We start from the raw sequence: 71,237 nt of genomic DNA, 5'->3' as shown, positions 1-71,237 counted from the left end.
TATTGAGGAGGAATTCTCTATACACAGTGAAAGAACACCCAACTTGTTGACTGTGAACAATAATAAGAAAAGTTGAAGTAACCCACATTCTGCAATTTCTCTCCTGGCACCATATACGATTTCATTCGAAGCACTCATTTTGATTTCACCAAATGTCAGTACAGGAATGAACCTGATGGCATTGAAACGTGTATATTCTCATATGTGAAACGAATCGCCAGTTCAGGGTCGATGCATGTAACAGGATGCTCGGGGCTGGTATGAGGGGATGACCTAGAGGGAGGATAAGGGGAGGAGGGAGGTGGGAGGGGGGTTCGGGAGGGGGAACTCATGTACACTCGGGGCGGATTCATGTCAATGTATGTCAAAACCAACCAATATAATATTGTAAAATAAAAAAAAAAAAAAAGGAATGAACCTGAGGCAGGCTTGAAGCCTGGGTCTGCTGAACGATGCTATCACCTAGGAAATGTCTTTCAACTCATCCAGTCCCACAAAGAACAGTCAGGAATGTGCTGGGGTTACCTGCTCCAATTATTTGCTCCCACTAAAAGCTGGCAAGCTGATCCAAAGGTCCTGGGTCAGAGACAGGAGGGTGTCATCAGCAGACAAGTCCTTGTAAGGATCTAAGAATCCTTACTTCTATTTGAAGGTGTGCTGTGTTGATTGCTGAACTTCCATACCCTTTGCTATTACAGAAACTTTACACTCTCAGACTGTCAGGAGACTCTGTCAGTGGCATCCCTGTCCTGATATGACAAGCAAGTCAACTATCCCCGACATCACTTCACATCACCAAAGCTTTCTCTTTCTCATCTAGGTGCTCTCCCTAGAATGAGTGGAATTCAAAAAGATGCGGTCTCACTGCCAACAAAATGTCTAGCCTATATGGGCATGTTTGAAGAGAGGTCAGAGATAGCTCACCACGCCACCATCAGGAAAGCCCCCGGAGCCCACAATGAGAGATGCAAACTCATGTGAAACAAACACATCGTCTTTCTCGGACTTTCGCTCTAGGGTCACTTACAAATGAAATTTAAATAGAAGTAACACTTGTGGATCATCTATTCGGCGTCATGCATTGTGCTAGCTACTTAAATCTCTCATTTAATCCTAACAGCCGTTCAAAGTATTTTTGTTATCAGTGCCTTTTCACAAATGATTTTCACAAAGATGTTGAAAGTCAAGTGACTCAGTCGTGTCCGACTTTTTGCGACCCCGTGGACTGTAGCCTACCAGGCTCCTCCGTCCATGGGATTTTCCAGGCAAGAGTACTGGAGTGGGTTGCCGTTTCCTTCTCCGGATCACAGAGATGTTAGGTGACTTAATTTCAAAGTCTGAAAGCTACTACGTGAAAGAGGCAAAAGTTAAACCCAAATCAGTCCATAAATCTTTATGACTTATTTCTTACAACCCTATCTGCTGTCCAAAGGAGTCATACTGACTTAAAATGATACCAGAAACAAAGATATTCCTCCTTCATTTTTTTGGTGAGAGAACTGGGTAGTTTTAATACCCAGCAGGGACTATCATGCCTGGAACCAAATTCCTATATGAAACCAATACCCATTTCCATACACCCAATCTCACAGTCTATACCAAATCTCTCCTTACCAGTTAGACTGTGTGTAGTCAGTGGAAGAGCAGAAATATTTTATTCAACCTCTACAATATTTTCAAGTATTTGGACTATACAAGTTGCCCTCTACATTTCAAAATCTGTGAATAATAATCTTTCCCAGATTTATGTTCGTTTACTTGGAAGTACTAAACCTTTGAATTTTACTATAAAATGAAGATTCCAAAACATGTTGTATTCAATTTGCTGAAAGCATTGTAAAAAGGATTAAAGACTAAAATTAAAAAAAAAACAACTTTAAATTCTATGTACTATGTAGCTACATTAATATTAGAATACGGGAAAATGGTAAAAGCTATCCCTTTCAGAGAACTTACTCCAAAAGTACTGTGCAAAATACTTTACAAACACTTCATTTTCTATCTTCCAAAGTGTTAACTCTAGTTTACAAGTAAAGTTACAATGGTAAGAAAACTCAAGTAACCTGCCAAAAGTAATACAGATAGAAAGTGCTAGCTGCTGCTGCAGTTTATACAACTCCAAGCTTTTTCCTCTTACTGTCACAGTTTGCTGCCCCCTAATTCCTATCTGGTCAACATATCTTTGTCCCCAATTCTAAAACCATTATTGAAACACATACGAAATTATTTAAACCTGTTATTAACTGTATCCATTGACTGGTCATAGCTTCTAAAGTAAAAGAATTAAAAAGTGCCTAAAGAATTACCATTAGAAGAATTCAAGTAAGGCAACAGATTTTCATGAAGTCCTGAGAGGTCAAGAACAGATAATTCACACAACAAAACCTTTATCACTGCTTGGGAGTTGCTGTTCGTAAATCGATGTGAAGACAGTAAGACCAGGATACCATCTTAAGTATTTAAGACAATGTAAATACTGTAAACCCACCAGCCTAAAGTCTGAGCCAAAGAACCCATTTTCAAAATCATGTTACCTTCAATATTTACTAAGTGAATTATGAGCATTATTATTATTATCGTCTGCTCTTTAAAGTCTTATTATTAAATAGCAAAAAAGATGTAACCATAACTTGGACAATTTAAACTTCTGAAAGGCTATTACTTCTCCAGTTCCAAATTTTCAAATTTCTTCATAAAAGAATAATATCTGAAAACTAAGATGAGTAACATTCCCCAAATCTGAAATCTTCGATCGATCAGAGTCTGAACCTAAATACATAACTTTTTAATGTACAAGATGCAGTTCAAAATAACATATTAGTTTTTCCTGTCGTTTATCAAACATTCAGTAGACTGATTAAAAGGGCAATACAAGAACAATTTTCTACGACATGCCAAATAATAGATGAAGTCTTACCTCCACTGCTAAAGCTGCCGTCTGTTGGTCATAATGATTCAGAAGACTGGGCATGAAGGTAGTGTTACAAGGCAAATCTTGGCACCTCCTCAAGGTAACAGGCTCAAAGAACACAAACTGTGCCCACCTATATGGCCCACAAACATAGTCAAGGGCACAGATAGAAGACGATCCAACTCAGAGCCATGCTTTCTCGATCGAATGAGATTCAGATGATCAGGCCCACTCAATATGTATTTTAGATCTTTGTACACCTGCAGGTCTCAGCTTGGAAGTACTTCTTCTATCTTGCTGTTAAGTTCTTCAAACTCTTTGCACCGTCAGAGGTTTGTTAGCTTGGTCTCATGAAAGGCATTTGTTTTTGTTTTCACAATATGGGAAAATGACATCATCTTGCCTCTTCTTTTCATTTTATTACATCGGGTACCATCTGGCCAACGTGTCAACTGGATCAACCACATTCCCAAACAACAGACTCCATCCTAGGAGAAGAGCTCTTTCTGCCTTTGGCTGAAATATCTGAAAAAATAATTGTTTTTTAAAAATGGGAGAAATTAGCAATTTCCTCTTGAAATATTACAGGCTTGATAGTAAAACTTTGATTAGCTCAGTAAAGTTGTAGGATACACAATCAGTATACAAAAATCAGTTGCGTTTCTACACACTAACAATCAGCTACTAGAAAAAGAAACTTTAAAATACTGCCTTTGGGACTTTCTGGTGGTCCAGTGATTAAAGCTGCACACATCCACGACTGGGGCACCGGTGCACTCCCTGGTGGAGAACTAAACTTCCAAATGCCGGGCGTGTGGCTAACAACAACAACAATCACAGACTTTGACGAGAGATACAACACTGCCTTACAGATAAAACACATGGGTATTTCATAAACAAATACGATAGTTTTTCTACCGTATCATTCTTGCTCTAGATATACCAGAGAATCCATAAATAGCATTTAAAGGCACTGTTTCCTCCCTCAGTTGTTTACATACCATACAGTTTAATTTCCCATCTATAATGGTAGTTTTTCATTTGTCACAAGACATAATTGATCCATTGGGAAAAACTTGCATGCTGCTGTCCTAAATTTTATTTAAATATCTGCCACACTTAATAACAAGCTATTTAAATTTTATTACAAATGTTTTAATCATCAAATGATTCAGCAGATGGTATCTCTGAAAGGTGTAAAATATAAAGAAAACAAAAGATATGGATTCAAGCCTCTTCCCAACTATGTGAATCTCTTAACTTCTCTGAGCTCAGAATTTTCCTTTCTAAAAATTGCGCCTCCCTATCAAAGATGGTACGTAAGTGAATTATAAAATAATGTACTCTATAAAAGGTAAAGCAACATCAAACTTTAGGTAGTTTTATTACTGATTTACGGCAGATACAAAGACTGACTTCTATCAACCAATACTGAACTGGCAAACAGGAGATTCTAAAAGTAGTATCAGGACGTTTTCCCAACAATGCTTCATCCTTTTAGATAGTACAAAAATTCAGTACATAGCTAGAGAAAACGTTTGACCAACAAACGCTTCATTACACACAGTCAGGCTGCAGAGAAGAATCAACCCTAGAAAGTTACAGCGTGGGCTATGAATGATTTCCAGTTAAGAGTTTCTACCAAGTTTCAGAGTCTGATTTGACACTGCCTTTGCTGGGGGCTTCCCTGGTGGCTCAGACGGTAAAGAATCCGCCTGTGATGCTGGAGACATGCGTTTGATCCCTGGGTTGGGAAGATTCCCTGGAGGAGGAAATGGCAACCCACACCAGTATTCTTGCCTGGAGAACTCCGTGGACAGAGAAGTCCAGCAGGCTACAGTCCATGGGGTCACAGAGAGTTGGATGCAGCTTTCACTTTTTTTCTAGGGACAAAAATATGCATCTCCTTGGGGGCTGGAAGGGTAGGTAGAGTGGAAGGCAAGATTGGTAGGAAAAAAGCTTATTCTAAAACTATCATACTTCCGTTTGGTTTTGTAATGATGTTAAGTCTGCTTTTACTTTATTCGCGCTTCACAGATGGCAAATATTTCTGTTTGAAGTACCCAACCTCGGTTGGGAAAACATGAGAAAGTCAGGTTCAGAAATTCTCAGAGACCCAGGTTAACAGGACAACTCAAATAGATATTAGGGCCCGTGACAGCTTAGACCTTGAAAACTTGACTGGCTTGGCTAAAGCAGGGAAAGAAACTGTCCTTTGTGCACTACCAATGACAGTGACCTCTGCATCCCAAGCTTTAATTACTGGGCAGAAAAAACTATTTGGAGAAAGTAAAGCCATGGCTGAATCTTCCCATTTTTCCCTCAAGCATATGGTCTTGAGTAGAAGAAGGGAAAAGGAAACTCTACAACCTTAGGAATTAGGAACACCAAAGTTACAAGCAACCTCTGCCCCAAATGTCTAATCTCTCTAATACTGAAATCTCTAAATCAGAAATATTTGTTAAAGCTTCTTGGCCTGCCATATTGTTTCCTCCTCCAAGTTGGGCCCAGAAATGTGATGTCTGGCTATGGAAAAGTGATGTCAAACACAGTCATCTATATTTAAGCTTACTTATCAGGCAGCACGGTAACAATTATGCCTGTCACTAATGTGTCAAATAAGCCCTGCAAGCTTTATTTGGCTACAGTATCAAAACATCCATCGAAGTTCCATGTTTGTAGTTTGCTGCTTATGCAGCCTGTTCCCGGAGAAGGCAATGGCAAGCCACTCCAGTACTATTGCCTAGAAAATCCCATGGATGGAGGAGCCTGGGAGGCTGCAGTCCGTGGGGTCGCTAAGGGTCGGACACGACTGAGCGACTTCACTTTCACTTTTCACTTTCCACTTTCACACATTGGAGAAGGAAATGGCAACCCACTCCAGTGTTCTTGCCTGGAGAATCCCAGGGACGGGGGAGCCTGGTGGGCCTCCGTCTGTGGGGTCACACAGAGTCGGACACGACTGAAGTGACTTAGCAGCAGCAGCAGCAGCAGCCTGTTCATCTGCTTGCAACTTAAAAAAATATTAAAGGGAACACTGCTCCCTAATGAATCTGTAGATAACAATGAGAATTTCAAAAATTTCATTTAGACTATTTTTCAAACAGTATGGGTTCCAAATTTACAGTTCAAAGAAGATTACCACACAAAACACGAGGAAGAAACAAAGTAATATTGAGTTTTTTAAACTAGATGAGAAACCCCCTATACTTCTGTCTACTCTATTTTACCTGTTTTTCTCTTAGTTATTCCTTTCGCCTCATTTACAAACAATGCTTCTCACAGACTTACAAAAGTGCTTTCCTTTAGGGACTTTAACATTCTAATTTCCATACATCAAAACATTTTTGTAAAATTATTGTTAGGCTGGGGTAGGATAAAACCTTAATACATTAAGACTGTAATTTATGATTATTAAGATAAATCAGAAAAAACAGCAGAATGCCATGAGACAAGAGGAAAAATAGGAACAGTAAAAATGTTAAGAAATTTATATTTCGTCCAAATCAGAGGTTCCCTAATTTTCATGTGCTGCAGATTCATAGAAACCCCATAGGTCTAAGAAATCCGAACCTCTGGTAAATGAAGGATATACATGCATTCTAACAATTATCTCGGTACTGTTACAAGTGATCTATAAGTCGTATTTTGAGAAATGCTATCCTAAAGTAGAATAATTTAACTCAGTACAGGATATTTGCACATAATTATGTGCTTAGCAAAAGTAATATATAAAATGAATTTTTTAAAAAGCAGATAAAGAACAATACTTGAATAGAAAAATGGAAAAAAGGACATACATTTACAAAAGAAATACAAATGGCTAACAAACATATGAAAAGATATTCAACTTTACTAATAAAAACATACAAACATGATATATAACATTTTTGCCAATCAGATGAACAAAGAAAGAATAACAGAACACAGTAAAGGAGAGGGTGCGGAAAAAAGAATATATTCAACATTTCAACACTGGGGAATACATTTTTTTTTTTTTTTTTTTGGCTGTCCCACACGGCTTGCAGAATCTTAGTTCCCCAAACAGGGGCTGAACCCGGGCCAAGGCAGTGAAGTGTCTAACCACTAGACTGCCAGGAAATTCTCCATTTTCAAATACTACTGGAGGAAAAGCAAACTAGTTGGTATTTCAAAAAAATAGCCAGGGACATCAAAAGCTCTTCAAACGTATATAATTTGATTCAGCAGACCTATTCTACAATTTATTCTAAGAAAGAAAACACAAGTACACATGATGTATAACTGAAATGTTAGTACAACACTGTTTACAAAATAAAAACCCAGACAAACTGAAAGTCTACCAACAAGGAATTGGTTAAATTACGGCACAATCAGCACATAACACACTCACTAAAACTGATGAGCAGGATCTGTATATGCGGATGTGAAAAGACAGTAACAATACAATAAGTGAAAACTAAAATTTTAAATGGTTTACAAAACAGAATATAGTCTCCCACTTTTGTCAGAAATATACATACGTGAAACAGAATAAAACTTACCTGAATTGTTTAAAGATATGATATTCTAGGGACTTCCCTGGCAATCCAGTGATTAGGACTCCACACTTCTCCTTCAGGGCGCTTGCGTTTGATCGCTGGTCAGAGAATTAAGGTCCCACAAACTGCACGGCGAGGTCAAAAAACAAAAACAAAACAAAAAAGGAGTAAAGTATTATAAATGCTGAAATGTTATTTTAAAATCTGTCCCACGTTATTTCTGTATGGGAAAATAAGTCTGCTAAATCTATAAATGTGTGCTGACAATACTACTACTTGAATCAATGTTTACTGACTGTTGATTAAGTAACAAGCCAAGACACAAAAATGCCCTACTACAGGCAGCAAGAAAAGCAAAAAAAAAAAAAAAACAAAACTGATGATGAACTTAGAAAGGGTCAAAAATTGATTCTGAATACTGAAAAAAAATCAGATCACACCTCAGCTGAACCAAATATTCAGTTCAGTTCAGTTCAGTCGTTCAGTCGTCTCCCACTCTTTGCGACCCCATGAATCACAGCACGCCAGGCCTCCCTGTCCATCACCAACTCCCGGAGTTCACTCAAACTCATGCCACATCAAACTCATGTCGGTGATGCCATCCAGCCATCTCATTCTCTTTCGTCCCCTTCTCTGCCCAGCCCAATCCCTCCCAGCATCAGAGTCTTTTGGAGTGAGTCAACTCTTCGCATGAGGTGGCCAAAGTGTTGGAGCTTCAGCTTTAGCATCAGTCCTTCCAATGAACACCCAGGATTGATCTCCTTTAGAATGGACTGGTTCAACCTCCTTGCAGTCCAAGGGACTCTCCAGAGTCTTCTCCAACACCACAGTTTGAAAGCATCAATATTGTGGCGATCAGCTTTCTTCACAGTCCAACTCTCACATCCATACATGACCACTGGAAAAACCATAGCCTTGACTAGACGGACCTTGGTTGGCAAAGTAATGTCTCTGCTTTTTAATATACTACCTAGGCTAGTCATAATTTTCCTTCCAAGGAGTAAGCGTCATTTAATTTCCTGGCTGCAATCAGCATCCGCAGTGATTGTGGAGCCACCTAAAATAAAGTCTGACACTGTTTCCACTGCTTCCCCATCTATTTCCCATGAAGTGATGGGACCGGATGCCATGATCTTCGTTTTCTGAATGTTGAGCTTCAAGCCAACTTTTTCACTCTCCTCTTTCACTTTCATCAAGAGGCTTTTGAGTTCCTCTTCACTTTCGGCCATAACTGTCCATAACCAAATATTATGCACAGTTAAAAAAAAAAGTTGATATATATTCTAAATTGTTTTTCAATAATGTAATGAAATAAATGCTTCTAAGCAGGATCACATGAGCATGGATAGCAACAATCCTTTTTCCTAAGAGAACCATCCTTGAAGAAGCTGTAAGTTTCAGACAGCAGGACACAGAAGATGGAGGAAACCAAGAAATACTGACAGAATACAGCAGCTGATTACATAAAGGTTAAATGATGTTGTGCGTTTTTGATATTATATCTTTGACTATAGAAATCTGCAGAATCTCAGCTGAAGAAAGGGAGTGGCTGGATTAACTGGAGGGAACAGTCTCAGGCGCCAAGGACCAGTAGAAAATGAAGGGTCTGGAAACAGTTTTCCATGCCCTAACCCTGAGAACGGAGAAGGCAATGGCAAGCCACTCCAGTATTCTTGCCTAGAAAATCCCATGGATGGAGGAGCCTGGTAGGCTGCAGTCCGTGGGGTCGCTAAGGGTCGGACACGACTGAGCGACTTCACTTTCAGTTTTCACTTTCACACATTGGAGAAGGAAATGGCAACTCACTCCAGTGTTCTTGCCTGGAGAATCCCAGGGACGGGGGAGCCTGGTGGGCTTCCGTCAATGGGGTCACACAGAGTCGGACACGACTGAAGTGACTTAGCAGCAGCAGCAGTAGCAGCAACCCTGAGAAAAGAGACATTCAGTTCTTTACAGAGCAATATAAGATATGTGGGAAAACTAACTTCAGATTAAATGACCTGATGATTATTTCATCAGAAAACAAAAAGGACTAGATACACTTAACCCTACACTTTAATTTTTATCAATGTGTAACATCAGCAATCTGACATTCCCCAATTTACCAGTTCTCTTGTGAAGATAAAAAGTAAAAGCCCCTAAAATAAGGTGAGTACTTGTCCTGAAGAACAGCAATAAAGGGGATGCAATCTTGGAAGACTGTCTTCAGAGGCTGGCTACAAAGCCAGACCCAAAGAACTCAGCTGGGAAAAGTAGGAGAGGGCAACTGTGAAGAGGAAAGAAAGCAGGCTGAATCCCAGAAGAGACCATGACAAAAGTGGGCCCTGGGGACTTGTCAGCGAGGCCCTGCAACCAAAGATGTTAGCAAGTCTATTCCAATCCACACTTCTGTACAGAAAGTGATTCCTTTCATCTTTCTCAGCTTAGATTTACTTATCTCGACACACTATAAACGTACCTAACATTTTGCCTTTCCAATTCAGAAATTAAAGGTTGCCTCAAACACACCGGCTACAATGGGAACAGGAGGATACTCTTTTGTCTTCTTTCAGACTTTTCCAAGACTACGTTATAAGGATTAGCAATCACTACCTCTGAAGCTTCTTCTCTCAAGGAAATCATCATCTTGTCAGACAGGAAAGTACACACGGAGAGCATATCGCTGCTCAAAGTGCTAGATTTCTTTTCCTAAAACTCATGTGGGTTTTGGCCTTTTGTTTTCCATATCTAATTTTTTTTTATATAAATTCATTCTCAGGATACTGCTTTCTGGTTGCTGAAGTTTATATAGCTCCATATTTAAATCTTAGGGCCTAGATTCTCAGTAATTTCAAGGTATCACTTTGCCACTTTATCTAATTTTTAAAGTCCGTCTAGTTGTCTACTGATTACAAAAGATAATCTAATTTCCAGTGTGCTGAGCAATGGGGCTTAAAGAAATACAGGAAAATCAAATACATTAAAGCTCAAAATTAAAATGAACAGTAGTCATCAAAAGCCAGTCCATCTTACAAATTATATAAGACTAGAGAAAGCAGAAAATCTTTTAAAACTAAAAGCAAAACTGGAAAGGTGAAAGATGGCCAGAATCTGGACTTTAAAAAAAAAAAAAACAACAGGTTGAAATTCCAGCCTGGTTTCCCTTTTTCATTAAAATGTGTTCAAAAAATGCTCTAATATCAAGCTCCTGATTGTTTTCCCCCCTTTAGCATGGTTGCATGTTTTGACTCTAAAATTAGTTTAATGAGATAAACTTTGGGGACCAAGATTTTTTTAGGCCTACTAGCCTAGTTGTTTTTTCTCAAACTTCATTCACAGTGCATGCCTTGGATCCACCAAAACAGTTGCTAGTTCTCAGCATAACTCAAAGACTGTAACTCAAAGACAGATTCATCATTTCTGATGCAACAGTCAGTTAAAACTGCTTTCTAGTCAAAGGGGAGTTGTTACTCTTCAAACATTCATTCCTAACCTTCTGGAAATGCCCCTATTAAAAACCTTCACTTCTTTCCTCAAGACGCTGTAACCCTTCTTCTCACAAATCTACACTAAACAATTCCTCTCATACATATTTCAAAGTCTTGCTTTTCATTCGACTACTGCACTTTTTGTGGCCATCTGCAGCTTTAAACGTCTCTAATTCTAGAGATTTTAGGGGTTAAAAAACACTCGAGGCCAACACTGCTCTTCCCTGTGAAAGAAGGGAAAGATACAGTTAAGAACTGCTTCCTATCACAAGTCTCCTGAAGAAAATAAAGTCAACAGCAGTCTAACATCAACAAACTAGCATGCTCAGAGTAAGTTTTCATTATGAAATCTCATCGTTTTACTAACACATTCTTTGCCTGGGAAGTGGGCAACAGAGGACTTACAGGGAATTTAAAAGCCCCTCTCTCTGCCCAATGATGACGCTCTCACAGCACTGTGCTACACAAAGAAAGAATGTGCTCTTTACTGTTTATCTTCCCCACAAGGCTCTCTACTTCAAATATCTCAATCATGGCTGGGGATGTCTCTACAGAAATCCACCTCAATGTTCAAAGCACAAAACAAAGCTCAGAGGAATACAGCACCTAAGATGAAAAAGGGATGAAAGAACCTACAGTCCTTTCTTCTTCTATTAATAGGGCACTGGTGGATTCGGGAGAGACGTAGAGGCAGGGAATATTAGTGGATGAGAAAAAAATAAATACCGGAGGAGGAGGAAAGAGAAGGTAGGCTGGTAGGCTTTACTATTACTTTACTTACTTACTTTACTTTACTTATTTATTACTTTACTTACTTTACTATTACCTTACTTTCCTGACAGTTTCAAAGCATTTGGGGGGAGGGGGGGAGAGGAAGAACCTGTTATTTCACTAAAGAAAAAGCAACACTGTAAGAAGAATTGCATCTCAATTATTTTTTATTTTCAGCTCTATCCCTGCAAGCCAGCCCACTTAAGCTTTTACATCACTTTCCTATCTTATTACCTCTATGTTGGGGTTTGGGACTTCAAACAAACACTTTTTTGTTCTTTTCCTTCTTCTTCTGGAGGGAAAAGATGGCACTGATTTGCTTAAAAGTACGGATGGGGAAAAAAAAAAAGTACGGATGGAAAGCATTATCTTGAGGAGTAAATGGGTCTTAAGAACAGAACTATGGATTTCTCTATCCCTTTGACTGTCAGCACACCACTAAAGGCTAAATGAAGGCTCAAGAGGGAGGTAACATCCCCCTTGTCAAGTCTCTGTTCCCTTGCTCCTGCGATATTGGCTTTGCCAAGTAACCCAAGTCCCGTAAATACACATTACAGGTCTCTCCAAACTACTTCTATAAAATAAGATCTTGTTTGACCAACCTTATAGAGCAATCATTTATTTCTACAGCTCCTGAGATGCTCTGCTGCTCTGTGTGCCTACATTCAGAAGGGAACTAAAATTCCAAATTTCATTTATTCTGGGCCAAAAACCAGACCTTTTGTCCTCCTTCCTAGACATGTTGCAACTTCAAGTTGACTCCTCTGCCTAAATTAGTGGCATATGCTTTTGCTCTTTTAAGAAAGAAAGAAAAAACACCCCTTTTTCCCTTATTGAGGAAGGCACCTAACTCTGATAAAGGCCTCTGCTGCTGCTGCTGCTATGTCGCTTCAGTCGTGTCCGACTCTGTGCGACCCCATAGACAGAAGCCCACCAGGCTCCCCCGTCCCTGGGATTCTCCAGGCAATAACACTGGAGTGGGCTGCCATTTCCTTCTCCAATGCATGAAAGTGAAAAGTGAAAATGAAGGCCCTCAGTTGTGTCTGACTCTTCGCGACCCCATGGACTGCAGCCTACCAGGCTCTTCCGTCCATGGGAATTTCCAGGCAAGAGTACTGGAGTGGGGTGCCATTGCCTTCTCCGACAAAGGCCTCTAGGAAGATGCTAAATTGCCTTGACATGTTTGCTGCTGCTGCTAAGTCATGTCAGTCGTGTCCGACTCTGTGTGACCCCAGAGACGGAAACCCACCAGGCTCCCCCGTCCCTGGGATTCTCCAGGCAAGAACACTGGAGTGGGGTGCCATTTCCTTCTCCAATGTGTGAAAGTGAAAAGTGAAAGTAAAGTCGCTCAGTCGTGTCTGACCCTTAGCGACCCCACGAACTGCAGCCTACCAGGCTCCTCCGTCCATGGGATTTTCTAGGCAAGAGAACTGGAGTGGCTTGCCATTGCCTTCTCCGCTTGACACGTTTAACAGCACCTTATTTCAGAGAACATGTTTGAACCTCCAGCCGTACCCCAAGGGCAAACACACGGAGCCCCCAAGGGGGCAGAGGCGGAAGCCTCCAGGAGGAATAGGCAGACTTTGCAAAACTGACGGGAGGGAGGAGAGGGGACAACTTTCAGGACTAGAAACAGGAGGCAGTCCAGATGCTGCGACGCCGCCCGGGCCCCGGGATGAACCGACGCCCCCGCGCCCCCGCGCCCAGCCCTCGGCCGCGTCCTCCCCCCACAGCCCCCAGCGGCCCGGGAGCGCCACACGGCCCCGCGGCGCCGGTCGAGCCCCAGGGCTGGCGGAGTGGGCGCGGCGCGGGGTGGGGGGGCGCGGGCGCGGAGACCCAGAGGGTCAATCCCGTCCGCGGGCATCGGCCCGCCGCGGCGCCCAGCCCCAAACTCGGGCGCCCCCGCGCCGCGCCGGCCCGCCGCCCGCCCCGAGAAAGCCCCGAGACACCCCTCCACAGCGCGCCGCCCAAGCCTTTGGTTTCGGCGGTGCCGAGAAGAACGCTCCCCGAGGAGGAGGGACCGCGGCTGCCGGTGCCTCCTCGGCACAGGGTCAGACCGAGGAGCGGGCAGCCGCGGGCGGCAACTCCTCAGTCCCCGCTCCCGACTCCTTTTCCCGCTGCGCCGAACGGGAAGGGGCCTCCACGACCCGGGACTCACCTCACACCTCGGGGCAGGGCTCCCGGGAGGCTGCGGCGCCGGCCGGGAGCGGCCGCGGGTCCCTCGGCTACACGGAGCCAGCGAGAGGCGCCGGCGAGCTTTCGCGAATGCCAGGGCGCGGGGGCGGGCGGGGGCGGGGCGCATGCGCGCGCACGTACGGCGCAGGCGCGCTGCGCCCGCTCGGCTGCGCGCTCGCGTTTTGTGCCCAGCTTCTGGGTAGCCGGAGAAGGCTATGGCAAGCCACTCCAGTACTCTTGCCTGGAGAATCCCATGGACGGAGGAGCCTGGTAGGCTGCGGTCCGTGGGGTCGCTAAAGGTCGGACACGACTGAGCGACTTCACTTTCCCTTTTCACTTTCATGGATTGGAGAAGGAAATGGCAACCCACTCCAGTATTCTTGCCTGGGGAATCCCAGGGACGGGGTGGGGCCTGGTGGGCTTCCGTCTCTGGGGTCACACAGATTCGGACACGAGTGAAGCAACTTAGCAGCAGCAGCAGCAGTTAGATTACCAGATACATCATATATATGAAATTGCTGCTGCTGCTGCTGCTAAGTCGCTTCAGTCGTGTCCGACTCTGTGTGACCCCATAGACAGAAGCCCACCAGGGTCCCCCATCCCTGGGATTCTCCAGGCAAGAGTACTGGAGTGGCTTGCCACTGCCTTCAATGATTTGAGTGCTACCGGGAAGCTGGACTGGAAGTCCCGGCCCGCCCCCGCCCGCCCCCGCGCCCTGGCAGTCGCGCAAACTCGCCGGCGCTCCTCGCTGGCTCCGTGTAGCCGAGGGACCCGCGGTGTGAGGTGAGTCCCGTTGGGAAGATCCCCTGGAGAAGGGGAAGGCTGCCCACTCCAGTATTCTGGCCTGGAGAATTCTATCGACGGTACAGTCCATAGGGTGGCAAAGAGTCAGACATGACTGAGCGACTTTCACTTTCACTTTCAAGTATATGCTTGACTCACTTTTCTAAGTATAAGATAACTTCATTTTATATTTAGACCAAGATTTGGCAACCATTTTTTGTTAAGGGCTAGATAGTAAGTATTTTCAGTTTTGCAGGCCATGTGATCTCTGTCTCAACTTAGCTGTAGGCAATACATTATATGTGGCTGTATTCCTATAAAATTTTATTTGCAAAAATAGATGGTAGGTTTTGGTCTGGGGGCCATAGTTTGATAAAACCCCCCTCTTAGATTTTTAATGATGGAAAGGGTCACAGTCATTCTTTTATAAATAAGAGAGTTGATGATTTTATCAGCATTATTCATCATAGATGATGTGCTTTTGATTTTACAAGTATTTAATTCTTCAAGTCATATAGTTTTAGGATTACTGACTCAGTTAAGAGGCTATTTAATGTCAAGAGAAGATATACCATTTTAGCAGTCGTTTACATAGAATATAATGGAAATGGTGCCTTTCTAGGATTGTGCAACATGGTAGTATTGTATCTTTTCTATAATCCCCTAAGAGAGCTACCAACAAGCTTGACTTAAAGTTATAGGTAATGCTCATAATGCGTTATAATCCTATATTTATAAACCATGATACATATCCTTTAATTTTTGCAACTGCACTGTAATATAAGTATTATGCTTATTTTATGAATGAGGATACAAAGTCTCATAGAGCATGAGCAATGTGCCCCAGGCCATGTGAATTAGGCAGAAACGTAAATGCCTCTCCTAGCTGCCACACTACTGTTCTTCCTAGGGCAGGACATTGTCTGACTTTAATTGTGAGTATGTGTATGACACAGACTATATAGGTACATAAAATAAATACCTGTAAGCTCAGGATTGGTGACTTTCTCCTGTGAAATGTTATCAGTTGCCTCCAAAGCTGAATGAAAGAGTTTAACTCATTTGCACATATCATAAGAAGACCAGGTAGAAAAAGTGACTCTCTGGAAGGTAAGGAGAAGCTTGCAGTTGATAGAAAGATGAAAGTTGTTTTGCAGCCCAAAGAGCAATATGGAAAAAGATATTGAGGCAGATGTGAGAAAAGCTGAAAGCAGTGCTAAGCGCCTCACCTTAGCAGAGCAGACAGATGATCACTGAAACAGCATCATCAGAGATTGCCCCTCTCTGCAGAAGCGTCCTCACGTTTGAGAGCAGTCTCCAATAAAAGACACACAGGTTGATTAAACCATACTAATTGCTACTACTTTTACAGTTAAAACCTGTAAGGTTATGACCACCTTGATCTGCCTAAAACTGAAGGTTCAGTATTACATCGAACCAAAGAATTAAGAGTTGAGTTCCCATACGGAGTTGTGCGTCTCTTGCTCTGTAGCTGCTGTATGGCTGTTCTTGGGCCCGTTAAACCACTGTAGACAGTTTGCAGGGGTGAGGTACTGTGGTGCTTCCACTGATGCTGGTCCATCATGGTTATAGTCGCTTCCTGCTGATCTTCCATTAAAATGCTCACGAAAAGCTCAGAGAGACAAAATAGTGTGTGTAGGTATGAAGAATAGGGAAGGGCTGTTACATTCAGAGGAAAAAAAATGTGATACCAAAGACTATGGACTTCAGAGTCAGAAGATCTGAATTCAGATGCATGCTCTCAGTTTTAACTTTGAATAAGACCCATTTATTCCTGGTCAAGCCTCGATTTCCTTATTTGTAAAATAGGAACAATAGCAAAATCTCCCCATGTTCCTCATAGCCTTATTGTGAGCCGCAGCTGATGAAAAGTTTGTGAAAGCCTTTATACAATGCATTATGCATTTTAAATTTAGTATGCAAATGTAGCATATTATAGCTTTAATTCTGCATTTTAGCTTTGCTGAAGAACATCATCTGCCTTTGGAATTTTAACCATTAAATCACTGAATTGAAAAGTTAATAAACTGTAGAATTTAGTAAATTTGAGCTCTACATGGAAGCAACTGAATTTAGTAATTTTATCTTATAATATTTATTTCAGTGTTTTGCATTTTGGTAAACATGTGAGAGCGTAGGAAGTCCTATTAGATAGCCAATCTCTGTCTCTAGAGGGCACCGAAGGACTCAAATGTTTACCTGAATCTTGCTCTGGGTATGTATCGATATTTTTATTTTACTTTATTTTTCAATCTTGAGAATTTCTTATAATCCTCTTTCTGCCAAAGAATACTAAATTATTATGAGAGGTTTGTGATAGAATCGATGTGAAATTCCCAAGCACCTAACGACTCAAACAGCCCTTTTTAAAATTGGTTATATGGCTACTTTTCTCTTGCCAGGAATCCTTGGTAGAGCTTAACTCTATCATTACCTCATCTTGTATATGGGAGGTACTTCTTTGAATACCTATACTTCAGAAGTATTTGGCTGTAAATAATTTGATGACAGAGAAAATCGGGTCAACAAATAAAATATCTTCTTAAAAGCCAAGTGATGTAAACAATCAATTTTGCTTCTATTTCAAGTTATAGAAGATAAAATAGAAAGTTTTAATGGCCAATTATAAGACAGATGAGAGCTGTGCATTTCTTAAATGGTACATGGCATAACCTGAGTCTGTTAGTCCAGTATGAGTTACAAGTTGCCGACATAACTTAAAACTAGTAGGTGTAGTCCCTGCGATTTAAGATGATATGTACATTTGTAGTGACACTAAATATTACTTATTGTGGGTAAGGGTGAAATTAACCCCCTGCATTATTAATCATGTCAGGATTTTGTTCTGTACTCTGACTTGTTGGCCTCCCAGTCCTATATTTCAGGGGAGAGGGCTGTTGCGGAGGTGACCAGGGGCTCCTTGGGCAGGCCCCTCTTTAGGGCTTGCAGCGTTTTGCTCAGGTGAACATGTTCCTGTCACACGCTAGATTCTTAGGTCTCAGACCTGGGTTTGAATCCTAGAACCACCACTTACTGGCTTGATATTATGTAGATTTTTCTTTTTTACTTTCCCTAAACCTCAGTTTCCTCAACTATACAATGGAAATTAATATTACCACCCACCTCAGAGAGTTGTTTTGAGGATTAAATGAGATGTTGCATATCAAGTTCAGTACTTGACACAGTGCATATAAGTCGTAATTTCCTTTATATTTCTCCTTCATGAGTATAAGTTGATGGCAGTTTTTTCCTCCACTCTTGCTTATTCTACTGGTAATCCTGTATAGGTTCATGAAGGGTTCCTGGAGAGTAAAGTTCAGTACCTGACACATACAAAGTACTCAGAAAATACTTTCTGTTATTACTATAAGTTTTGGTTCTTAATTTATATATTCAGAGACGTGATAATGTCATTATGTTCAAAGGAGGGTACAGTGTTTGGGGCAAATAGATTTTCACTGATATTTTTATTTTAGTACAATCTGCCTCTTCTGTGAGTTTTTAAGATTATTTTTAAAGTCCTCTATAATTTCATTTCTATTTTTGTAAGTTGGACTATTTGCTTAATTGAATCAGGGACAATTTTTAATATATGGAGACTATAAATTATGGAATCTCTTTTGGAAGCTAAATATTGGTTTATAGAAATAGCTGAATAAATTTTGAGGTAAAGTTGGTTTATCTTATAGAAGCTTTTTGCTCTGACAAAAATTTATTGTCTAGCATGCAGAAGATAACTGATTGTTAATAAATATTTATTGACAGTGATACTAATTCATCAACAGTTGCTTTATAGAATACCTTTAAAATTGGGCTCTGATTTCTGTACATTCTGGGCATCTTGATTACTGTACATTTCTAAAAGGCACTTGGAGATTGTTTTCTGCTTTGAAAAAACTGTGTTAATAGACCTCCCAATGGCCATTCTGGATAAGCATTCTTCTACTTTTGATCATCTCAGAAGCAGATTGAGCCTTTGCAGGCATCATGAGTGTCACAGTCACAGAGCTTCAAAGTGGTTTAGCAAGTCTGTCCTCACAAGTTTCTAGTGAACTTTGTTTTCACAGTATGATAAAGTTATTTTGCAAAGAAGACTATTCTATTTTAATTATCCCTAAATTATATATATATATATATATTTCTAGGTTGCTAGATTGTCTTGAAACTATGTATTTTATTTATGGCAAAGGAATTTATCATAGAGTGTATATAGATTATAGTTTTCTTTATATTTCTCCTTCGTGCTTATAAGTTAATGGAAGTTTTTGTTTTCCCTCTTCCTTATTCTCCTGGTAATCCTGTATAGGTTCACGAAGGGTTCCTGGAGAGTAAAGTGTTTGTTTTGAATAGTACCAATTCATCAAGTCCATGTGAGAGAAGAAGTATTGACCTAAGGATATATATGCTTTGCTTTCTTCCATTTTTAATTCTTTTGGTCTTCATTCATGAGCTCAAGAATCTGTTTGTGCTTTCATTCCTTGCCAACATATCCATGGCTGTCAGTCTTGTGATAATTTATCAGTATGTTGTAAGGGTAAGTATACCATGTTTTTAACTATGTCGTGTGTTTTTTAACAAGTAAACTTTTTTTTTTTTTTTACTTTAGAGGTAAAAGTGATGATGAGTAAAGACCCTACTTCATATGTGTCACCTAGGAGATAATCAGGTTTTCTTTTGGGGGATACTGCTTAGCTGAAGAAGTATATGGCATAGAGGATGAAAGCATAGGCTTTGTAGTCAGATCTGGTTTTGAATCTTGGTCAGTATGCTTCTGAGCTGTATGGTGTTGCCTCAGAACATAGTAATGCCTGCCCTAGAGTTGTGAGATTCAGGACCCTGCCCTAGTACACTGCCTAACAGGAAATAAAGAACTCATCAAAAAAAAAAAAAAAAAATCAAAAAAAAAAAAAAAAGAACTCATCAGTGTCTTGTTTATTCCTTTAAGACTTAAACCAATCACAGGAGATGGGAGTCTAGCTGTGATGTTATGATTTTCTTTCACGCCTGAAGCTTTATTTGCCACTGCAGCTTCAGCTCACTGCCACTACCCTGGGCTGTAATCTCTTTCTGCAGTGACCGCAACTGAGTTCATCATCAGTAGTCTGGAGATATTTAACTCAGTTTCCTTAAAATAATCTGTTGAGGGGATCCAGGGGATCTGCAAATCCCTTAAAATTATTGATAAGATTCAGTGTTTCTATATGTATGTGTGCATTTTCCACTGGGCAGCTGTATAGTTTTCATCTCTCACTGGGGCCAATGACTCAAAAAAGGTAGGGAATCCTTGTTTTGTTCTTTCCTGATGCAATTAGACTTTTTAGACATTGCTGCCAAAGTAGTTGTCCTAAACTCTCCTTTAGCACTCCGAGACGAGTTCTCTTATGCTGAGTCTCTGTTTTGCCCTGTCTGAATTCCAAAGCCCATGGACTCGTTGTTATAGCGCACGTGAGTGGAAGCAGGAAGACCTCTTAAGATTCTCTAGAGTTCCTGACCCCTTGGTTGGACATCGAGGAGTTAGTGGAGCAGAAACGCATGTTCCTTAGGTGGAGGGAAGCTTGTGAGCCTTGGAGGACAGTTTGGTATTACCCAGCAGCCCACACATTTTAATTTTCCATTTTGACCCTAACGTGTTTCTCGTCATGTGTCACCATCATGTCGCACGGTTCTACTTGTGCTTCAGGTTTTCTCAGTTCAGTTGCTCAGTCATGTCTGACTCTTTGCAACCCCATGGACTGCAGCACGCCAGGCCTCCCTGTCCATCACCACTTCCTGGAGCTTGCTCAAACTCATGTCCATCCAGTCAGTGATGCCATTCACCCATCTCATCCTCTGTCATCCCCTTCTCCTGCCTTCAATCTTTCCCTGCTTCAGAGTCTTTTCCAATGAGTCAGTTCTTCACATCAGGTGGCCAAAGTATTGGAGCTTCAGCTCCAACATCAGTCCTTCCAATGAATATTCAGGACTGATTTCCTTTAGGATTGATTGGTTGGCTCTCCTTGCAGTCCAAGGGACTCTCAAGAGTCTTCTCCAACACCACAGTTCAAAAGCGTCAATTCTGTGGCGCTCAGATTTGTTTATGGTTCAACTCTCACATCCGCACATGACTATTGGAAAAACCATAGCTTTGACCAGGTGGTGGACCTTTGTCGGCAAAGTGATGTCTCTGCTTTGTAATACACTGTCTAGGTTGGTCATAATGTTCCTTCCAAGGAGCAGGCGTCTTTTAATTTCATGGCTGCAGTCACCATCTTCAGTGATTTTGGAGCCCAAGAAAATAAAGGTTTTTCTAGACCCCTCTTCGGAGAAGGCAATGGCAAGCCACTCCAGTACTCTTGCCTGGAAAATCCCATGGATGGAGGAGCCTGGTAGGCTGCAGTCCGTGGGGTCGCTAAGGGTCGGACACGACTGAGCGACTTCACTTTCACTTTTCACTTTCACACATTGGAGGAGGAAATGGCACCCCACTGCAGTGTTCTTGCCTGGAGAATCCCAGAGTCGGACACGACTGAAGTGACTGAGCAGCAGCAGCAGACCCCTCTTATTTCCCCGGTTATCCCTGTGCTGCCACACTTCAGTGTCTTTGTTCATCCTTTTCACCGGCCTCGAGTTCCACTTCCCATCTGGTAAGGCAGAGAACACAGGCTGGTGAGGGGACTTGGGGTAGCTGGAAGAACTAGCCACTTTGGACCCAGACATCTTGAACAAGATGTGCAGACTGTAAGTCTCCAGATAGTGAGGGTTGGAACAAGGCTCTGTGAGTCAGACCAAGTCATCGAAGCCAGAGTCCAGGCTTGTGCACAAATAATGAGGGTGAAGGCAGTCGTCAGGTCAGAGAGTCAAACACCGAAACCAGGAGCTGGGGAGCCACGCAGGGCTATGAGGCGGAAAGCCACAGTTGGGCAGTCCTAGAAACCAAAAGAGCAGTGAAAGTGGAGTGGGATGAGTTTCACTGGACACTGCCAGCAGTGGTTGATAACTGATCGCATGGCTGTCAGCTCAGGTGTTGAATGTGCTTGCGTGTTTCCTGCTGTGGCAGGAGCCATGCCCGGTGAGAACAGCCTGGGCCTTAGAGGTGGAAGCAGTAATCAGGAGCGTTTAGCTCAGCTGGAACATATGGGCTCCGGGAGACAATTGCTTCTGGCAGTAGAATCCTGACAGCTTGGCTACATTTAACATAGGATGCTTAAACTTTTTATTGAAAGAATTATTCACATTTATAATCCACATTTGCTAGCGTGAGGCTCATAAGTATATGATTTCACTCTTCTGCTTTAAATTGTTTCAAACAAGTAAGTAACTTATCTTATTTTTTCTTTCTTCTCCAGAATATGCCAGATCCCCACAACCTTCCAATAGTGGCTGGTTGGAAAAAATACCCCCTGTTTTTTGGTACTGCTGTATTCGCTTTTGAAGGCATAGGAGTGGTAAGGATTTAGTCTTTATTATTATTTTTTAAAATCTTAAGTCAACACAGAGACTTACTTACATTTAAAAATACATGGTTTTCTTTCCTGTTTCTGGTTTTTTGTTGTTGTTGTTGTTGTTGTTTGTTTCTATTTTTGTATTCCTAGAAAATGATTTGCATTTTGGTATGATAATCTTGAATTACAGTTTAGTTCCTCTACTAACCAGGAGTTCATCCATGTTTTATCTTGGATAATTTTCTTAATAAGTAAAATGAGAGCATTAGAATAGATGATTTTTAATATTTTGTTGTGAAAATTTTCAAACCTATATAGTGTGATGAACTCCTCTGTAAGCATCACCCAGCTTCAAAAACCATTAACTCATGGTTAGTTTTGTCTGATCTGTATTCACTGTACTCTGTCAAGTCTGGGTTATATTTAGACAGAAACCAAATGTCATATCTTATAGACTAGATGATTAGAAATGAATTGAAATTGTTATAAAGTTTACTATTACATAAGAAGGGTCAAACATAAATTCTTTTTAGATTTATACATATCATTTGTTTTGTGAAATGATGTTATCATGAAGCTACCAAGAGATACAAACATTGTGAGGATTCTGAGATCCTAAATATTTCCATTCAAGATGCTTCCAGTTCAGGGACATCCTTGTGGCCTAGTGGTTAAGACGCCAAACTTCCAGTTCAGGGGGTGCGGATTCAGTCCCTGGTTGAGGAGATAAGATGCCAAATGCCATGTGGTGTGGCCAAAAAATTTTAAAAAGGTGCTTCCCACTCATTGAAAGCCTAGAATGTATAGATTTGGGCAAAATAGAATATTGCTGTTTGTGTGCTCAGTCAGTTGGTCATGTCCAACTCTTTGTGACCGCGTGGACTGTAAGCTGCCGGGCTCCTCTGTCCATGGAATTTTCTGGGCAAGAATACTGCTCTGGGTTGCCGTTTCCTCCTCCAGGCGATCTTCTCGGCTCAGAGAGCAAACCTGCGTCTCTTGTGTGTGCTGCGTTGGCAGGTGAATTCTTTGACACTGTGCCACCCGGGAAGCCCCCCTACTACATCTGATCTTGGTCAAAAGACCATGTCTTTTTGTCTTTTCATACTGTTCATGGGGTTCTCAGGGCAATACTGAAGTGGTTTGCCATCCTCTTCTTCCTGGTCCTTCTCCAGTGACCCAGACCCTAATACTGGGAAAGATTGAGGGCAGGAGGAGAAGGGGGCAACAGAGGACGAGATGGTTGGATGGCATCACTGACTCAATGGATGTGAGTTTGAGCAAACTCAGGGAGACAGTGAAGGACAGAGAAGCCCTGTGTACTACAGTCCATGGGGTCGCAGACACGACTTAGCAACTGAACAGTGAAAGGCCATAGCTTATATTTCATAGTCTGATGTTTGGTGTGGGAGCAGAACCACTGATAAACATCTGTTTGTATGAACCACAGACAAAATAGAACTGAGACGATTTTGTGCGATTTTAGTTGGGTTTCTGCTCTCTCTGAATTCTCCTTTACAGAATTCTTACTAATTCTTAGAAGCTCCATTTATCCCTGTTAGAGACATAATTGTAGATTTTCATTTCTGCTTTAACTAGTAAGCTATAGTAAAGCTATTGGACATTTCCAGTTACGTGTTGTTCCTCTGACATCTCAGATTCAACAACTCTGAAGTCTGACATACTTTTTCTTTTTTGTATAAAATCAGTTTCACTTTCTCATTTCTCTCTTTCTTTTAGTTTTACTTTTGGTTGCTCAAACTTGAAACACTGGAGTATTTCTTTTCAATGGGTCCCTGGTTTCCCCATTCCAGTCAGCAATTAAGACGTGTTGAGTCTTCTTTTTGTATTTCCCCAGATCAGCTCCATAAATGAGGTTATGTGTGAAACAGGTGACGCTGCTTCACGCAGATGGAGCCTCCGTAGTGTCCGTTTCCTTCCCTTCCTCCTTTCCTGGCTGCACTGGCACCATCCTGACTTTAGCTTCCCCTTTCAGTCTGGGTTTTCTCTGAGCATACGACTCGTGTACTCTTCGTTTTCTGTTACTCACTCACAGTTCTCACATGGACCTACCCAACTCACCTGAAAAGCGGAGATAATATTAGTTATTGTCTCATGAGGTTATTGTGAGGACTGTGTGAGATCCTATATGCTAAGCTTTTAGAAAAATACCTGGCACATTGTAAACACTCAGTAAATACTTATTATTACTTAGTGTCTTTTACTGTGTGGTCAAATTTGTATGCCCAAAACCTCCAGAGATTTGCTTACAAATTTAACTTTTAAATTGGCCCTTTTTTTAAAAAAAGTCCCCCCCCCCCAATAATGTAAATACTTATTCATCTCATTGGGGCTTCCCTGGTGGCTCAGACGGTAAGGAATCTGCCTGTAATCAGGAGACCTTGTTTCAATCCCTGGGTTGGGAAGATCCCCTGGAGAAGGGAAAGGCTACCCACTCCAGTATTCTGGCCTGGAGTATTCCATGGACAGAGGAGTCCATGGGGTTGCAAAGAGTCAGACACGACTGAGTGACTTTCACACTTCACACTTTCGTCTCATTAAACTGACAGACGACAGATGCACATGGATAGATAGAGAAGCAGTTGCAGACATGTGTGTACTTGGGTCAGTGCGTGTACGCGTGCCTACTAACTGTGTCTGCTGAGAGAGCTGAAAGCAGTGGCACCCAGGAGCACTGAGCCCACTTAGCACCCTGATCTTGAGTTCTAAATCTGATTCTCCAGCAAAGGAAACAAAGATTTTTGGAGAAATGGCTGATGACAGGACGGAAGCAAGTAAATTCAAGGTGTGTCTGGAGCATATTGTAGTGCCAGAGAGTATGTGTGTGTGTGTGTGTTGGTTGCACAGTTGTGTCTGACTCTGAAACCCCATGGACTGTAGCCTGCCAGGTTCCTGTCCCGTGTTTTCCAGGCAAGGATACTGGAGTGGGTTGCCATTCCCTTCTCCAGGGATCTTCCTGACCCAGGGGTTGACCCCGCTTCTTGCATCTCCCGCACTGGCAGGCAGGTTCTGTACCCATTAGTGCCCGCTGGGAAGCCCTGGCAGAAAGTAGGGAAGTGCTCAAAAAACGAAAGAATAGATGCACATCAAAAGGACAAAGGACCTCACCGGATAGAACTCATGAAGACCGAAGCTGGAATGGTAGTAGTAACAAAATAAGCAGTAGTAAACTATAAAACAAATATATATGAATCCCTATGAATACATATATGTGATTAAATAAATAAGCACACAGGGTAGATTTCCAAATAGCTTATGTAGATACTATCCTCGAGGACTTGTAGCTTAATCCCCCCAGTCCCTGGAGTGTGGGCTGCCTGTAGTGATTTACTTCCAATGAATAGAGTATAAGGAGGAAGGAAAGAACTTTATAAGCAGAACTTTACTGGTAAACACTGCCTTAACCAGGGGATCAAAATGAACTTCACCAGCGATGAATCATGTTGACAGCATGTGTTAGGAAGGGCATCGCACTTCCATGGTGTACTTTTCTGAAACCTATAATCCCAATCTGGCCATGAGAAAGACATCAGACAACTAATAGAGGGGCAGTGTGCCAAATACATAACCATGCTCCTCGAAACTGTCAAAGTAATCAACAGTAAGGAAGGACCAACAAACTGCCCCAGACCCGAGGAACTCAGGACACATGATGGCAAAATGCACGGTGCTGTCCTGGCCGGGACCCTGGAGCAGAAAAAGGACATTTGTGGGAAAACTGGTGAAATCCAAACAAAGTTTGGAGTTTAATTGTAATGTCCCAATACGGGTTCTTAGTTGTAACACATGTGCTTTGGTTGTGTGAAATGTTAAAAGGAGAAATTGGTCAGGAGTGTGTGGGAGTCTTCTGTTTATCTCTGCATCTTTTCTGTAAAATTATTCCGAAGTAGAAAGTTTATTTTTAAAAATACCTGACAGTTTTGCGAAGGGCTGATTTCAAATCTTTTTATTTTAGGAATTTAAAAAATCTGTAGTGTGGAAAAATATGTAATATTTAGAAAAATACATCAACGATTATGTGTTACATATACTATAGAAAGATTAATCTGGGCACCTATCAGGTGGGTGCTATATTGTTTTCATTTACTTGCATTCTCTTCTTAGGTCCTTCCACTGGAAAATCAAATGAAAGAATCAAAACGCTTCCCTCAAGCATTGAATATTGGCATGGGGATTGTAACAGTGCTGTATGTCACATTAGCTACTTTGGGATATATGTGTTTCCACGATGATATCAAAGGCAGCATCACTTTAAATCTTCCCCAAGATGTGTGGTAGGTAGACAAGAGTTTCTTAACCTAATTTGTATATTTTATAAATATAATTTACTAGTGTTTTATGATAAAGGGGTATTTTTAGTTTTATGATTTAAACATTTAAAATCTTTACTGTGGTTTCTTTATTTGTGTAATCTAAATTTTTTCATAATCTTCAGAGGAGATCATCTGACTTTTTGTGGCATATTTTTAAAATATTAAAAATTACAGGTTGTTCCAAATTTGGATAACAGGTGAAACATGAATTCTTTTAATATGGACTCAGTTTAATAAAAAATTTAATACTATCCTCCTGCCAAAAATCTAACATTCTGGGTTTCTGATAAAATCATATAACCCATCACTTATGGCCTTCATGGTTTTAGTGGTCAGCTTTAATACTGTATGTGCCTGAGTCCTTTCTGAACACAGGACACATTATCCAGTTGACCCTTGAACAGCAGGGGTTTGAACTTCATGGGTCCACTTATATGGATTTTTTTCAGTTAACATGTTAGAAAATTTTTTGAGATTCATGACAATTTGAAAAAACTCACAAACTGCATAGCCTAGAAATATAAAAAAGGTATGTCATGAATATATAAAATATATGTAGTTGTACCTGTAACATACAAGATATGAGTTAATTGACTGTCAGTAAGGCTTCTAGTCAGTAGTAGGCTATTAGTAGCTAAGTTTGGGGGAAATCAGAAGTTATATGCAGGGTCAGACCCCAACCCCTGCATTGATCAAGGGTCAACTGTAAATAGTGTGGTATATCTTAATATTCTCTTTAATATTAGAACCATATTCTTCTAAATGAAGCAATATGTAGAGTCTTTTTCTTCTTCCAGAGATTGATCTTTGGAGATTTAATAAAGATATTGGCAGTGGTTATGATGTAGACTCGCTCCCTTATTTATGAAATGGAAAGTAACTCCTTAGTTTTGATAAATGCAAAGAATAAATGCTGACCTAATATCATGCGGCTCCTTTAGCTGTTTGGATGGAAGTCTGTGAAACCTTAAATATTTTGACTGGCTTCCTGATGAGAGTTTGATTGCTATTCAGTAGTCATGTGAACCCTGGGTCCTCATTGGAGGCCAAAATGTTGTTAGAATAAGTGTGTGTAGGGAACTGTTTATGATAGGGAGAAAGTCCCTAGCGTAGTTTCCAGTTGCACAAGTCTCGCATATGCCGTGTGTTTATCTTTTTTTTTAATTACAGTTTTACTTTAGCTATGATATATTTAGGAAGGCATTCCAAGATGGAACCATTTCAGTGTTATACATTTGTTTCAAGGTGGAGACCTGAATACAAACCAGACGTGACTGTTTTGCATTTATTTCATTAACCTGTTTTATAGTTGATATTATAATTTTGTTTCCTTCAAAAGTGTTCCTTTTTTCTTTTTTGTAATAGTTTAGTATGGAGTATAGACAAACAGCTTAATATAAGAGGATCAAGGCTAAGAATTACGGTAGTTTAGTTTCTCTTTCAAAGATAGTACAGTGTCTAGAAAACAGAATCATACATTTCTCCACTTGAAGTAATGTTTAGACTAAATCCTAAAAGCAAATTTATAAGTAAAGTTGACAAGTAGTATAAGATGTAGGTGGGGAAACATCTCAGAATTCTCCCCTACCCTTATTCACAAACGTATCTAAAGAAAGTCTTAAGGGGGAAGATACCGAGATGGGAGTGCCTGCGCATCAAGTTAAGACGCTCCTCTCCCCAGGGAGCTGGGAACCTGGCGAAGTAGCAGTGGACATGGAGGTGGAGGGCATGCTTTTGGTTTTCACAGCTAAACCTCGAGGGGGTGGTACTGTCCCTGCAGTGGCTCTAATTAATCCTTCCCTTTTTCTGCACCCACTTCCCACCTTAGACTTGTTCCCTAATTGCTGTGGCTCTCCAGTTAGAAAGGAACTCATTATAAGCCTTAATTAAAAACAGACTATCAAATAAAACAACCCTCCACTTTCATGTTGTGACTATTTTTTTAGTCGACAAGATCATAGTTTCTGTTCAGGAAAGCCTGGTTAGACACCTGCTTTTTATTTAGAAGGGGGAGCCATGTATCCTCGGAAGCAAAAATCTGTACAAAACAGGAAAGCAAGTCAAGATACTCCCCTTTAGAGAACTGCTGTTGAGTAACACCTTCTTGTGCAGACATGCCTTTTGTGGCCTACAGTCTTTATGGTCTGCAGCTGTGCGTGTGTGCTCACTTGCTTCAGTCATGTCCGACTCCTAGCGACCCAATGGACTATAGCCCACCAGGCTTCTCTGTCCGTGGAAAGAATACTGGAGTGTGTTGTCATACCCTTCTCCAGGGGATCTTCCCAACCTAGTGATCAAGCCCCCCGCCCCCACCCCATCCCGTCTCTTACATCTTCTGCATTGGGAAGCGAGTTCTCTGCAACCAGGACAGTTAAAATACTAGCCATGGCTGAGGGATACTGGAGAGAAGGCGGTTGTCTTTTATAATGATAATCTTCCAAAATGAGAAGTTTGGACTAGGATAATCATGGGGTTATCTCAGAGTTTCCTATCTTGAATTGCTATGTATGAGTCCCCTTTTCCTTCCCCTTCTTGTGCTTCAGGCAGTAGGCCAAGCAGTTTAGAGAATGTGTGCTGCTGCTAAGTCACTTCAGTCGTGTCCGACTCTGTGCGACCCCATAGACGGCAGCCCACCAGGCTCCCCCATCCCTGGGATTCTCCAGGCAAGAATACTGGAGTGGGTTGCCATTTGTAGTGTACTCTTTATTGGCTGGGTATTGATCTTGGAGAGACAGCAGTGAGCGCTGATGTGAAGCGAGATCTTAGTTCCCTGCCCAGAAATGGGATGAGGTGATGGACAGGGAGGCCTGGCGTGCTGTGATTCATGGGGTCGCAGAGAGTCAGACACAACTGAGTGACTGAACTGAACTGAACTGAACTGAGCCTGGATGAAACTAGCCACTAGATCAACAAGAGTTAGAGGCTAGAACCTCTTGCCCCGATTGAAGTGCATTCCTCAAGGAGGCAAAAACTGTGAAAAGAGATACAAAGTTTATTATTAGACACACAACACAATCGCAAGTGGGAGGGCCGAATGGAGAAAGTTTGTGTAGCTGAGATAGAAGTGAGGCAGAGATGCACACCCAGAGGGAAGGGGTGGGGTGTCCCCCTTAGCGCGGAGGAGCATTGCAAAGAGGCCGTTAAGGCATTCATACAGGGCTGTTCTTCTGGGTCTTTGTTTTCTTTGGGCCAATTATCTGGTTTCTTTTTCCACACCTGACCTACCCTAGGACCCTTCCCCATAGGCATGTGCAACACTGTGGACTGTAGCCCGCCAGTCCTGGGCCGGAATCCATTTTCTGGTGTGGATTCCAACCCAGAGGACTATAAGGCAGCCTTGGCATCACATACTATGGGGGTGCCCCTCCTTTGACCCCGAGGAGCTTTCCTGCACATATTCAATGTCTCCCTTGCCCCAAGGATGGGGAAGATAAGACCTCTTGATCCTTTACGCAAACAGGGTTTAGCCCTCCCTGTTTCTGCCATGACTGTTACCTTAAGGTGTCCACAGAAGACATAGCCTGGCTGTTTTCCCTGTTTCTGTTGTCATTTCTATTTCAAAGTGCAAAGAGAAGGCTGGTTGTAAATACATAATCTGGAGCCCCCCCATCTCCTGTCTCAGGAAATGCAAACAGCAGGCTAGCTGTCGAGTGTCCAGCCTGAAGCCCTTTTCTTTTTTTCTTTTTTTGGTCCTAACAAATGTAAGCAGGAGCCCACCTAATTCCTGCCTCAGATATGAAAGCCAATGACTGTCACAGGAGCCTAGGGAACCCAGCTACCAGCCATGAGAAACTGTAAAGGGCTTTTGATGCCATGTTGACTTAACGTCTCAGAGTTCATGTGGGGTTCAGTTCAGTTCACTTCAGTCGCTCAGTCGTGTCCGACTCTTTGCGACCCCATGAATCACAGCACGCCAGGCCTCCCTGTCCATCACCGACTCCCGGAGTTCACTCAAACTCATGTCCATTGAGTCGGTGATGCCATCCAGCCATCTCATTCTCCGTCGTCCCCTTCTCCTGCCCCCAATCCCTCCCAGCATCAGAGTCTTTTCCAGTGAGTCAAGTCTTTGCATGTGGGGTATTCCTACAAGAAAAGGTTGAATTAGAGAGCAGTCCCAGAATAAAGCAAGTATGGATTAGAGTGACTCCATGTTATTAATTACTTATTACCTTCAATCTTAGTGAGGCATCGTCTTTTAAAACTAGTTATGAGTGATATTGTTTAAGGTAGTGCATTTAGCTTTTGAAGTAAAGGGTATATTTTAAAGATGATAATAAAGTAAATTGGGCTTCCCCGATCGCTCAGGGGTTAAAGAACCTCTTGCAGTGCAGAAGACACAGGAGATGTGGGTTCGATCCTTGGGTCGGGAAGATCCCTTGGAGGAGGAAATGGCAACCGATTCCAGTGTTCTTGGAGCCTGGCAGGCTACAGTCCAAGGAGCCTCACAGAGTCAGACACAACCGAGCGACTAAGCAATCAAGTGAATTCAGGGTTCTGAGCTAAAACATGGGCACCTGCAGGCAGATACCTGCATTTCTGGGTTTGTGATGCACATTGTTCAGCACTTCGTAAATGTTCGTTAAGTAGTATTCTGGGTATAAAAGTGTTTCCCCTGTAACTGCTGGTCTTAATTGAATGGTGTTTTGGCAGTGTTTTTCCAGGATGTCCACTAGAGTAACGCAAATAGCAGACGTTCTTCTCGTAAGAGATATCAAGGGTATGTTAAGTTTTCAGAGAAACAGACATTGAGAAGCAGTGAAGTGACTTCTTCCATCTCTCGGAATCCTTTTGAAGCACACATTGGATAGGGAAAATTCAAACAGGAGAGAAGCATGTAAGAACAGGGTAGATGTGGGGTAGATATTTTAATTTATTTAGATAAATGAACTGGGACTTCACATTCCCCCAAAACAGAAAAGAATCTTAGGCCTGAATTCCTGTTTATAGCATATAGGAAATAGGAGGTTGAATATTCTGGGAAATAGAGCTGAAAAATAGTGGCAGATAATCAAGCTGTCTTAATTGATCCTTCCAAGAAATCTGGGAGTTGACCTCTGAGGAATTTGTTACCTAAGATGAAAATATTTAGGCAAGAATGGACTCACCAAGAGACACAGGAAATAAAGATGTAGAGAAATATAAGGAAACAGGATAAAGAAGATTTGTATATTCTGAACTCTTTATTCCATTCTCACCCTCAGAAATTCTTAATGATATTCTTCTAATATTAAAGTTGCCTATATCTAGGAATCCTGGCTGAAATGACCTCTGCCTTTCCTTTCTTCTGCCTGTCTTCTTTTTTCATCACAGTAAAATATTATTAAGTTAAAAAAGAAGGGCGTCTATCAAATTCATCTGTCATCTAGCGGATACTTGCTGTATGCGTTTTATGTACTTGGAGCTTTTCCCAAGCATTAGAGATGCAGCAGCGAGCAGAGAAGGTCCTCTTCATATTGCTTACATTCTGGGGAACGCTCCTCAAACGTCCCGCGGTTTAAAGCATCCAGTCTAGTGGTGAATACTGGGTAACACTTGTTCAGCTGCTCGGTCGTGTCTGACTCTTTGTGGCCCCGTGGACTGCAGCACGCCAGGCTTCCCTGTCCTTCCCCATCTCCTGGAGCGTGCTCAAACTCAGTCCATCGAGTCAGTAATACCATATCCAACCATGGCATCACTAAATAAATAGTTAGTTGTCCTGTTTAGTTATTTTTAGCTTAGAATGGGGTGAGTTCTTGATCTGGACTGTAGCTGTTTTTCAAAAAGACTTCTTGACAGAGCTGAACACTTGAGATTCTTGAGGATCATGAAAAGTCCAAGAGGGAAAGTGAATTGTTAGATTATTTCCAAGAATAGCTTCTGTTTTCAACCTCGAGAGAATCAGTCAGCCCCTTATTTCCCAGATTAACTTAAAAAAATAAGTATTCATATCTGTATAGATAAGTTTAGGTTAAGTGTTGATTTATTAGCCAATATGGGGAAAAGAAGGGAAACTTTGTCATTTTTGAACTCTAATGTTTTCAAAACTTGTGTTTTCACTGGAACATTTAGTTGTTTTTCTCCCCTATCATCTGATTCTATATATTGACTGCAAAGTAGTTATTTAAAAAATATATATTTATTTCTGGTCTTTACCAAGATATTACATTTCTTAGCTATCAGTATAACCGATTTTGTTTTCAAGCAAGAGTCATCTTATTTTTCAAGTATTGTTATTTGTGATATTGATTAAATGTAGTTTCAAGAATTACTATTCACACCCATTTTTATCATTAATATTAATTTAACTAATATTTAATAAGTGTCTATCCCCTCCTAAGTGCATGAGTGGTTATACAGAGAATAGAACCTATGTTCTAACTTTCAAGAACTTTGACACTGAGTTTTAAAATACCTTTTAAGTTGTTCCATTTGTTATTTAAAAGTTGTTTTATGTTGTTGAAGACAGGTTAAAAAGCTTATACACTGTGATCAAGTTGGGTTTATTTCAGGGATGCAAGGATTCTTCACTATACGCAAATCAATGTGACATACCAGATTAACAAATTGAAAGATAAAAGCCATATGATAATCTCAATAAATGCAGAAAAATCCTTTGACAAAATTCAGCGCCCATTTATGATTAAAACTTTTCAAAAAATGGGCATGGAAGGAACGTACCTCAACATAGTAAAGGCCATATATGATAAGCCTACAGCAAACATTATTTTCAATGGTGTAAAACTGAAAGCATTCCCCCTAAGATCAGGAACAAGACAAACGTGCCCACTTTCACCACTGTTACTCAACATGGTTCTGGAAATCCTAGCTACAGCAATCAGAAAAGAAAAAAAATAAAAGGAATCCAGATCAGAAAAGAAAAGGCTCTCACTGTTTGCAGATGACATGATACTGTACATAGAAAACCCTAAAGATACTATCATAAAATTGCTACAGCTAATCAGTAAATTTAGCAAAATTGCAGGATACAAAATCAATTCACAGAAATTGCTTGCATTTCTATATACTAACAATGAAAAATCAGAAAGAGAAATTAAGGAATCAATCCCATCCATTCACCATTGCAACATAAAGAATAAAATATCTAGGAATGAACTTACCTAAGGGGACAAAAGAACTGTACACAGAGAATTATAAGATACTAATGAAAGAAATCAAAGATAAACAGATATTCCATGTTCCTGGATAGGAAGAATCAATATTGTGAAAATGACTATACTGCCAAATGCAATCTACAGGTTCAATCCTTATCAAATTACCAATGGCATTTTTCACAGAACTAGAGCAAAAGATTTCACAATTCATGTGGAAACACAAAAGACCCTGAATATACAAAGCAGTCTTGAGAAAGAAGAATGGAGCTGGAGGAATCAACCTTCCTGACTTCAGATTATACTACAAAGCCACAGTCATCAAGACAGTATAGTACTGGCACAAAAACAGAAATATAGACCAATGGAATGAGATAGAAAGCCCAGAAATAAACCCATGCACCTGTGGGTACCTTATTTTTGACAAAGGAGGCAAGAATATGCAATGGGGCAAAGACAGCCTCTTCAATAAGTGGTGCTGGGAAAACTGGACAGCTACATGCAAAAGAATGAAATTAGAACACTTCTAAGTACCATACACAAAGATAAACTCAAAATGGATTAAAGTTGTAAATGTAAAACCAGAAACTATAAAACTCGTAGAGGAAAACATAGGCAGAACACTCAATGACATAAATCATAGCAAGACCCTCTATGACCTACCTCCCAGAGTAACAGAAATAAAAACAAAAGTAAACAAGTGGGATCTGATTAAACTTAAAAGCTTTTTCACAGCATAGGAAAATATAAACAAGGTGAAAAGACAGCCCTCAGAATGGGAGAAAATAATAGCAAATGAAACAACTGACAAAGAATTAATTTCCAAAATATACAAGCAGCTCATACAACTCAATACCAGAAAAACAAACAACTCAGTCAAAAAGTGGGGAAAAGACCTAAACAGACATTTCTCCAAAAAAGACATAGAAATGGCCAACAAACACATGAAAAGATGCTCAACATCGCTCATTATTAGAGAAATGCCGATCAAAACTACAATGAGGTATCACCTCACACAGGTCAGAATGGCCATCATCAAAAAGTCTACAAACTATAAATGCTGGAGAAGGTGTGGAGAAAAGGGAATATTTTTGCACTGTTGAGGAGAATGTAAGTTAATAAGCCTCTATGGAAGATGGTATGGAGATTCCTTAAAAAACTAGGAATAAAACCACCATGTGACCAAGCATTCCCACTCCTAAGCATATACCCTGAGGAAACCAAAATTGAAAAAGACACGTGTACCCCAATGTTCATTGTAGCACTGTGTACAATAGTTAGAACATGGAAGCAACCTAGATGTCCATCGACAGATGAATAGATAAAGAAGTTGTGGTACATACACACAATGGAATATTACCTAGCCATAAAAAGGAACACATTTGAGTCAGTTCTATTAAGGTGGATGAACCTAGAGCCTATTATACAGAGTGAAGTAAGTCAGAAAGAGAAAGATAAATATCATATACTAGCACATGTATGGAGAAGGCAATGGCACCCCACTCCAGTGTTCTTGCCTGGAGAATCCCAGGGATGAGGGTGCCTGGTGGGCTGCCGTCTGTGGGGTCGCACAGAGTCGGACACAACTGAAGTGACTTAGCAGCAGCAGCAGCAGCACATGTATATGGAATCTAGAAAGATGGTACCAGTGAATTTATTTGCAAGGCAGCAGTGGAGAAACAGACATAGAGAACAGACTTATGGACCTGGGAGAGGGGAGGAGAGGGTGAGATGTACGGAGAGAGTAACACGGAAACTTACATTACTGTATGTAAAATAGACAGCCAACGGGAATTTGCTGTGTGTCTCAGGGAACTCAAACAGGGCTCTGTATCAAACTAGAGGGGTGGGATAGAGAGAGAGATGGGAGGGAGATTCAAGAGGGAGGGGATGTATGTATACCTATGGCTGATTCATGGTGATACTTAACAGAAAGCAAAAAAGAAATCTGTAAAGCAATTATCCTTCAATGAAAAAAAATGAAAAATAAAAGTTTTATGTTGTTGTATATCCTCAAGACAAATCCCTATCACTTTAATCAAGTTTTTTATCCTTTTGAGAGTCAGTTTGCTCATTTCTGAAACTGTTAGTTTATATGGCCAAGATTAGTACATATGGACAATTACCACAGATACATGCTTAAAACCAAAATGAGAACAAAGGTTGATAAACATGTAGGAAAGTTGAGTATAGAAAAATAGAGTACTTGAAATTTTAATATGAAATGTAGAAATTAAGGGGTTCTTGAAACAAAAATAAAAACGGAATAGTTGATTTTAAAAGACTGTATTGCTTCTCTTTAACACTCTGATTTCTGTATTACTCTTTGATGGATCCTTAACAAATATGCCAGCTTCTAAAAAGATAGTGATGATTTTATTTCCCGTTTTTACTCTGGGTAACATCAAATGATAGTAATTACATATAATTAATGTTACTGAGTGGTGTTAATAATAACCAGATTCTTAACCTATGTAATTTGTTCTATACCAATAGAAAAGTTATTATACCTATATGCATAGTGATATATTTTTAGATATATTGTTAATCATATTTTAAAAACATGTAAGTTAAAAGGTAATTAGAAAAAAGGACTGTAATAATAAACTGATAAGAATATTCAGTTCTCCACAATTATGTATCAAAGTATATGAAGCAGGAGTCTTTTGGTTATTTTGTACATTTCAGTAGCTTGACCATTTATGTTTAAACTTTAAACATCAAGGTGAGAAATATATCTTGAGGTCTTTTTAATAGTGAGTTTGTGTTGTTCCTAGCCCTAAGGCCCTCTTCTTTCCTTAAGTTTGCCATTTGTAGTATTTTCAAATCTGTTTCTACTCAGCTTTCTTCCTTCTTCTTCACTCCTAGGATGAATACATTATAGAAGGAGATTTAATTGAATTCTTTCTTGTTTGGCAGCTGTTTAGGAAAACTGTTTATAATCTTGACATGTTAGTGATATCTTGCAGTACCTGTCTTTTTCTCCCTGGTGTATTCACCTAGCATAATGCCCGCCAGGTTCATGCATGTTGTCTCGTTTTTGCTCACGCACTTTGTCTTAATATGAATCTAACTTTCTTTTTATTTTGGTTATTTTCATTTTATTTCTTTTATTTTTATTATGACTTAGATAAACAGAGAATAGATTGGTGTTTGCCAGGGGCTGGTAGAGGGGGGAAAAGAGAAGAGTTTGGTAAAACGATACAGGCTTTCGGTTAAAAGATGAATAAGGTCTGAGCATCTAATGTAAAATGTGGTGACTTGGTTGATATTACTGTATTGTATGATTGAAGTGTGCTGAGAGCAGAATCGGTGTTCTCACCAAAACAGAAAAAAATAGACAAATACATGAGGTGATGGATGTGTTTGTTAATTAATTCCGTTTGTGGGAATTCTTTCACAATGTATATCAAATCATCATGCTGTAGACTTTAAATGTCTTATAATTTCATTGGTTAGTTAAATATTGGTAAAGCTGGCAATAAAAGAATGACTAAATTTTGAAAATTTTTAACAGGTTATATCAATCAGTGAAAATTCTGTATTCCTTCGGCATCTTTGTGACCTATTCAATTCAGTTCTATGTTCCAGCAGAGATAATTATCCCTGTGATCACATCCAGATTTCATGCTAAATGGAAGCAAATCTATGAATTTGCAATAAGGTCCTTCTTGGTTACTATTACTTGTAAGTATCACTGCACACTTATATCATAATGATTTTTATTATTGAATTTCTTCTAATGAAACTACTTAAAGTATATTTTTTATATTTTTGAAATAATTTTGTTCACCTAACTGGATACATTTTGGTTTAAAATTCTGTTATTCTACTGATATAGAAGAAAATCATAAATCAGATCCTATCACATGTAAAACAAGTAACTGAATTATTATTTTCAAAATAATATCACTCATGATTGAAATATAAGTATATTTAAATCAGATGCATAAGTGATTCTTTATATCATTGATAACATTTTGCTTTGGCTTTCTAGTTTTCCTGAAGTTTTTTATATCTGCTAACTTTTATATATTTAACAGTTTATCACAAAATGGATAAAAGCCAATGGATTTTTAAACATTCTGTTGTGATTGAGAGTTATGCTTTATACTTTCTTTGAGAGAAATGTTAAAATGATATAGCGCACATCCATTAAACAAGGATTCACTTTATAAAGTATTTCTAGTTTAGAGTTCCAACTTCACATTCAATTATTTTACTTAGGAAGATTTATTGTACTTCAGTCTTGTAGAAGTGCAGCTATGTTTATGATTTCAAAATAACTTTTTTAGGATTTTAGCTTTCATAATAATTAAATAAAAAGTGGTAAGTAGTAGTGTGTGGTTCTAAGAAATGTGGTGGTTCCAAATTAATGCCACATCCTCCTGGAAAACATTGAGAGCCACAAAGAGAATATGGGGAGGGAGAAACCATAAACTAACAGTTAAGAAGTAAAGAAACCAGTAGACCAGAAACTCGAAACTTAATTACAAAGAGCATGAGTTAAATTATATATACACACACACCCCACACACAGAAAGTTCAGTAAGAGACAAACACGCAGGAAAAAGAAAAGCAAAGGAAAGTAAAGTTAGAAATAGAAGGGTGACAAAGATTAGTGAGAAAACTGATAGCTTTTGAAGATAAGGAAAGGAACACCAACACATACACAATCAGAGTCCTCAGAGCTGGCGCTGTGGTTGCAGCCGTCCTTGGCTGCGGCAGTGGTGGAGCTGTCACAGCTTCGTGCCAGCAAACTTAGCTGTTATCTCTGGTGGCAGCTCCAACCCTTCACAAACCATTCACTGAACCACTTAAGGACAATTCAGAGAAAGACTATGCCTCAGTTTTTGCAAACCTTCTGTTGATACCTTTTGGTAAGATAAAGATGAGATCAAAAAAGTGCTGGATCAAAACTTGCAGAAAACTTGTCAATAGCTTGGCATAAAATCCTGCTGATAATAATGGTGCAGATTTTTTTTTTTTTACTTTTCATTTTGAAATAGCTTAGAAAAGCTGTACAAGAAAGTAGAATTACCATAAACCCTTTACTCTGTTTCTTCTAATGTTAACAGATTACATACCACAATACAACTGTTAAGGCCAGGAAATTAACATCGATAAAATGCTGCGAACTCATCTGTAGACCTCATTTTGATTTCACCAGTTTTTTTCCACTGTTACCCTTTTTCTGATCCAGGAACCAATTCAATTTCCCACTTGAATTTAGTTGTCAAGTCTACTAGTCTTCCCCAGTCTTGACAGTTATTTTTTTTTGTCTTTATTTACCTTGACATCTTTGAAGTGTCAGTAATTTTGTAGAATTTCCTTCAGTGTAGACTTGTGTGATGCTTTCTTATGATTAGGTTGAAGTTAAGCATCTTTAACAAGAATTCCACAGTTGATGCTTTGCACTTCTCAGTACATCACATTACGGCTTATGACTGCTGAAGTTAACTTTGATCACTTGGTTAAGGTGGTGTCTGTCAGGTGTCTCCACAGTAAAGGTACTGTTTTTTCCTTTATAATTAATGAGTTTTTAATAGAGGTATTTCCTGTTGTTATACAGTTAGTGCTAAAAAAAAATAGTGTAAAGTGTTAGTTGCTCAGTCGTGTCTGACTCTGCAAACCCATGGACTGTAGCCTGCCAGGTTTCTCCATCCATCAGATTTTCCAAGCAGGAATACTGGAGTGAGTTGCCATTTCCTTCTCCAGGGAATTTTCTGACCCAGGGATCCAACCCAAGTCTCCTGCATTGCAGGCAAATTCTTTGTCATCTGAGCCTTTGCCCATTAATTTTAGGATCCTTCATTGACTTTTCCTGCAACGGTTATTACTGTGGTGTTTACTTAATAATGGTTTTTTCCCCATGGTTTCTTCCATTTTTATTAATTGGAATTCTACTGTAAGAAATAGTTACCTCTTCTCTTTGATTTAACCATTTTTTTATACCATACCAGCCCAGATTTTGTGCTTTGTAGAATGAGCTGTATGGCAGAATAATGAAAATGCATTCTTTACCCAAAACTTCATAGCAAAAATCAAAAGTTTTTTATGTAAGAAACCCTGTTGATAAGTCAAAGTCTGAGGACCATCACTCAGTGTTTTGGTTTCTTTCTTTGTTTTCTTTTTAGCTCAGAACAAAACGTGACAGATGCTTCCGCAAGCAATAGGCTCGTAGTGCCTACTTGCATCAGTTAATTTTAATGTATTGAAAGTATCTGCAGTGAGTATTTATGTAGGTATTAGATATTTACATAAGGAAAATTTGTATTTTCAATTTTCTAGGTGCCGGCGCGATCCTCATTCCTCGTTTAGACATTGTGATCTCCTTCGTGGGAGCTGTGAGCAGCAGCACGCTGGCCCTGATCCTGCCGCCCCTGGTTGAAATTCTCACGTTCTCTAAGGAAAACTACAGTATATGGATGGTCCTGAAGAACATTTCCATCGTGTTCACTGGATGTTGGTTGGTTTCTTATTAGGGACATATGTAACTGTTGAAGAAATTATTTATCCTTCTCCCAAAGCTATCACTAGCACTCCACATGGTCCCTCTTTAAATTTGAATTCGACATGCTTTACATCGGGTTTGAAATAGTAGGAGCAGAGGTATGAGTCTCCAGTTTGGAAATGATTTAAGAACCACTAGGACACATTGGCAGTACTGATAAGCTACAGCATATTTCTTGGTTTTAAGTATTAGCAGCAATTTCAAAAATTTTAGTTTTGAAAATTGAAAAAATTAAAATGTTAAACAATTAAAGAAATACTCTATTACTTGTCTTTCAGTCAGAAATGATTCAACCAAGATTCAGTCTTTCACCTCCATGCTATTCTTTTGTCACCTGGTTGAGGAGAGAACAGGGTTTCAGCATTGAGCGAATTAAAGAAGAAGGTATAGGTAACTAAAATCTACCACCCTAATGAATTTCAAAGTATACTTCATGTTAGTATAGAAATATCTCAATTGTGTTTTTATTAGAGAGCCAGATACTTATGTTTACCCTTTGGAAGTTTAGAAAACCCTCATTAGCCATGAGGTAAGCATCAGAAAATCCCCCAAACAGAACTGTTTTTAGCTGATCTTCATAATGAAAATCAAGAGGACCTGTGCAAGAGTCTGACTTGGCGTTTCAACCAGATTTGAAAGAGACTTTAAAAAGTTGTGGAGTACAAATTCCCTTGTTTTTTTTTTACCTGTGGAAATAGATACCCAGGATGGTTAAAGTTAACTTGATTGAGACCACTCAGCTTGAGATTGAGAGAACCTGATCTTTGGATTCCTGGTCCAGGATTTTTTATCTTTCACATCACATCCTAGAAAAAGAAATTATGTTCAGTTCAACTTTAGTGTTAAGTCAGTTTAATATGATGTTTGCCAAGTGCATGTGACCTGAGCAAACAGCTCTGAAAAGCCTGCAGCACAGCCGTGGGGCAGAAGCAGCACTTTAATGAACCAGTAGAGACACCTTGCTGGTCAGCTTCTGGCAGGTGGATGGTGCCCAGCTGTCCTGTGTGTGGCTTTAGCTGTCCTTACTGTTTCTTCCTTTCTAGGTTTGTAGGTACCATCTTTCCTAATGACAAAAAAACAGGTACCTGGCATGATGCAGGACCTGTGCCCTCTTTCTGGCCTCATGGCCTTCCTCATCAGAGCCTTCTATTGCTCCACATGGGCAAAATAACAGAATCAAGCCTAGGGAAAATTGAGACAATAATAAACTGTTAAATCCTGAGAGCTCCAGGCTTCTTCCAGAGAAGTACATTCTATTCTATTCCTCCATGTTTTTTAAGCCCAGTTATTAACCAAAACAAAGAATCTCAGTGAGCATGGAAGATGAAAATCGTTAAATTTAAAATTGAGAATCTTGATTTAAAAAAAGATTTAAAACTCACTGAATTTTTTAGTCGGGTTGGTGAAAGATATCACCAAGATCGCTGCAGTGTATATATTCTCTATTCTTGTATGTAAATGTCAGTTCAAGTATTTTTTGCTTACATCATAGAGTCGAGCATAATCCTAAAGGTATATCAGAAACTTTGTTTTGGTACAAATTCATCAGCATCAAAACTTTTAAAAAAAACATTTGCATCAAGAATCACCAATAATTTTTATGACACTTTTATGTCAGATCTGTTATGTTGAACCTTTAGTCATGCTGGGAAAATGTGGAAGAAATTGTAGGAAAAGTAATTGCCATTGAAGCTAATGTTATATAATCTTGAATATAAGAGTAAATTAGGTATTTTTTTTAAGATATGTAACTTGGTATAAAGTGACTTGAAAACTATAATACAAAGCACTATTAGATTTTTTGTCAGCTGTCTCATAATATTTCTAGTCTGTGTGAAATTTTATTTTTGTAGTTTTGCCTTTGTTTATTTTCTTTATGAAATTTATCAACTTTCGTGAAATATCAAATGGTTGATCATAGCAGTGTATAAATTTTAATTTCAGTGAACAAATGTTGAGTATATTTTCAGAGTCAAGTTGAAATGAGGAAAGAAAGAGGGGGAGAATAGTTTTATTTCTTTACAAGAAACACTCTGTAGATGTAAATGCACTCTATATAAGGAGTTTTGATGATTTATTTCATTTTCAAAAAAGAAAAATCAGGCAATATTTTTCCTCTGAAAATTATTTTTAATGAGTCATAACATTTTCTGAATGTTATTAGAGAAGATACTTTGATCAAACCAGCTATTGATTTTATTTGGGGACCTGAAAAAATGAGAGTGATCGCACCTGGCAGATTTTTTATCCAGTATCTTTGGTCCATTGCATTCTGGCTAAAATGACTTCAGCATTTCATCTGCCACCACAGTAAAACACCTTTGGAAAGCCAACCAGGTGTCTTATGACCTCTACTACTGGAATGGGGAAGAGAAAGGAAAACTTGATTCACCTCTGAAAACCTCAGAGCTAAGGCAGTCACCTCTGTTCCTTTTCAGCCAAAAGGGTTTCTCCAGTTTCAGAGTCAGCTTATCAAAACACTGGCTCTCAGATCTTTCTTTCTTTTTTATCAAAGGATCTGCTTTTCCCCGAATGGCATGGTTTCTCCACAAGTGAAGAAACAAGACCTAGTTTTTCTTAAAGACCAATTTGTATAGTGTTACCAAATGAAAAACATACTATGTTAGCAAAGGCCACGTTATGTTTTAATCCTGTCCTCTGGATTCTCTGTTGAAATGATTTCTGCCTCTTGTCTGTGTGATGCACTTGACATTTTTCTAAGTGTTTTATGCAATATGCATGTGCTAATGTGGCCTAATTTCATTATTTTTGTAGTAGTTGTAGAAAAGCTCCCTACTGTAAAGTGCTATACAGATATTAATTGGGATATTAATTGAAGTTCTACATCAGTGACATGTCCAGCTGTGGACATGCTTTACTGTAGCTTACCTGTGACATCTCCTCTGGGACTGACATGCCAGAGAGGTCAGAACAGCAGCTGAGAAGTGCATTTGTTTGCTAATAATATGTAGCCCCTCATTTCTTCATTTGAAATGGAGAAGATACATAACAGAGCTAATAGAAGTAGTAAATAAAATTATTTAACTGATACCAGTGGCTCAGTGAATATTTTCTGTTGAGAAAGTAACTTGGTAAAAACAAAAATGAGTATTTTAATCTTTTTGCCTCACTTAGCTCCCCTTCATAAAACAATTTGAGAGACTTTGATCTAAAAGGTATAACAAGATACTTCCTAACATTAAACAGCTGACTGTAATAACTAACATTTCGGCAGTATGGTTAACCATAATCTTATTTATGCCACTGGTGCTCTCTAGGCTAAACACCATTCTCAAAGTTATTGGTTCTGACCTAGGAGATAAGAAAACATGCTTTAGAAATGTTATTTATTGCCCTATGATAAAATGAAATGACAAATCACTCTCATTCTTAAAATTATATATCAAGGTTACCTAGTTCTGATGTATCCACATATATACATTCCAGTAGTCTGTGTTATATATTTATATAAATTCGCCATTTAAATTGGATCCAGACAGATGTGTGTTGAAAGAGCACCCTGAAAATGATTCCTTTAGAGTTTTCATGATAACAAATAGGAAAACACATGCTTGTACCGTGAATAAATTAAGCTGTGGAGTTTTGTTTCTTGAAATGATGTTGTTTGAGTGAAAACTACATATCAGTGCACTTGAGTCAATTATATTTCTTTTAACTTATTTTTCTTTATAATATGAAAAAATGTCTTAAGAAGTACTGTAACTTCTGAATTTTCAATAAAATATTATTTTGCTTGCAAATGCCTTTTAAAAATATATTTGTCTTTTAGAAGGTTAATTGACACAAATGTCATAAACTGCAAAGGGCACTAGTATATTCTACGGTAACATTTTAATCAGTCTTTGAGGTTAATTCCTTGTCGTGTGACCTTCTACATTGGAAGCTGCTGGTATGCACCACTGAGATATAAGATCCGAAGCTGACTGAAAATGAAAGGTCATACTCAAGACAGTGACCTGAACTTCCTGCAGAGTAAACGCTGGGAGGCCAGTCTGCCAGTGTCGCAGCCATGCCATCATTTACCGTTCTCTTAGGGTCAAGACTGTACAGTAACACTAATACATTTTGCTTGCAGTATGCCAACCCCAAATCAAAGACCATAAAGGTATTTATACCTTGACAGCAATAATTCTGCTCTTGTGAACTTAAGAAAAGGGCATACCATAGTTCATCAGAAGAGAAAGACTCTATACCTAAAGGTACATTGACAGTCTTATGTGTAATAGTGAACAGCTGAAAACAACCTAAATATTCAACACTAAGGAAATCATAAATTGTGATATTTTAGCCTACAGTACAATTGTGATATTTTAGCCTAGAGGTTACATTTTTCAACTAATGTACTGAAGATTAGTAATTTGGTAAAGAATAAATACAAAGAGTTAATTTTTTAACTGCAGCTCTATAAAAATAGGCTTTTGGACCAAGACAGGAAGAGAAGCAGGAAGTAAACCATGGTGCTGAGAGAAAGAGATGGGTTTTATGTTTTATGGCTTTTAAGTGAGTAGTTAAAAGAAGGCAGTGAGAGAAATAGGGTTTTGAGAGAGGAACAGGGAGTTTATAAAGCTTTAGTAGTAGTACATGCTTTTGTTTAAAAAAAATGGAATATAAAGACAAAAAACAAAAATTACAGGGTGTGGATAGGAGTGGGTACATAAGAGGGATGTAAATTCAATGAAAAGCCCTATGGAATACTTGTTGGAGGAAAAAAAAATGACCACTTTGTAAAATTAACTTTGGGGTTTTTTGTTAAATATAAAAAGTTTAGTGTTCTTAACAGATAAGCACATTCTCTCAAAGTTTTACAAACAGACTGATGGAGCTCACATTTCAAGGAGTCCACAGACCCAAGGGGAAATAATTCTTGGAAGAGGTACATCCGTTTTTGAAGAATGGGTTTGGTTCAAAGTTTCCCCATGGAGGTGGATTTGTTTGAAATGGTAGGGAGGTCTTTGGTCGTCACCGTTTCCTGAAGCTGTGAAGTACAGGATGACATGGTAGGAGACGATACAATGCTTCTCAAATGAGACCTGACATAATCTTGCCAAGGAATTTGGGAGTAACTTCCCCATCCTCTGTCCTGGATCTAGATCTGGCCTATAGGACGAGGACTGGACTCTGACCCTCCAAGCAGCACTGTGTGGAGAGGAAAGGTGTGCTGGGTGTGGGTCAAGGCTGAGCAGGTCTTGAGTGGAACAAGAAAGTGCTGGAAAAAATGGGTAGTGCAGAAGCAAGCAACTTCAGATCACGGGCCTATGGGGGCGTACATACTTCTGTAGCTTCAGTAGCTCATCACACTCCACTAGGGCACAGAGTAGGTGCTCAAAACACTGAGCTTATGACTCCCCTGCCGTAAATCTTTTCTCCTTCCCTAACCTCAGCTGTGTGAAGACCAAGGCCTCCCTCCCTGTCTCAGCCTCCAGGTTCCAGCAGCACCAGTTGCACCAGCAACACACCACACACCAGCTGGTTTTCATCGGCATGCCCATCATGTCTTCATGCTGAAATACTTTCTACTTCCTCCTCTACTGTTTCCTGGCCAAGCCCTGGTTATTCTTAAGATTCAACTTAGGCATGTCTTCTACCAGGAAGCCTTCCCGTTTATCCTTTCCTCCACCCAGAACGAGCTGTACACTCTTTCTTTCACACTAGAAAAGGATCTTAGGTTTACTATCCCACTTTACACACTGGGGTAATTCAGTTTCTGGGTCTGTCTCTCCATTAAATTGGAAGTTCTATAAGCATACCATATGTGTGTGTGTGTGTGTGTGTGTGTGTATGAGTATGTAGGCAATTTTGTCAACTGTGTTCAATACTAGAAGCCTATCAGGCACATTGGAGAGGGTCAAAAAATATTTGTTGAATAAATGGTAAGGAAAATCATTCATTTAACAGAATAAAAAGGGAAAACCCATAGTAGAGTTCTGGTGTTTAATAAAATCTTTGAGTGCAGGGGCCAAGTCATATTTTTGCAGTGACTCTTCCAGCCTTGTGCGTATTTATTGGACGACTGTGGCCAACTCTTTTTCACTTTGTATGTGAGCTCAGCAGGTGTCTTACAGAACATCCTCTGAATGAATCAAGCCTTAAACACATATTCAGGAACTTCTGGTAATGGATGTAAAGTCCTTAAGAAGGAAAAGACTGAAAACTCTCCTTTGCAAACCTTTATGTCTTCATGCTTTATATAAGCCGATTGTTTTGTAGGAAAAAAATCAGAGGTTATACTTTCTATTTATCATGCAAAAATATATATATGACCTAGAACGAAAATGTCCATTTCTGCCTAAAAAGAAATATGTGTCTATAATATCTAGTCCTGATATCTGAGGGTATTTTCCTGAACTTTTGATGCTCAAGGGATCCCTGTTGGTAAGAGTCACACATTTAGATGTTTAGAATCTTTTCGCTGAGGTGAATAGTCTCTGGCTGTTCTGAGAAGCTCTGTCTGTGCTCTGTGTCAGTCGCACTTGACTCTTTGTGATCTCATGAATTGTAGCCCACCGGGCTCCTCTGTTCACAGAATTTTTCAGGCAAGAATACTGGAGAGGATTGCCACTTCCTACTCTAGAGGAACTTCCCGACTCAGGGATCGAACTCACATCTCTTGCATCTCCTGCATTGGCAGGTGGATTCTTTACCACTAGCAGCCCCTGGGAAGTCCTTTCTGAGAAGCTACCTCTTGTCAAAGTGCATCACTCTATACAACACGGATGGACCTCAGTGCAGGGCAAGAACGAGAACCTGTCCGTGTGGGAAAAGTGACTGCCAAGATGATTATTGTGTCAGAAAAGCTAGAAATGAAAGTGAAATTAAGAAGAATAGAAATGATATCTGGAAATTGGAATTGGTTTAACTGAAAATTCGCTTGCTCCAGTACACTGTGTTTAACGAGGCTTTGCTCAATGTATTATTAGCACATAAAGCAGAATGCTCTGTGCAATGAGTGACCATAGTCATACCTTTCAGTATAAAACATACGAATTTAGACACTGGAAAAATACAAGAGACAGCAAATTACACTCCTCTTGGAAAAAAAATGGATCTGGGTCATCTTTTTACTGTTTACTGGTAACTCTGGCCACCCAATATTAATGACCAGTCAAAATCTATATCAAAAAACACTGCTGGAAAATAGCATGGAGGTTTCTCCACAAAAACTAAAAACTGAACTACCATTATGACCCAGCAATTCCACTCCTGGATCTATATCTGAAAAAAATGAAAACACTAATTCAAAAAGACACATTATTTACAATGCTGCTATGAACCTAAGTGTCCATCAACAGATGAATGGAAAAGACATGGGGTATATATATATGCAATGGAATATTGTTCAGCCTTAAAAAGAAGTAAATCCTGCCACTTGCAGCAATTGGATACCAAACTAGTGGTTCCCAGTGGGGAGAGGGAAGGGATCGGGGCAATATAGGGACAGGGGAGTAAGGGGTACAAACTATTAGGTATAAAATACGCTACAAAGGCATAGTGTACAACATGGGGGAATATAGCCAATATTTTGTAATCAACTGTGAATGGAGTATAAGCTTTAAAAATGGTGAATCACTATATTGTATACCTTTAATGTATACAATATTGTACATCAACTATACCTCAATAAAAATTACAAATTTAAAAAATTTACGAAAAGACCACTGCTGGAAATGGCATAGTATCAGTGGTAGAAGTTGCTCATCAAACAGTGTGCCTCAGCATTTCTCTGTTCAGCCACTCCAGTGGAGGATGTGCATGGAGGAAGTACTTGGTGACTTAGTGATACTGTAATACAGGAAGTCCAAACCACAGCAGAAGAGATGTTTTAATTTAAAGTTTATTTTGGAACCATTATGCAGACTGGTGATATGTTATGCTCAATTCTGACAAGGGCCCAGATTCTTACAAGAATAGAATACTGGTCCCTAAATGCAAACCCATGTACTGCTTGGTTTTCAGGGGTTAATTAACAATCTGTGGTGACAGAGCCTCCTGATTGCAATTTTATGTTTAAGGAAATAGTGAAAATTATCACTACCATCAAATTGCAGCTATTGACTATCCACTTTTTGAGCACATTCTGCCAAGAAATGGGGGGTGAATATAAAACACTGCTTTTCATCACTGAGGAATGCTGGCTGGCAGAGAGAAATGTGCTCCTAGAAGCTGTAAAATCAGGGATGGGACATTCCTTCATGACATTAATAATCTAAATAAACACCATTTCTATAATTTCAAGTGCACAGTGCATCTCAGCAATATCTTCAATTATCTTAACAATCCTGAACTCACCACAGGAGAAATAAATTTTTGCCCGTTTTCCATGGTGAGGATAAGGCATCCAAATTAAAACAAGACAAGACAAAAGAAGCCAGGGTAAAACTGCTCCAGTCACTAGGAAATTGATTCGTTCCCAATATTTGATGATTTTATTTCTCATTAGAGAAAACAAGGCAGTGAAATCTTGGGTATGCTCAAAAGCCACATCAAGATGCAGCAATAAAATGGAAACAATTGCTTGACAGAATGAAATGTCACCAGGGTAGACTGAGAATTCTTTTGCCACTATCCTCAAGCAAACTCAAACTGCCACGTTTCGATATAATCGTGGACTTCGAGTTTTCAAGGTACTACTTATTAAATCTCTCCATTAATTTTGGGTCCATGTTTGACTTGAATGGGCTTCCCTGGCAGCTCAGCAGTAAAGAATCCGCCTGCCAATTCAGGAGGCATGGGTTCTATCCCTGGTTAGGGAAAATCCCCTGGAGAAGTGGCAATCCACTCCAGTATTCTTGCCTGGGAAATTCCATAGAGAGAGGAGCCTGGCGGTCTATAGTCCATGGGGTCGCAAAAGAGTCAGACACAGCTGAGCGACTAAACAACAAACAATATTTGATTTGAATATCCAAATTTATCAGATGGAGCCATCAAGCACTTACATTCCCAATCATCTATAACTGTCATTTTAGCCTCAAATTTAGTAACAGTGAGAGACAGGAAAGAAGCATAATGCTTGAATTATTGAGACAAAAGTGAAAAAGCTTAGCAATGAGATCATGTCTCTTCCACAGACATGAAACAATTATTTTTGCCATTAATATTACGTTCCATTCTTATAACTTAAGTACTTATCGTGTCTCTTTCTATTCACTTAAAATTAATGGTCCATGAGAACAATGAGCAAACCATAGGGTGGTTTGGGAATAACAAACTTCTGAGAAATGCTGTTGAGAGATAGCTGATGGAAGGAATGGCTGAGAGAATTCTGTGGGCTGCTCAAGAGCTGACGGTAATGAAAGTACGCCTCCAAGTGACTTATCCTCTTTGTGACCATGGAAAATTGGGAATAAGTGCTGAAAACTGGTGGAGGATGAAATGGCACCCCACTCTGGTATTCTTGCCTGGAAAACCCCATGGACAGAGGAGCCTGGCAGGCTGTGGTCCATGGGGTCACAAAGAGTTAGACACAACTGAAGCAACTTAGTACAGCATCAGTTCAGTTCAGTTCAGTTCAGTCGCTTAGTCGTGTCCGACTCTCTGGGACCCCATGAACCACAGCACGCCAGGCCTCCCTGTCCATCACCAACTCCCGGAGTTCACTCAAACTCATGTCCATCGAGTCGGTGATGCCATCCAGCCATCTCATTCTCTGGTGTCCCCGTCTCCTCCTACCCCCAATCCCTCCTAGCATCAGACTCTTTTCCAGTGAGTCAACTCGTCGCATGAGGTGGCCAAAGTATTGGAGTTTCAGCTTTAGCATCAGTCCTTCCAATGAACACCCAGGACTGATCTCTTTTAGAATGGACTGGTTGGATTTCCTTGCAGTCCAAGGGACTCTCAAGAGTCTTCTCCAGCACCACAGTTCAAAAGCATCAATTCTTTGGCGATCAGCTTTCTTCACAGTCCAACTCTCACATCCATACATGACCACGGGAAAAACTATAGCCTTGACTAGACGGACCTTGGTTGGCAAAGTAATGTCTCTGCTTTTTAATATGTTATCTAGGCTGGTCATAACTTTCCTTCCAAGGAGCAAGTGTCTTTTAATTTCATGGCTGCAATCAGCATCCGAAGTGATTTTGGAGCCCAAAAAATAAAGTCTGACACTGTTTCCACTGTTTCCCCATCTATTTCCCATGAAGTGATGGGACCAGATGCCATGATATTTGTTTTCTGAATGTTGAGCTTCAAGCCAACCTTTTCACTCTCCTCTTTCACTTTCATCAATAGGCCTTTGAGTTCCTCTTCACTTTCTGCCATAAGGGTGGTGTCATCTGCATATCTGAGGTTATTGATATATGATATTACTCCTGGCAATCTTGATTCCAGCTTGTGCTTCTTCCAGCCCAGCGTTCCTCATGATGTACAGTATAGCACAGCTGAAAACTGGTGCAAATCCTGAGATTTGCACTTGATGAAGACAGTTAATATGGGAATAATGGAATCTTTTGAAATTCTTAAAATACAAGTGATGGAACTGATCACATTAGGGTAAACGGATTGCATCATTAGTCACCATTTTTCAATAAAAATTGATATAAACTGATAGAATGACAGTAGATCAGAAACCCTTTAAATCTGCCAAGTGATGCAAACAATTTTTCCTCCTGACAAAAAGATTCATTTGCCAAAATTTGAACCCAAGTAGCAGCCCCTTGTATGGTATTCTGTGCAGTATAGAATAGGCCCTTGAATCTTGTGCAGTATTCTAGACATCTTCTCTCAGTGATTACTGCAGTAAAGCTCGTGGAGCTTTGGGAACAAAGAAAAGTAAAAGAACAAATATTTCTGGTATCCACACATTGTATTAGTCTTAGATCTAGAAACATTGTCACAGCAAGAAGAAAGAGGAGATAATTGCCTAGATCCTAAATCTCATTATCATCCTTCAATATAGCCCCATTTTCAAATTTCATGAACTCATTGAAATCACATCATAATAGGTGTAGCCGGTAGGAAAAAATTGCTCTAAAGATGTCAGGACAAGTAATAACAGCTGCTGTAACAATACCCCTATTGTCTTAGCAATTTTGTGGAGATGGTAGTTGAGCGGTCCTGAAGAGAGATTTTAGTTCTCTACACAGGAATTGAACGTGGGGATTGGGGGTGGGAGGAGACGGGGACGACAGAGAATGAGATGGCTGGATGGCATCACCGACTCGATGGACATGTGTTTGAGTGAGCTCCGGGAGTTGGTGATGGACAGGGAGGCCTGGCGTGCTGTGATTCATGGGGTCGCAAAGAGTCGGACACAAATGAGCGACTGAACTGAACTGAACTGAACTGAACCTGGATGGAAACCAAGAATCCTAGACACTAAACCGCCAAGGGCTAGAGGCTAGAAGCAAAGTGGCCCTGAACACTCATGAAAGAATGTTTCAAGGAGGCAAAGTCTGTGAAAACAACTACAAAGTTTAGAGACTTTAGAGACACGCAGAATAACATGTGGATGAGTCCACAGAGAAACAGTTTGTTTATTTAAAATTGAAACAAGGCAGAAATACACACCCATGAGGAGTGCGGGCATCCAGAGGTGACTTAAGTCACTCACACAGGACAGTTCTTTGAGTTCTGTGCTTATTTTTGGCCTTGCTTCTTTCCTCCCACCTGACTGGTCCTAGGACTCTCCCCAAGATGTGTGCACCACTTTTTGCTAAGACGGCTTCTCGCCCTGAGGCCTGTAGGGGTGTGTCCACGTGTGTTATGGACTGGTATCCCCTCTCTTTTGACCCCAAGGAACCTTCCTTCACACGTGCAGATTGGGAAGTTTTCCTTGACCTCGGAATGGGCACATTATCGCTTCACCTCAGCCGAGCTCAGCTTTTGCCATGAGCTTTGTCCTTAGAGTGTCTGGATGAGAACAAATTTCAATTTTATTCAACTTGACAAACACCAGCTGTCCAGCCCAGGGGCCCATCCGTCTCCTACCTCACTAGTCATGTATCACAACAAAATTCTCCTTCTTGACCAGGTCACAACATGCTATACACTGAGGCTGCCTCTTCCATGCGGGGATTCAGTGATAGCCAACTGTCTGAATCTTGTGTCACCGCTACGTTCACCTCCAAGGTTGCTGTGAAAGAAAAAAAGCCAGCACGAGAGACCTTTTGTGGTGTTCTGTGGCCAGACCTGGAAGAGCATTATGGAACTTCTGCCTGCCTCCCAGTGCCTGGATCCTCACCCCACAGCCTGGGTTACCAGTTCCAGGAGGGGCTGGGAAGGAGTCGTCCTGTGCGCTCGGGACGAGGGAATGGGATTGGCAATCACGCAGGAAGTCTCAGGTGGAGATATTAATAAAAAATGCTATTTTTATACCAAACATAATTAGGCTATTAAGATCCAAAAAGCATATACATTTTAAACATAAAGCACAACACTGCAAAGAAATTTTGAGCTGAAGGGTTTTGATGGAGTTAAAGTATGGACCCCTGAGAAAACACACGCACACACTGATATATCACACCCAAAACAGCTATCTCAGTAAAGATGTTTGAGAAGCTGGTAGCAATGCACTCAGACTGAGCTGGCCACACCCCTTCATCTTCATCTTGGTGATCAGCGTCAGAGCGCTGACCTCTGCACACAAGCACACAATCTGCACACTTAGCACAAAGCTCCCTCTCACATTTTCCCTCCAGTTCAGTTCAGTTCAGTTGCTCAGTCGTGTCTGACTCTCTGTGACCCCACGAACCGCAGCACACCAGGCCTCTCTGTCCATCACCAACTCCCGGAGTCCACCCAAACCCATGTCCATCGAGTCCGTGATGCCATCCCACCATCTCATCCTCTGTCATCCCCTTCTCCTCCTGCCCTCAATCTTTCCCAGCATCAAGGTCTGTTTCAATGAGTCAGTTCTTCGCATCAGGTGGCCAAAGTATTGGAGTATTCCCTCTAGCCACACTCTCAAAGGAGATAACCATTAAGGGGTGGAAAGATGGAAACAACTGAGGTAATGATCTTATTACCACTGTGATCTGAACCAAGAGACCTCAACATGGGAATCTGAAGGGAGAAGATGATTGAGGATTAATTGCTGTTGTAAAAAGGGTGGAAGGAATCTAGTCTGTTCAGATTTTAAGATTAAAAAAGCAAAAGGAGAAACTTCACAGTGGAGAGGGATATGGGATGGTGTTTCATGTGCGTCCACTTCAGAAATTTGCATGTGATTTTCTCTTCAAAATAATCGCTCTCTCTCTCTCAAAGTTGCTCAGTTGTGTCCAACTCTTTGTGACCCATGGACTGTAGCCATCCTAGCTCCTCTGTCCATGGGGTTCTCCTGGCAAGAATACTGGAGTGGGTAGCCATTCCCTTCTCCAGGGGATCCTCTCGACGCAAAGACTGAACCCAGGTCTCTCACATTGCAGGCAGATTCTTTACCTCCTGAGCCACTAGGAAACCCCCAAATAATGGTAGAACTAAACATGCATCGTACAAGGAATGCGGTCATGAAAGAAATTTAAAAGTCCCTTCTGCAGATGAACCTGTCTGAAGGACAGGAAGAGAGACACAGACGCAGAGAACAGCGTGTGGGCACGGGGAGAAGGGGAGGCAGGATGGACCGGGAGAGCAGCTCTGGCATCTATACAGCACCGTGGGTCCAATGGATGGCTCGTGGGGAGCTGATACAGAGCACAGGGAGCCCGGCTCGGTGCTCTGTGATGACCCAGAGGGGTGGGAAGGGGCTTCACGAGGGAGGGATATACGTATGCATGCAGCCGATTCACTTTGTTGTACGGCAGAAACTAACACAGCATTGTAAAGCAGTCATATGGCAATAAAAATGATACTCACAAAGCTATTAGCAGTATATCTAGAAAAAATAAACAAAAAACCAAGCTATTTGAAAGAAATCCCCGTTTCCTTTCTCCTGAACCTATATGTTTACTGGCAGAGCGACTGAGCAACCATGATAAAGATTGCATTTTCCAGCAAAAAACAAAACAAAACAGTCCCTTCTGAACACAGCACAGTGTCAATAAACATTTGATGAATTGAGAAACAGGTAAAAAATGGTATGGAAGTACTGACAACTCATGAATATAGCACCCTATCATTTTTTCATTAAAAAGATAAAGTCAGTAATTAGACTTACTGTTTTGAGAATCAATTTTCCAGAATTTCAATTACATTAAACACGTAATCATTACATGACTCTAAGTAAATAGTTATAAGTTTCATGTTGTTAAGTAAAAAGCGTGATTTGATGTAGTCGGAATGCATACGTCTGGAGATAACAGTTAGCAATGAAATGAATCAAACTTTTACAGTAGAGTGCAAAACCCACCCAATCACAGATTAACCCTGTGTGATTTGCAAATATTTTCTCCCAGGATGTAGCTTGCCATTTTATTCTTTTCACAGGGTATTTTGCAAAACAAAGATTTTAAGTTTGATAAAGTCCCATTAATATACTTTTGATTTTATAGATCAAACTTTTGGTTTCAAGTCTAAGGACTCTTTGCCTTGATCTAGATCCTAAGGATTTTCTTTTTTGTTTAAAACAAATTTTACATTTTTACCTTTTACATTTAAGTTCATGATTCACTTTGAGAGAATTTTTAACGTATGACACTTAGGTCACGATTCATTTTCCTCTGTAGATGTCCAATTGCTCCAGCATTATATAATGAAAAGGCTATCTTTCCTCCACTGAATTTGCACCTTTGTTTGGGGATATTTCTGGGTCTGTTTCTGAGTTCTTTATTCTATTCCACTAATCCATGAGTTTATTCCTCCATTGTTATCACTCTGTTCTGATCATTGTAACTGTAGAATAAGTGTTGACGTTTGGTAGGCTGATTTCTACTACTTTACTCTTCATTTTCAAAATTGTTTTAGCTATTATAGTTCCTTGACTTTTCCATATAAATTTTAGTATCATCTTGTCTGTATCCACTAAAAACCTTTTAGTAGGTTTTTTAGCTTAGTTATTTGCTTACAAATTTAAAAACAACAAATGTGAGAAGTCACTGTGTGACCATTTTATGTTCACCTCAGTTATGATCTGGAGGGTTCCAGTTTTCAGCCTGTGGTTTTCAAGCTCGGTAGCTGTTATTATTTAGTGTAAACATCATCTGTGTGGGGGCACAGAATGACACTATCAGAAAGAGATGAAAGTTCTCATATTCCCTTCCATCAGCTTGTCACCCACAAGAATTTGCCTCCCTTGGTATCTTGAGTATAGTGCTATTTAACCCGTTGGTTTGGCATCTTGCTCTTTATTTCTAACCTGCTGCTCTGTGGCGCTATTAGACTCCACTAATGGAAGTCCAGTGCAGAGAATAAAATAATATAGGAATTATTCCAACCACATTTGACACCCACTTTGCCAATGATAGCTGAGAACTGCCACCCAAGATTTATTTGCCATCCAAGGAGAAGAGGAAAGATATTCCCATTTGAATGCAGAGTTCCAAAGAATAGCAAGGAGAGATAAGAAAGCCTTCCTCAGCAATCAATGCAAAGAAATAGAGGAAAACAACAGAATGGGAAAGACTAGAGATCTCGTCAAGAAAAGTAGAGATACCAAGGGAACATTTCATGCAAAGATGGACTTCATAAAGGACAGAAATGGTATGGACCTACAGAAGCAGAAGATATTAAGAAGAGGTGGCAAGAATACACAGAAGAACTATACAAAAAAGATCTTCACGACCCAGATAATCACGATGGTGTGATCACTCACCTAGAGCCAGACGTCCTGGAATGTGAAGTCAAGTGGGCCTTAGGCAGCATCACTACGAACAAAGCTAGTGGAGGTGACAGAATTCCAGTTGAGCTATTTCAAATCCTGAAAGATGATGCTTTGAAGGTGCTGCACTCAATATGCCAGCAAATTTGGAAAACTCAGCAGTGGCCACAGGACTGGAAAAGGTCAGTTTTCATTCCAATCCCAAAGAAAGGCATTGCCAAAGAATGCTCAAACTACCACACAATTGCACTCATCTCACACGCTAGTAAAGTCATGCTCAAAATTCTCCAAGCCAGGCTTCAACAATTCATGAACTGTGAACTTCCAGATGTTCAAGCAGGTTTTAGAAAAGGCAGAGGCACCAGAGATCAAATTGCCAACGAATGCTGGATCATGGAGAAAGCAAGAGAGTTCCAGAAAAACATCTATTTCTGCTTTATTGACTATGCCAAAGCCTTTGGCTGTGCGGATCACAATAAACTGTGGAACATTCTGAAAGAGATGGGAATACCAGACCACCTGACCTGCCTCTTGAGAAACCTATATGCAGGTCAGGAAGCAACAGTTAGAACTGTACATGGAACAACAGACTGGTTCCAAATAGGCAAAGGAGTGTGTCAAGGTTGTATATTGTCACCCTGCTTATTTAACTTCTATGCAGAGTACATCATGAGGAACGCTGGGCTGGAAGAAGCACAAGCTGGAATCAAGATTGCTGGGAGAAATATCAATAACCTCAGATATGCAGATGACACCACCCTTATGGCAGAAAAAGTCTCCTGATGAAAGTGAAAGAGGAGATTGAAAAAATTGGCTTAAAACTCAACATTCAGAAAACTAAGATCATGGCATCTGGTCCCATCACTTCATGGGAAAGGGGAAACAGTGTCAGACTTTATTTTTTGGGCTCCAAAATCACTGCAGAAGGTGATTCCAGCCATGAAATAAAAGATGCTTACTCCTTGGAAGGAAAGTTATCACCAACCTCGATAGCATATTATAAAGCAGAAACATTACTTTGCCAACAAAGGTCCGTCTAGTCAAGGCTATGTTTTTTCCAGTGGTCATGTATGGATGTGAGAATTGGACTGTGAAGAAAGCTGAGCACCGAATATTGATGCTTTTGAACTGTGGTGCTGGAGAAGACTCTTGAGAGCCCCTTGGACTGCAAGGAGATCCAAGCAGTCCATCCTAAAGGAGATCAGTCCTGGGTCTTCATTGTAAGGACTGATGCTGAAGCTGAAACTCTTATACTTTGGCCACCTCAGGCGAAGAGTTGACTCATTAGAAGAGACCCTGATGCTGGGAGGGATTGGGAGCACGAGGAGAAGGGGACAACAGAGGATTAGATGACTGGATGGCATCACCGACTCGATGGACATGAGTTTGGGTAATGTCCGGGAGTTGGTGATGGACAGGGAGGCCTGGTGTGCTGCGATTCATGGAGTCGCAGAGTTGAACACGACTGAATGACTTAACTGAACTGAACTGAACTGAAAGATTTTTCACATAGGGCGCAGCAAGACTTTGGGAGACGTGACTTCATAAATGTCACTTTGACCATTTTTGTAAGGGCCTTGAGCATCTCAGAATTTAGGTATTGGAGTTGGTGAAGACCTGGAATCAATCCCTCATGGATAAGAAGGGACAACTGGATACGTTATATTTCATCATCATGTGGAGGGCAATGACACTGAACAGTTAAGGTCAAATTAATTATCATCCTATGACATTATTCAGCTTTAATGGGAATAGCTCTTGGCATTTTTCAAAAGTCAGACAATGAAGCAGTAACTCCTTTAGGTGATTATGTGAATGCTTCCAGGTTGTTCCACTCTTCCTAAAAATGTCAAGAGACATAAGAAAGGAGACACGCTCAAATTGGAGCAGGTCAGATATAAAGAAGATGTTCCCAAGAGTGTAATAAGCATGGAAATGTTTTACTGAAAGATGGAGTGCATTTTCTTGAGACATCTGCACAAATTTAGATTTCAGCCTGTAGCAAGAGAAATTGATTAAATTACTCTGGAAGTCTTCAAGAGTTTTCATTATTAAGGAAATTCTGAATCAAAAATCAGATCCCTGAAAACATGTCTAAAATCTCTTTGGTTTTAATAAAGCAAGACCAAACAATTCCAAATTTGAATTTGAGGGTTACTTAGAAAATTAAGGTTTTGGTATAAATTTCATAAATAAATTTAGATTAATACTGACAGTGCAAATTATATTGTTGATTAAGACCTCCAAAGAATAGTTGGCTTTGCAATAAGAATTGCAATGTTAATTCAATATAACTAAAGTATGCTGGACACACATATACAGACATCATACATACATGTAGTGCAGATGAATGTGTATTACTCATATGTCATAAAATTATTCTGAAAATTTTTTTTAATAAATTTCATTTAAAAAATTAAATGATAGCAGCCATTCTGACTGGCATGAAATGGTACCACATTGTGGTTTTGATTTGCATTTCTCTGATTATGAGTGACGTTAAACATCTTTTCATGTGTTTGTTAGCCATCTGTATGTCTTCTTTGGAGAAATGTCTGTCTAGTTCTTTGGCCCATTTTTTGATTGGGTCGTTTATTTTTCTGGATTGAGCTGCAGGAGTTGCTTGTATATTTTTGAGATTAATCCTTTGTCAGTTGCTTCATTTACTATTATTTTGTCCCATTCTGAAGGCTGTCTTTTCACCTTGATTATAGTTTCCTTTGTTGTGCAGAAGCTTTTAATTTTAATTAGGTCCCATTCGTTTATTTTTGCTTTTATTTCCAATATTCTGGGAGGTGGGTCATGGAGGATCCTGCTGTGATTTATGTTGGAGAGTGTTTTGCCTATGTTCTCCTCTAGGAGTTTTATAGTTTCCGGTCTTACATTTAGATCTTTAGTCCATTTTGAGTTTATTTTTGTGTATGGTGTTAGGGAGTGTTCTAGTTTCATTCTTTTACAAGTAGTTGACCAGTTTTCCCAGCACCACTTGTAAAGAGATTGTCTTTTCTCCATTGAATATTCTTGCCTCCTTTGTCAAAGATAAGGTGTCCATAGGTGCATGGATTTATCTTTGGGCTTTCTATTTTGTTCCATTGATCTATATTTCTGTCTTTATGCCAGTACCATACTGTCTTGATGACTATGGCTTTGTAGTAGAGCCTGAAGTCCGGCAGGTTGATTCCCCCAGTTCCATTCTTCTTTCTCAAGATTGCTTTGGCTATTTGAGATTTTTTGTATTTCCATACAAATTGTGAAATTATTTGTTCTAGCTCTGTGAAAAACACTGTTGGTAGCTTGATAGGGATTGCATTGAACTTATAAATTACTTTGGGTAATATATTCATTTTCACAATATTTATTCTTCCAATCCATGAACACGGTATATTTCTCCATCTATTAGTATCCTCTCTGATTTCTTTCACCAGTGTTTGATAGTTTTCTATATATAGGTCTTTTGTTTCTTTAGGTAGATATATTCCTAAGTATTTTACTCTTTTTGTTGCAACGGTGAATGGAATTGTTTCCTTAATTTCTCTTTCTATTACAAGCAATAAATGCTGGAGAGGGTGTGGAGAAAAGGGAACTCTTACACTGTTGGTGGGAATGCAAACTAGTACAACCACTATGGAGAACAGTGTGGAGATTCCTCAAAAGACTGGAAATAGAACTGCCATACAACCCACCAATCACACTGCTGGGCATACACACCGAGGAAACCAGAATTGAAAGAGACACATGTACTCCAGTGTTCATCGCAGCACTGTTTATAATAACCAGGACATGGAAGCACCCTAGATGTCCATCTGCAGATGAATGGATAAGAAAGCTATGGTACATTTACACAATGTAGTATTTCTCAGCAATTAAAAAGAATACATTTGAATCATTTCTAATGAGGTGGATGAAACTGGAGGCTATTATACAGAGTGAAGTAAGCCAGAAAGAAAAATACCAATACAGTATATTAACGCATATATATGGAATTTAGAAAGATGATAACGATAACCCTGTATACAAGAAGCAAAAGAGACAGAGATGTATAGAACAGTCTTTTGGACTCTGTGGGAGAGGACGAGGGTGGGATGATTTGGGAGAATGGCATTGAAACATGTATATTATCATATGTGAAACGAATCGCCAGTCCAAGTTCGATGCATGATACAGGATGCTCGGGGCTGGTGCACTGGGATGACCCAGAGGGATGATACGGGTAGGGAGCTGGGAGGGGGGTTCAAGATGGGGAACATATGTACACCCGAGGCAGATTCATGTCAGTGTATGGCAAAACCAATACAATAATATAAAGTCATTAGACTCCAATTAAAATAAATAAATTTAAAAAAATTAAATGAAAACTTCTAAAGAATAAATTTATTATTTAAGTTTAGAGATATAAAAGCAAACCATCTGACACCCAAATGTAAACACAAAGAAACTTGAAAAGTTATACAATAAACATGTTTTAATTGCCGAAATCCCAGCACTATGGATTTAACTGAATTCAGTTTCACAGACATTGAGGGAGGATCTCCCAAGTGTTGATCTTATGTTAAGCACAAGAGCTTCATTTCATGATGGTGGACCAGGCGTACACTGGGCTGTCCTCGCCATCAGACCCCTTTGAAAAACAGTCGAGAGGTACAAAGGGAGTAAAGGAATTGTCGTAAAGAGAACTGCAGGAGAGTCAGCAGCAAATGAAAGAGTCTTGAGCTCCAGGACATTGCTTCAGATGTGTGAAGTCCCCCATCCGTTAAACCACTGAGGTTTCTGTTGCTGTCTCTGGGTTCTTTTCTTTGATTGTGAAGTTGAGCAAGTCCAGGCCTTGTAGGATCCCTTGTGGGATCCAACCCAACACGCTCTCAGGGGAAGCTGAACAAGGCAGGTGATGTGGTGCTAGTTGGCACTCTTTTTTTAAATACTTTATTTTATTTTACCATTTCACACCAGTCAGAATGGCTGCTATCCAAAAGTCTACATGCAATAGATGCTGGAGAGGGTGTGGAGAGAAGGGAACCCTCTTACACTGTTGGTGGGAATGGAAACTAGTACAGCCACTATGGAGAACAGTGTGGAGATTCCTTAAAAAAATGGAAATAGAACTGCCATACAATCCAGCAATCGCACTCCTGGGCATACACACCGAGGAAACCAGAATTGAAAGAGACACATGTACTCCAATGTTCACTGCAGCACTGTTGATAATAGCCAGGACATGGAAGCAACCTAGATGTCCATCTGCAGATGAATGGATAAGAAAGCTTTAGTACATATACACAATGGAGTATTACTCAGCCATTAAAAAGAATACATTTGAATCAGTTCTAATGAGGTGGATGAAGCTGGAGCCTATTATACAGAGTGAAGTAAGCCAGAAAGAAAAACACCAGTACAGTATACTAATGCATATATACGGAAATTAGAAAGATGGTAACAATAACCCTGTATATGAGACAGCAAAAGAGACACAGATGTATAGGACAGTCTTTTGGACTCTGTGGGAGAGGGTGAGGGTGGGATGATTTGGGAAAATGGCATTGTAACATGCATATTATCGTATGTGAAATGAATCACCAGTCCAGGTTCGACGCATGATACAGGATGCTTGGGGCTGGTGCACTGGGATGAACCAGAGGGATGGGATGGGGAGGGAGGTGGGAGGGGAGTTCAAGATGGGGAACATATGTACACCCATGGTGGATTCATGTCAATGTATGGCAAAACCATTACAATATTGTAAATAAATACATACTTTATTTTATGAAATATAATTGATTAACAATGTTGTGTTAGTTTCAGGTATACAGCAAAGTGATTCAGTTATACATGTACATATATTCATTCTATTTTAGATTATTTTCTCATCTAGGTTATCATAGAATATTGAATGGCTTTCCCTGGGCTATACAGTAAGCCTTTTCTGAGAATTTATATTATATATACTAATGTACAAGTGTTTATCCCAAGCTCTTCTTTTATCCCTCCCTCCATATTTTCCCTTTAGTAAGCATAAGCTTGTTTTTTATATTTGTAAGCCTGCTTCTGCTTTGTAAGTAAGTCCATTTGCATATTTTTAATATTTGATTCCACATATGGGTGATATTATGATATTTGTCTTTCTCTGTGTGACTTACTTCATTTAGTATGATAATCCCTAGGTCCATCTATGTTGCTGCAAATGGCGTTATTTTATAATTTTATATGGGCTAATATTACACTATATATATATATATATATCACATCTTCTTTATCTTTTCCTCTGTCAATGGACATTTAGGTTTCTTCCATGTCTTGGCTATTGTAAATAGTGCTACAATGAACACTGAGGTGCATATATCCTTTTTGGATTATTGTATTCTCCAGATATATGCCCAAGAGTGGGACTGCTGGATCATATGGTAGTTCTTAGTTTTTTAAGGAACCTCCCTACTGTCCATACATTCCCACCAACAGTGTAAGAGGGTTCCCATTTCTCCACACCCTCTCTAGCATTTATTTTTCATAAATTTTTGACACTGACCATTACTGAAATCAGCAGCCAAAGATAGAGAAAGCTCTATACAGTCAGCAAAAACAAGACCGGGAGCTGACTGTGGCTCAGATCATAAACTCCTTATTGCCAAATTCAGACTTAAATTGAAGAAAGTAGGGAAAACCACTAGACCATTCGGGTATGACCTAAATCAAATCCCTTTCGATTATACATGCTGCTGCTAAGTCACTTCAGTCGTGTCCAACTCTGTGTGACCCCATAGATGGAAGCCCACCAGGCTCCCCCTTCCCTGGGATTCTCCAGGCAAGAACACTGGAGTGGGTTGCCATTTCCTTCTCCAATGTGTGAAAGTGAAAAGTGAAAGTGAAATCGCTCAGTCGTGTCCGACCCTTAGCGACCCCACGGACTGCAGCCCACCAGGCTCCTCCATCCATGGGATTTTCTAGGCAAGAGTACTGGAGTGGCTTGCCATTGCCTTCTCTCGATCATACATAGGAAGTAACAAATAGATACAAGGGATTAGATCTGATAGAAAGAGTGCCTGAAGAACTAAGGACAGATGTTCGTGACATTGTACAGGAAGCACTGATCAAGCCCATTCCCAAGAAAAAGAAATGTGAAAAGGCAAAATGGTTGTTTGAGGAGGCCTTACAAATAGCTATGAAGAGAAGAGAAGCAAAAGGCAAAGGAGAAAAGGAAAGATATACCCGTCTGAATGCAGAGTTCCAAAGAATAGCAAAGAGAGATAAGAAAGCCTTCCTCAGTGATCAATGCAAAGAAATAGAGGGAAACAATAGAATGGGAAAGACTAGAGATCTCTTCAAGAAAATTAGAGATTCCAAGGGAACATTTCATGCAAAGATGGGCTCGATAAAGGACAGAAATGGTATGGACCTAACAGAAGCAGAAGAGGTGGCAAGAATACACAGAAGAACTGTACAAAAAAGATCTTCATGACCCAGATAATCATGATGATGTGATCACTCACCTAGAGCCAGACATCCTGGAATGTGAAGTCAAGTGGGCCTTAGGCAGCATCACTATGAACAAAGCTAGCGGAGGTGATGGAATTCCAGTTGAGCTATTTCAAATCCTAAAAGATGATGCTGTGAAAGTGTTGCACTCAACATTCCAGAAAATTTGGAAAACTCAGCAGTGGCCACAGGACTGGAAATGTCAGTTTTCATTCCAATCCCAAAGAAAGGCAATGCCAAACAATGCTCAGACTACCGCACAATTGAACTCATTTCACTTGAAATAGCAAAGTAATGCCCCAAATTGTCCAAGCCAGGCTTCAACAGTACATGAACCCTGAATTCCAGATGTGCAAACTGGATTTAGAAAAGTCAGAGGAACCAGAGATCAAAGTGCCAACAGCCGTTGGACCATGAAAAAAACGAGAGAGTTCCAGGAAAATCATCTATATCTGCTTTACTGACTATGCCAAAGCCTTTGACTGTGTAGATCACAACAAACTGGAAAATTCTTCAAGAGATGGGAATACCAGACCACCTGACCTGTCTCCTGAGAAATCTGTATGCACATCGAGAAGCAACAGTTAGAACTGGATATGGAACAACAGGCGTTCCAGATTGGGAAAGGAGTACATCAAGGCTGTATATTGTCACCCTGCTTATTTAACTTATATGTAGAGTACATCATGAGAATTGCTGGGCTGGATGAAGCGCAAGCTGGAATCAGGATTGCTTGGAGAAATATCAATAACCTCAGATATGCAGATGACACCATCCTTATGGCAGAAAGTGAAGAAGAACTAAAGAGCCTCTTGATGAAAGTGAAAGAGGAGAGTGAAAAAGTTGACTTAAAACTCAGCATTAAGAAAACTAAGCTCATGGCATCTGGTTCTATCATTTCATGGCAAATAGATGGGGAAACAATGGAAACAGTAACAAACTTTATTTTGGGTGACTCCAAAATCACTGCAGATGCTGACTGCAGCCATGAAATTAAAAGACGCTTGCTCCTTGGAAGAAAAGCTATGACCAACCTAGACAGCATATTAAAAAGCAGAGACATTTCTTTGCCAACAAAGGTCCGTCTAGTCAAGGCTATCGTTTTTCCAGTGGTCATGTATGAATGTGAGAGTTGGACTATAAAGAAAGCTGAGCAGTGAAGAATTGATGCTTTTGAACTGTGGTGTTGGAGAAGACTCTTGAGGGTCCCTTGGACAGCAAGGAGATAGTCCATCCTAAAGGAGATAAGTCCTGAATGTTCATTGGAAAGACTTATCCTGAAGCTGAAACTCTAATACTTTGGTCACCTGGTGCAAAGAACTGACTCCTTGGAAAAGACCCTCATGCTGGGAAAGATTGAAGGCAGGAGGAGAAGGGGATGACAGAGGATAAGATGGTTGGATGGCATTACCGACTCAATGGACACAAATTTGAGTAAACTCCGGGAGTTGGTAATGGACAGAGAGGCCTGATGTGCTGTGGTCCACGGGGCCGCAAAGAGTCGAACACAATTGAGTGACTAAACTGAACTGAATTGACCAGTGTGTTATGATGCATCATTGCAGTTTTGATTTGTGTTTCTCTAATAATTACTGATGTTGAGTATCTTTTCACATGTCCTTGGCCATTTCTATTTCTTCTTTGGAAAACTATTTAGATCTTCTGCATATTTTTTGATTGTTTTTTTTTTTTTTTTTTGGTTCTTGGCATAGATCTGCATGAGCTGTTTGTATATTTTGGAGATTAATTCCTGTCAGTTGTGCTATTTGCAAATATTTTCTCCCATTCTGTGGGTTGTTTTTTGTTTTGTTGATGGTTTCCTTTGCTGTGCAGAAACTTTTAAGTTTAATTAGGTCCTGTTTGCTTCTTTTTCTTTATATTACTCTAGGAGGTGGATCAAAAAAGCTCTTGCTGCGATTTATATAGTTGGCACTCTTGATCCATTGTGCCTTGTCGCACATCATGGAAGCCCAGAGGTGAACAGAACTTATACCCTCACTAAACTAACACTGCCAACGAGGCAGTGTTGGTAAATGCTCCAGTTTTACCAGGAGGCATCAATGTGGTCAAAAGGGAGTGGAACTTCCACTTTCACGTCAGCCTGTACACTATACCTTCACTGGGTGACTGCCTGCAGAAGAGAGGAATAGGGTCCAGGATCTCACAACGTAATACTCAGACGCTAGAATACATCCAAAAAGTCACTTATAACAAGGATCATCTCTACATGAACAAGAAAATACAATCCATGGATGCTGTGATGACACAGATGCTGGCATTAACTGACAAGGATTTTAAAGCAGTCACTATAAAATGGGCATCTAATACCATTCTTGAAACAAAAGATAAAATAGAAAGTCTAAGCAAATAAATGAAATATTTGAGGAGAATAACATGGAAGTCTCAGAGTGGAAAAAAATATATAATAACAAACATTTTAAAAAGCCCTCCATAAATAAACATAAAAAATGAGTCCTCACTGGACAGACTCAATAACAAAATGAATATGACAGAGGAAAGAGTCAGTGAACATGACAACAGGAAAGAAAAATGGCTGTCTGGAAAACAGAGAAAATGGGCAGAAAATAAATGAACAGAACTCCAAGGACCTATGAATCTGTAGCAACAGATCTAACATTGGTATAATCAGAGACCCAGAAGGAAAGGAGGAAGAGTGGGACTCGGAATATTGGAAGGGGATAATAATTCAGACGTTTTTGATCAAGACATTCCGCTTTTATATTTTATTTTTAAATTTCATTGTATATTGGGGTATAGCTGATTTATAATATTGTCTTAGTTTCAGGTGTACAGCAAAGTAATTCAGTTGTACACATACATGTATCTACTCTTCTTCAGATTCTTTTCCTACATGTTACTGAAGTTTCTTGAGTAGAGTTAAAGCAATAAAAATTTTCAGAGGCCCCCCATCAGAGTTGTTGAGCTGCTAAGTCATGTCTGACTATTTGAGACCCCATGGACTGCAGCACATCAGACTTCCCTGTCTTTCACCATCTCTGACTGTCCTCAAATTCATGTCCATAGTTGGCGATATCATCCAACCATATCATTCTATGTCACCCTCTTCTCCTCCTGCCATCAATGTTTCCCAGCATCAGAGTATTTTCAAATGAGTCAGCTCTTTGCATCAGGTGGCCAAAGTATTGGAGCTTCAGCTTCAGCAACAGTCCTTCCAATGAACATTCAGAGTTGATTTCCTTTAGGATGGACTGCTTGGATCTCCTTGCAGTCCAAGAAACTCTCAAGAGTCTTCTCCAATACAATTCGAAAGCATTAGTTCTTTGGTCCTCAGCCTTCTTTATGGTCCAACTCTCCCATCCACACATGACTACCAGAAAAATCATAGCTTTGACTATACAGACCTTTGTCAGCAAAATGATGTCTATGCTTTTTAATTCACTGTCTAGAATTGTCAGTTTTTCTTCCAAGTAGCAAATGCTTTTTAATTTTGTGGCTGCAGTCACCTTCTGTAGTGATTTTAGAGCCCAAGAAAATAAAATGCTAATGTTTTTACTTTTCCCCCTTTTATTTGCATGGAATGATGGGACTGGATGCCATGATTTTAGTTTTCTGAATGCTGAATTCTAAGCCAGTTTCTTTACCCTCCTCTTTCATCCTCATCAAGTTCTTAAGTTCCTCTTCACTTTCTGCCATCAGAGTGGTATCATCTGCATATCTGAGATTATTGATATTTCTCCCAGTAATCTTGATTTCAGCCTGTGATTCACCCAGCCCAGGATTTCTCATGATGTACTCTGCATGTTAGTTAAAGAAGCAGGGTGGCAATATACAGCCTTAACATACTCATTTCTCAATTTGGAACCATTCTGTTGTTCCATGTCCATTTCTAACTGTTGCTTCTTGACCTGTATACAGGTTTCTCAAGAGGCAGATAATTATTCCCATCTCTTTAAAACTTTTCCACAGTTTTGTTGTGATTCACACAGTCAAAGGCTTTAGCGTAATCAATAAAGCAGAAGTAGATATTTTTCTGAAATTCCCTTGCTCTCTCTAAGATCCAATGGACATTGGCAATTTGATCTCTGGTTCCTCTGCCTTTTCTAAATCCAGCTTGTACATCTGGAATTTGTCAGTTCACGTACTGTTGAAGCCAAGCTTGAAGGATTTTCAGCATTACCTTGTTAACTTGTGAAATGAGAGCAATTGTGCTTTAGCTTGAACATTCTTTGGCATTGCCTTTCTTTGAGATTGCAGTGAAAACTGACCTTTTCCAGTCCTGTGGCCATTGCTGAAAATTTTCCATCACAGTCATCATACTTTTCATGTGTATCTATAAGAAAATATGAATAGAGAAAAGCTGCAATGAATTTAGTGGTGCTTTTAAAGTAAATCTGTATTGTGTTATCACAATTACCTTAGATATTAGTAAGCACAGGTATATGTGAGAAATATTTCTTCAACCTTCCAAACAACACTTGTTTTACACCGTGGTTTGCAGGTCCCATGACATAACTCTCTGACTTCTGAGGATGGTCACTGGTTCATTCATTTGTTCATTCATTCAACAAATACTGTTCCCTTTCTCTGGCCCACAGACTGGGAAGTGTTGTGTTATGGAGAGATTTCTTCACTGGACATTGCTGCTTGACAGCTGGCCCAGCATTTTCTACTCTTGGAAATATTTCTTCTTGTCACAGGCCAGCATCAGCTTATCACAATGTAGCCTGCAAATCTGATGAGGACCAAGTTGGTCTTTTTCAGTTTTGTTTTTTGAAGTTCTATAAATCTTCCTGTATTAGAAAGCCATCTTGATATTTGCTGTTAAATGTTCTGTAAAAAAATCTTACTTTATAGCTGGTTTTGAGTTTTGGTTGTCACAAAGTCCTACTTACTTAACTATTCACCAAAATTCCAGTCTCATTCTGAATGGATCCTTTTGCTATCTAACTACCTTCTAGTTCCCCATGACAATTGCTGTCTGCTTTGGCTGTTACCATCGCTGTTGTATGGAGAAGGGAATGGCAACTTACTCCAATAATCTTGCCTGGGAAATCCCATGGACAGAGGAGCCGGACAAGCTATAGTCCATGGAGTTGCAAAGAGTTGGACATAACTAACTATACAGCAACAATCACTGTTGTAACCAATGTCATGGTAATGACCAGGTGAATTACTGCTAACTGAATTGGAAGTTTGGGTGAAAGGAACTTGTTTCTACTTGAAATTTAAGCCTGCATTTCATTGTTTTCATGTTCTAAATATTTTGTGACATCTTGCTATGTCGACCAAAATGGCAAAAGTTCACATTTATATTTCACAACTTACTAATTAACTAAAATTTTGTGAAAATTAAATGTGATGTCAAAGGATAATTTCAAAAACTGATGAGAGATATAAAATGAACAAAGATTTGTATTACATTTATTGTACACCATAAATTACAATGCAGGAAAGAAGTGTTGAAAGAAATTTGCAAAAACTGTTCTATGTGTTAGGTAGTTAGAAGAGGAAAAAGGAGTCCAGAATGGCGGTGGCTAAAAGACAAAGAAGGGAAAAGCCCATGAAAATAGAAGAAAGGAAGGTCTGAGGACTGGAGTGAGAACCTCAGGTGAAACAAACAGTCCTCCTGGCTAGCCCACTTTACATAGGGCAGGCTCAGGGGGAGGAGAAAAAACATTTAAAAAGAGGAGCCAAAACTGGGCTGGGGACTTCTCTTCTCTTAGTGTCTTTTGGGTTGGCCCACCCTCGCGCCGTGAGGATGTATTTTCCTTTGCTTTCTAAATGAAACTGAGCTGTATCACAGCGCTGTAACACTGGCCCGTCCGTCCATCCCTTCAAATTTTTGTTGTGATGAGACAGAACCGAGGAAATTACAAACTCCTCCGACATATGCATAGAGCAATAGTTGATTTTATTTCAACAGTGCACATCTAATTTACATTCCCATAGATAAGGATTGTTTCATTGCTGTCAGTTTGAGACAAATTAACTTCTATCTCCACAGAGTTATAAAATAGCCTAGTTAAAGTCCCTCATGATGGAATTAAATAGTTCCTGGGCTTTCAACCTTTTATTGCAAGGATATCCAGTTACCTCTTGCCCATTTCAAAGTCTTAAATTTTTCTCTATAATGACAAAATCTATAGCTTAGCCTTAGCACAGTTAAGGAAGGCAGAAAATAAAGCACATATTTGCTGATGTTACAGAGGAAGAAGTTACATCTCTTTTATGTCTTGTGCTTAAGTGTTTTGAACAAATAAAAAACAATAAAGCAAACAAATATATCAATAACTGTGAGGAAGACATTGTAAATATTAATACTAATTTCACTTTAGTTATCCAAGACACAAATTTAAAAAATGCAGTAACTAGTAACTAGATGCAAAATAGAAACATGGGCTTTGCTTTTGCACAAAGGGCATAAACGCCATGAAATGAAAATAGAGATATTTTTTAAAGATTTGAAATTATTCCAATCAATTCTTTTTCTCTTGAATGAAAGAACATGTATTTCCATGTTAGTAAGTCAAGCCACAGAAGTCTAGGAAGATGAAGTGGGAACATGGGTTGTTCTTCTTTAATGTAAACAGCCTAAATGTAACATCCAAAGGAGTCTGAAAGCAATTTCCTTGAACTATTGACATTTGGTTGACTTATTTAAGATTAATTTATTCTTCTGTCCACAGGTTTGATGCTTTTTAATTTTCAAACAATAGTTTGTTTAGCAAGCTTTAATTAAATATCCTTAAAAAAATTGTTGTTCAGTCATGTCCAACTCTTCGAAACTCCATGAACTACAGCCAGCCAGGTTCCTCTGTTCACAGAATTCTCCAAGCAAGAATACTGGAGTGCGTAGCCATTCCCTTCTCCAGTGGATCTTCCCAACTCTGGGATAGAACCTGTGTCTCTTGCGTCTCCTGAAGTGCAGGCAGATTCTTTACCGTCTGAGCCACTAGGACAGTCCCTTACTAAGTGCCTAAAACCACACTAAGTAGTTTTATCTTCTATCATTCAACACTATGAAAAATACTATAATCAAATTGTAATCAGACCTTCCTTAGACTTCAACCATAAGGGAAAAGTTAAGATCAAAGCACAACTGCCGAACTAAACTGATAGGAAAGCTAAGTGGATAAGACAGCACCAGAAAATGGTCACTTCTTGGACTTGGATTTCCAAAGACATCAAGAACTAAGCAGTATACTCTCCTGCAGCACATTTACTCCCCAATACAGATTCACAAGCCTCACAGAATTCTCTGTAGCGTTCACACAAATATGATGCTCATTCACTTTTCTATAACTGTGCCCAAACAGAATTCCAAACCTTGCCACATTCATTTCCACTGCCTGAATCTCACCCCAGCCCCTCCTTCCCTACTAGATGAGTCCTTTTGAGGGCGAAATACGTGTCTTGTACTTATGTAGGCACCATATACATGTTCTTAGCACCTAGCGTGGATAGCATAGAATAGGTTCATGAAAGGTTTGTTGACAGGTTATAAGAATGAAGAAATAATAAGTTGAAAAAAAAAGAAACAATTAGAGATTTTTCCGAGTTATCAAAAAACCTGTGGGATCTGATGCCATCTCTTGACAGTGTCAGACCTGGATTGAATTATGGAACACCCTGTTGGCATCTAGGAATTGTTGAGTGTGTGGGAACCCACCCCCAAACATATGTATGTTTTGGAGCTGGGTAATAGAATTATATTAGCAGGGCTTCCAAGGTGGCTCAGTGGTAAAAAATTTGCCTGCCAATGCAGGAAACATGGGTTTGATCTCTGGGTTGGGAAGATCCCCTGGAGAAGGAAATGGCAACCCACTCCAGTATTCTTGCCTGGGAAATCCCATGGACAGAGGAGCCTGGTGGGCCATAGTCCATGGAGTCACAAGACTCAGACATGGTTTAGCAACCACACAGCAGCAGCAACCTCAGACAGTCTGACCACAGGGAGATAAAACCTAATTAGGCTGGCGAAAAAACCATCTTCCTAGATTATCTTCCTTGCCATAAATTGATATACTATGCCCTGCGTTTCGGAGAAGGCAATGGCAAGCCACTCCAGTACTCTTGCCTAGAA

The 71,237-nt window shown here is 39.9% G+C and overlaps 1 protein-coding gene across 3 annotated transcripts; it reads left to right on the top strand.

Moving 5' to 3' along the window:
* The first annotated feature begins 14,488 nt into the window (after nucleotides 1–14,488).
* On the top strand, nucleotides 14,489–43,763 carry LOC129557797 (neutral amino acid uniporter 4-like). 3 transcript variants are annotated; one of them, XM_088834575.1, is made up of 7 exons: nucleotides 14,492–14,627; nucleotides 16,753–16,863; nucleotides 18,955–19,182; nucleotides 21,974–22,072; nucleotides 26,192–26,361; nucleotides 37,006–37,175; nucleotides 39,780–43,763. In XM_088834575.1, the coding sequence occupies exons 3-7, from the start codon at nucleotides 19,051–19,053 to the stop codon at nucleotides 39,971–39,973; spliced, it is 765 nt and encodes a 254-aa protein (XP_088690701.1). In that variant the 5' UTR covers nucleotides 14,492–14,627; nucleotides 16,753–16,863; nucleotides 18,955–19,050; the 3' UTR covers nucleotides 39,974–43,763. The 3 variants fall into 3 exon arrangements, with proteins under 3 accessions (XP_088690703.1, XP_088690701.1, XP_088690702.1); XM_088834576.1 differs by lacking the exon at nucleotides 16,753–16,863 and having other exon boundaries at nucleotides 14,493–14,627; XM_088834577.1 differs by lacking the exons at nucleotides 16,753–16,863; nucleotides 18,955–19,182 and having other exon boundaries at nucleotides 14,489–14,627.
* Nucleotides 43,764–71,237: the final 27,474 nt, after the last annotated feature.

Source organism: Moschus berezovskii, unplaced genomic scaffold (assembly GCF_049115385.1).
Source record: "Moschus berezovskii isolate FMDL1 unplaced genomic scaffold, NW_MosBer_1.0 29, whole genome shotgun sequence".
In the NCBI taxonomy this organism is placed as follows: domain Eukaryota; kingdom Metazoa; phylum Chordata; class Mammalia; order Artiodactyla; family Moschidae; genus Moschus; species Moschus berezovskii.
The sequence above is the reverse complement of the archived record's forward strand: the minus strand, read 5'-3'. Positions and strand labels throughout refer to the sequence as shown.

Coding starts and splice junctions, on each gene's coding strand:
- LOC129557797 (XM_088834575.1), top strand. CDS start 19,051: ATGCTTTGCTTTCTTCCATTTTTAATTCTTTTGGTCTTCATTCATGAG. Junction 26,362..37,005: donor AATCTTCCCCAAGATGTGTG/GTAGGTAGACAA, acceptor AATTTTTAACAG/GTTATATCAATCAGTGAAAA. Junction 37,176..39,779: donor CTTCTTGGTTACTATTACTT/GTAAGTATCACT, acceptor TCAATTTTCTAG/GTGCCGGCGCGATCCTCATT.